The sequence below is a fragment of the Salvia hispanica genome, chromosome 6 (assembly GCF_029641045.1).
Source record: "Salvia hispanica isolate PSC_SH4W2 chromosome 6, Shi_PSC_v1, whole genome shotgun sequence".
NCBI classification, from domain to species: domain Eukaryota; kingdom Viridiplantae; phylum Streptophyta; class Magnoliopsida; order Lamiales; family Lamiaceae; genus Salvia; species Salvia hispanica.
In genome coordinates, this window is record NC_142697.1 from 31,713,115 (window position 1) to 31,785,203 (window position 72,089).

The 72,089-nt window shown below is 37.2% G+C and overlaps 3 protein-coding genes, 1 long non-coding RNA gene, 1 other non-coding gene and 2 pseudogenes across 5 annotated transcripts; 5 read left to right on the forward strand and 2 right to left on the reverse strand.

Annotated features, from left to right (window-relative positions):
* The first annotated feature begins 4,181 nt into the window (after positions 1-4,181).
* Positions 4,182-6,511, forward strand: LOC125206583 (alpha,alpha-trehalose-phosphate synthase [UDP-forming] 1-like; annotated as a pseudogene).
* A 4,100-nt stretch (positions 6,512-10,611) lies between these two features.
* On the forward strand, positions 10,612-12,883 carry LOC125206584 (alpha,alpha-trehalose-phosphate synthase [UDP-forming] 1-like). The gene is made up of 11 exons (XM_089061544.1): positions 10,612-10,732; positions 10,817-10,914; positions 10,982-11,370; positions 11,449-11,563; positions 11,648-11,749; positions 11,826-11,976; positions 12,071-12,159; positions 12,240-12,288; positions 12,388-12,488; positions 12,586-12,773; positions 12,865-12,883. The coding sequence occupies exons 1-11, from the start codon at positions 10,612-10,614 to the stop codon at positions 12,881-12,883; spliced, it is 1,422 nt and encodes a 473-aa protein (XP_088917670.1).
* A 6,212-nt stretch (positions 12,884-19,095) lies between these two features.
* LOC148923579 (alpha,alpha-trehalose-phosphate synthase [UDP-forming] 1-like) lies at positions 19,096-25,672 on the forward strand (annotated as a pseudogene).
* Positions 25,673-27,189: 1,517 nt separating this feature from the next.
* LOC148923580 (putative disease resistance protein RF9) lies at positions 27,190-28,173 on the reverse strand. The gene has a single exon (XM_089061545.1). The coding sequence runs from the start codon at positions 28,171-28,173 to the stop codon at positions 27,190-27,192; it is 984 nt and encodes a 327-aa protein (XP_088917671.1).
* A 12,531-nt stretch (positions 28,174-40,704) lies between these two features.
* On the forward strand, positions 40,705-40,811 carry LOC148923581 (small nucleolar RNA R71). Its single transcript, XR_016133078.1, has one exon. It is a non-coding gene; the product is annotated as a small nucleolar RNA R71 (small nucleolar RNA).
* Positions 40,812-60,587: 19,776 nt separating this feature from the next.
* Positions 60,588-62,186, forward strand: LOC148923582 (putative disease resistance protein At1g59780). The gene has a single exon (XM_089061546.1). It carries the CDS (start codon positions 60,588-60,590, stop codon positions 62,184-62,186), a length of 1,599 nt encoding a protein of 532 aa, XP_088917672.1.
* A 2,967-nt stretch (positions 62,187-65,153) lies between these two features.
* Positions 65,154-66,979, reverse strand: LOC125208656 (uncharacterized). Its single transcript, XR_016132571.1, has 2 exons — positions 65,466-66,979; positions 65,154-65,383 (listed from the first exon to the last, which is right to left on the reverse strand). It is a non-coding gene; the product is annotated as an uncharacterized LOC125208656 (long non-coding RNA).
* Between the last annotated feature and the right edge of the window lie 5,110 nt (positions 66,980-72,089).

Genomic DNA, 72,089 nt, shown 5'->3' on the forward strand with positions numbered 1-72,089 from the left:
AATGTTAGTCCTATTGATTAATTTTGTTATCTTTGGATTGATTAATGTTGCTATTGCTGTCGATTTCATTTTATCAACAAAATAATTGTTAAGAACTTGTGACCGATTGAACTCTACCGAATGAACTCACACAAACAAGAAAAGTAAAGCACTCGAACGTTTACATGGTTCGGCAAAGTGTGCCTACCACCACGGAGAAGCCTATGAAGCTTATTGATTCACACTCTCAAGGAAGATGATTCTCACTCATACAATTGAATGCTCAAGGCTAATCACAAGCTAGAGCTCACAACCCTCAATTATATGCGTGTGTGTGTTGCGTGTGTTTTCTGCCTTTTATACAATCAAAATGAGCTAGCTTATACGAGTAAACAAGAGAAAACTAACTAATCTCCAAAGATCCAAAAGTTAGTTATAACCGCCAACCTCCAACGGCTCTTTTCAGCTCAACCCTTGAGCTCGTTGCTTGATCTCTGATCTTGATCCAACGGCTCTCACTCAGCTCATATTTGAATGCATGATCTGCAGAGGTCACCAATTTACAATAATGTTGATGGCTAGTTGGGGGATTTATTGTTTCCAATATATCGGGTAATATTTAGCGATAGGATCAATATTATTATTACGTATATTTTGTAAGTTTCTTTCTAGGATTTTTTTAAAAGTGTAGATTTCCTATAATAAAAGATATCTTTTGCTATAATGTAAGGTGCTTTCATTTGTGTTCTCATATCATGTTGGATTCTAAATTTTGCGGCATTAAAGAGGTTGTGCATTAACGAGGCCAAATTTGGAGATATTTCTGTCGGATTTTTCCGTCGGTAATTCCAATTTCTCCGTCAGTAATTTTTAGGTACAATCTACAGACTACATATTCCGTCAGAAATATTCATCATATTGATCCCATTTTCCTTTATAATATAATAAACTCGTCAAAACTACCAATTGATGGAAATTTAGACATAAGCAAAGAAAACTAGTTCTGAAATCAAGTAAACAATGCTAAATCTTATTTTTAAAACCGCATAGTATACATGTCTATCTATATCTATAGAAGAAGAAGGGAACAATGCAATTGAATTTTCCAATAAGTCCTCAAAATGAAGTTTCAAAATCCAAGTCCAATGAAGAATGTTTATTCTCATCCTTGTTTGTATATTTTCTCAATCACAATTTTAGTAATTTTTGAACAGAAAATAATTAGTATTTCTAACCAATTTTTAAGTGTAGGTAATCAATTACTCCGCCCGTCCCAGTTTTAGAGTCACATTTTGCCATAAAAGTCCGTCCCAGTTTTAGAGTCACATTTAGAATTTTCCATATTTGTTCATACAATTTTACTCCATTGTTAATCAAAATTACATCAAAATGCCATTATCTACATTAATATAAACCAAAACAAAAATAACGGACCGAAATAGTAAACTGTGTCAAAATTTGGAGACGGAGGTAGTAATTTATTAATCAATTATTTTTATTATAATCTTAAAGAAATCATACTTTAACTTTATTCTCCATTTCGTATAAATCAGGCTTAAATCATGTAAATTTGGTTATATAATCAACTTTAATCGTTTAATATCTGATTTTAATAACACAGATCATGTTTGTTGTTAACTTGTTGCTATCATGCCGTGTCAACCTGTATTATATGGTGTTCGTGGGTTAGACCATATTCGATTGGGTCGTATTCGAATGACCCAAATACGACCAAACTCAGCACAAATTGTCACCCAACCCGTATTAAATCTGATACTACCTCCGTCCCCCAAATTTGAACACAGTTTACTATTTCGGCCCGTCCTTGAAAATTTGACACACTTCACTTTTTACCATTTTTGGTAGTGGACCTCATATTCCACTAACTCATTCCTACTCACATTTTATTATAAAACTAATACTTTAAAAGTAGGACCCACATCAAGAGATGTCAAATGGGCCGGGTTGGGCCGGCCCGGCCCACTAGTGAAATAGAGCGGGCTTGGGCTGGGCTTGAGAGTTAAGTTGGGCTCCAATTGGGCCTTTTTATAAACCCAGGCCCGGCCCAAGCCCCGGCCCGGCCCAGACCCAATCTCGGCCCGGCCCAGCCCAGTAGAAGCCCACCTGTTATGAATTTAGAGTTGTGCTTTAAATTGTAGATGTTCATCCCCATTTAAAGATCAATATTGATTTGGAGAGCAAATTGATTTTGATTTCTAAAAATATTTTGATAAAAAATCGACTGATTTTAGGGAGTAAATTATCTCATTTAATTGATAATTTTATGCATGAATTGCCTTTGTTTTATGCATTGGCACTATAATTAATTATATGGCATAAAATTTATTTTTTATGAATTAAATTTAAAATAGTAGTGTTCGTTTATACCATAGATTTATGTGGAAAATTTGGTGGGGCTCGATTTAATATTTGTATATAATCATATATACTATATCATCTTCTGTGTAATATTTTATGCTAAGCCTTTTGTTTTCACCTTTGCAATTTATTTTAAGATTCAAATCAATTCAGTATAAATGTAAATTTAATTTTAAGAAATAGGAATAAAAAATCTTTTATCAAAGAGAAATTTTTTTTCTAATAAATTGCAGATACAATTTAAAATGATTAATGGAGTTCGATTCCTGATTTAGTGGGAATCTATTAAATTGCATTATGGTATTAATTGTCTTACATTTATGCTATTCCTTTATATGGAGTATAGTGCATATAACTATCACTATATTATGCCTTTTATAACACAAATCAACAGGATTATTTTCTATTTTAAACATATCTTAATTAAGTTTAATTATTATAATAAAACACATACTAATCATTTTCATTCTCTCTGCACTCCTTCCAAATTCTATAATGTCATTTTATTTTTGTATATAATTTTTTAACTTGACCCAGGCCCGGCCCGGCCCGGCCCGGCCCACTTACCATATGGGTCTGGGTCCACATTAGCCCGGCCTGGACCGCTATAGACACGGGCTGGGCTAGGCCTAAATCTCAGTGGGCCTCACCGGGCCCGGCCCAGCCCGGCCCATTTGACACCTCTACGGCCACATCCCATAAACTTTTCAACTCACTTTCCATTACATTTCTTAAAACTCGAGCCGGATCAAAGTGTGTCAAAATTTGGGGAACGGACTTAGTAATAAATTAAGTTGTGATATTTTAATATATAATTTCATAGTACTCCTAACCGTGCTATATATAATGTAATTGCGTACTATATATAACGTAATTGTGTAAACCAGATTTATCCGTGTAACATAAAATTTTCATAATGTAAATCATGTTTGTGCTGTTATCATGATAACCTATGTCCAATCTTATATCATGTTAATCAAAAGTTATGATTTAAAACACAAATTTCCTATATATTTTTATCTAACGTTATCTTTCCGTAATTTACCGAATACTACTTATAATGAAAAAAATAAAGCGTGAGTAATTTAGTAGATTGAAAAAATTTATTTAAGTGATTTTAAGCAAAGGGAATTTAATGGAGATCTAATTCACAACCATGTAACCTTATAGTAATATATTGAGCTGTAATATTTGGTTATATATAGTCTATAGACTTATAACACTAAATATTGCAAGCTACCGCATTTCTTCTCCCAATATCTAGGTTAGCATATGCTCTTGATTTGTTTGTTTCCTTTTTTTTTTTTTAATGCCTTAAACTCTCATAAAATATTCTACTCTCACAAGACTTCATTCCCCACCAATTTCATCTCATCTCAAATTTATTTTTATATTTATGTTATTCGAAAATATTAGCAATATCTTCAATAGCATAACACTTTAAATTAAAGTATGGAAAATGATTTGACATAAAATCATATGATATCTAACATATTAAGGTTTCAATAATTGCGATACACCTAAGCATTTTTCAAATCTCCCCCAGTTTTAATTCAGTTTTTTTCAGTTATATCATTCCTATTATTTCAAAATCTTAAAAATAATTACACACTTATTGTATATTTCCTGTGATCTCCCGTCATTGTCTAGTTTTGATCTTAACTATGCAAAAACATGGATTTCCAAACAAAATAAATATCAATCATACTATATTCTGTTCAAGGCAGCATCACTGAAATGGTTGCTGCTCAATTTGTATATTGTAATGCAGTGCAATTGCTAGCCGGCGCTGTGTAACTCTCTCGAATCCCGTCTCCAGCAATATGCCTGCCAATATGTGTAACGGCGACTCACCAACCAAACAGAGGTTGCTTGTGGTTGCCAATAGGCTGCCTGTGTCTGCAAAGAGGCAGGGCGAGGATTCGTGGTCGTTTGATATAAGCGCAGGCGGCTTAGTTAGCGGCCTTATGGGTGAGACTTAGTTGTATGGAAGAAATTGAATTTAATTGTGGTGTTACTTTTTGCAAATTATTTACTTTTTGCTTATTGCATGCTGCTTTTCTACTTTGTAGGGGTGAAGGAGTACGAGGCAAGATGGATTGGTTGGGCGGGAGTGAATGTGCCAGACGATACCGGGAAGAAGGCGCTCACTGCAGCTCTTGCTGAAAAGGTTAGTCAAAATGCCAAATGCAAAATGCAAAATGCTTTAGTAATGACATGATCGTGATCATTGAATCTTATGTTATTGCAGAAGTGCATTCCTGTTTTCCTTGATGAAGATACTGCTAATCAGTATTACAACGGCTACTGCAACCGTATTATCTGGCCTCTGCTCCACTACCTCGGGCTCCCACAGGAGGACCACCAAGCAACAACGTGGAGTTATGAGTCTCAGTTTGCAGCATATCAGAAGGTGAACCGGCTGTTTGCGGATGTTATCCAAAGCCACTACGAGGAGGGTGATGTTGTTTGGATTCACGACTTCCACCTTATGTTGCTACCGAAACATCTCAAGGAATATAACAGCAACATGAAAATCGGATGGTTTCTTCACGAGCCATTCCCGTCTTCTGAAGTCTTCCGCACTTTGCCATCACGGTCCGAGCTGCTAAGTGCAGTTCTGATGGCAGATTTAGTGGGGTAATATTTTTTTTTTGAAGATATATATAGGTTGTTGATTTATATGGATTAATAAATTTGATTACTCACATTTTTTTCTAGATTCCATACACATGATTTTGCAAGAAATTTTGTGAGTGCTTGCACTAGTATTCTCGAGTTAAAAGTACTCCAGAAGCTGTTGAGAATCAAGGTAGAGTTACTCGTGTAGCTGTGGTAAGTCCTCGTCTCTCCACGTTCCCAGTTTTACAGTACATGTTGCAAGCATATCAAATCATGATGTTCTCCACAGTGTCCAATAGGGATTGATTCGGAAAGGTTCACTCGGGCTATAGAGCTTCTTGAAGTCCAGAAGCTCATTAAAGAGTTCAAAGAGAAATTTTTAGGAAAGAAGGTTTGTTCTCAGTCACATTTTAGTGATTTTAAAAAGAAAATAATCATATATTTGTAACCAATTGTTGATTGTAGGTGATACTGGGCGTGGACCGTCTTGACATGATAAAAGGAATCCCTCATAAGTTACTAGCATTCGAGAAGTTTCTGGAGAAAAACGAATATTGTCGTGATAAAGTGGTATTGCTTCAGATTGCTGTGCCAACAAGAAGTGATGTTCCTGAATGTATGTGCTTGTGGTAGTTAATTAGTTTCGTTCGACAAAAGATTTATTCTGCCTAGTGATTTTTCATCTTGTTTTTCCTTTTCGTGTTTACAGATAAAAAACTTAAGAGCCAAGTTCATGAAATTGTTGGACGAATCAACGCAAGATATGGAAGTTTGGATTCTGTTCCTATTCATTATCTGGTTGGCTTCTTGGCTTTTTACTTGCATTCGACATTTATGCTTTCAATTACTAATTTTTTTTTAGATTCTAAAGCAAAATTTTCGTACTTCTGCAGGATCGTTCAATCGACTTTTATCCACTGTGTGCATTGTATGCTATGTCTGGTAATATCTTCTCTCAAACTGGAAATGTGTATGTTGTTATTTGATTTTATGTTTTTTCGACTGTTAACTGATGCAATTTGGTTTTGCCAGATGTAGCACTTGTTACTTCATTGCGGGATGGAATGAATCTCGTCAGCTCTGAGTTTGTAGCTTGTCAAGATTCGAAGAGGGGCGTCCTCATTCTCAGCGAAGTATATATATACTCAACTTGCATTATGCTTAGATTGTTCTATATTGATTTTCTAATCAAGCAACATTTTTTTTTGTGTCTTCGAAATGTAGTTTGCTGGAGCAGCAGAGTCTCTGGGTGCTGGTGCGGTTATCGTGAATCCTTTGGACCTTATGGGAGTCGCTGCAGCGATAGGCAAGGCTTTGGATATGCCGGCTGAAGAGCGAGACGAGCGCCACAGGCATAACTTTGAGTATGTCACAACTCATACTGCTCAACAGTGGGCTAACTTCTTTGTAAGGTGAGCCTTGTTTTATTGTTCATAATTGCAACATTTCTTAACAATTGATAGATTTCTTAACATTTCTTAAAATCTAACTCGAGAATTTGATTTTGCTTTGCAGTGACCTCAGTGCGTGATGCTTGGACTCATCATGGATCGTATTTGGAGGCCCAAATTGAAGATATAATGATGCATTTTTGTCATGAGAAGCCAAAATCAAGTGTCTTTTTAAGTTATTTTTTGTTGAATGAGTGACTTAGGTGTGCTAGAGTCACACCAATGGTTTAGGTATTGTAATAGTTTTAAGAGTCCATTCTAGCCTATAAATAGGCTTGTAACCGCGTCATTTCAAGACACTATTGATCAGTCCTAGTGATGTTTCATCTAGTTTTTCCCTTTGGTGTTTATAGATAATAAGAAACTTAAGAGACAGTTCATGAAATTGTATGAAGAATCAAAGGAAGATTTGGCAGTTTGAGTTCTGTTCCTATTCATTATTGTTCATTATTGATTCTGATCTTGCTTTGCAGTGAACACTGTAATCTAAATATAAAAATATACGAAAAATTTATATACTAAACACATAGACCGTCTTTTTTTTTGTTCCTTTTATGTTTGCCTTTTCTATTTTATTGTAATATAACCATTAGTTCGACTACACTTGATTGGCCCCTATTGAAAATAAGATACTAGCAATAGATTCAAACATTTGTTAAATCCAAATAAATTTAATAATTAAATTTACAATATTATTTTTTATTTTTAAAAGAAAATAACATTTTTATTTGAAGGTTGTATGGCATTAGAAATTTAGAATTGCAAATATTGATGCTTATTTGTAGACTGGATTAATTCATATGAATGGTATTGATCCAAGTTGAAATCCAAATAACAACAACTACACTAATAACAATGATAAATATAAATATGATATTTTCATATTTTAATTATTTAAAAAAGCAAAAAAAGAAACGCATGACAATTTTGAGAAGGAAGAGAAAATCATTTATGTGATTTTTCAAAAAATAGTAAATATAAAAGGGTTTAATTTACAGCCACTAAGTTAGGGCTGATGAATTTTGACACTACATGAAAATGTGTTACAAACACGTATGAAATTAATAAATTTGTGTCAAGTCTTACTAGGTTCGTATCTTTATGGGTTTGATCCGTTAAAAACCCAATAGTATTTGGTTTGGGGTCCTCATTATTTAAAAATACCCCCATTGTCTCTACTCTCTAGAGTTAGATATGATACATCTCAAAGGACTTTTGCATTTTTTTTTAGAGTGAACTACAAAAATGGTCCCTGGACTATGGGTTTATCTCGCCCATAGTCCCTGGACTTTAAAAATATCGCCAGTAGTCCCTGGACTAAGGGTTTATCTCGAAATTGGTCCTTTTGGCTTTTTTTTGGTACGAAAATACCCTTTGATATTATTTTGGGGGGTTTGGGCAATTTGGTCTTTTTACACTTTTAACATTTTAAATCTGATATTATTTCAGCTATGTACTAACTTTGATATTATTTCAAATTTATCATCCTTTTTCCCTTTTGTCATCCTTCACTTTGTTTCTTTATTTCAATATTAGATTTAATTTTACAAAATTTTAAATTTTAATTTTTAAATATCAATAAATTTTTTTAATTATAAAAATTATTAAATAGCAAAAATTAATAGTTATAATCAATATTTGATAGTGTATAGTACTATGTAATCAATAAGGTATGACAACGCCTTAGTTTTAATCAATATTTAATACAGTAACTTTAATCATAAATAAATTATATAACACAATTTATTCTGAAATAAATATGCATCTAATGTAAGACTAATATAATTTTCGTTTATTAATTTGAAAACAATCAAAATTTACTAGAAAATTTCAACAAAAATACTCCTATATAAAATTTTTAGTAGGATCAAATTTTTAGTCAACTTCATAATATTTAATCACAAGCAATTATAACAACCGAACGGAGGCTAAATAGAATAACTCTTATTTTTTCATCATGATTAATATTATTTTTCTGTACTTCTTCAATTCAATTGAATATTATATTAAATAACAAAAATTAATAGTTTTAATCAATATTTATAGTGTCCATGAATTAATAGTTTTCATTAAATTATTAAATTTAGTTTTATAAAATTAAATCTAATATTGAAATAAAAAAAAAAAACAAATTCAGTGAAGGATAACAAAATGGAAGAAGAATGATAATTTTGAAATAATATCAAAGTTAGTACACATAACTAAGATAATATCAGATTTAAAATGTAAGAGTGTAAAAAAGACCAAATTGCCCAAACCCCCCAAAATAATATCAAAGGGTATTTTCGTACCAAAAAAAGCCAAAAGGACCAATTTCGAGATGAACCCTTAGTCCATGGACTACTGGCGATATTTTTAAAGTCCAGGGACTATGGGCGAGATAAACCCATAGTCCAGGGACCATTTTTGTAGTTCACTCTTTTTTTTATGGTTTAAAATACCCTCAAGCCCTTAAAGAGCATTTTTAGTAAAGAAGCGAAAAAAATTAAGAAAGATAAATTAAATATTTTAATAAAGAAGAGATAATTAATAGACTTAAATTTTCTTGATGGACTTGAGGGTATTTTTCGTCCAAAAAAAGTTTGAAGCAATGAAAAAATAGCTCAAATCATATTACATAAAAGTTAATGGACTGCAGAAGATATTTTCAAATATTACAGACCAAATTGACAAAGTTTGCATACTAATAAACATGTTACCTCTTTTTAAAAATATTATACATGGATTTTAAACTCCATGTTTGTATAAATCTGATTAAAATCATGTAAATCGAGTTTTTATCGTGTAAATTAGGTTAAAAAATCAAATCTAATCGTGCTATATCTAATTTAATTGTGTGCATTAGATTTAACCGTGTAACATCTTATTTTCATAATGTAAAATCATGTTTGTGCTGTTATCACGCGTGACAACCTGTATTATATCGTGTCAATCAAAATTATGATTATAAACATAAATTTCCTCTATTTTAACTAAAGTTATCTTTTCACTAAATTTACTGAATACTATTTAAAAAGAAAAAAATAAAGCTTGACTAATTTGGGAGAGAGGGGAAAATAATTATTGTGATTTTTAGTATAGGAAATATAACGGAGATCGAATTCACAACCATGTAAATCTTATAATAGTTTTAGTTGTGATATTTGGTTATATATATATAGACTTATAGCACAAAACATTGCAAGCAAGCGCATTTCTTCTCCTGATTTCTAGGTTAGCATAAAACATACTACTCCATTTGAATTCTTATTTTTCTATAAACTTTTAGCTAAGACCTCATTCCTTGAATTCTTCTTTTTCAAAAAACTTTTAGCTGAGACCTCAATCCTCGCCAATTTCATCTCATCTCAATTTATATCACTTCCATTGCTGCCGATGTATACGGCATTAGTTTGATATGATAGATAACTAATCTGTCTTAGAGTTATAACCAAAAATGATATCAAATGTGTGGTTTTTTTTTTTCTTCATATTTTGTTTATTTACATTCCCTATCAAACTGATTGATATCATGAGGAACACTTGCCCAACACTAAATATGGAATCATAATTAGTTGTAGTGTCTAAATTTCCTTTGGATCTGCCCGCCTCATCAAGATTTTTCATTGGATATTAATTTATATAGCTTTCATTCCACTAGCATTTTATGTGCTCTCTAAGTAAAAGGAAACAAATTTCAATCTATTTGTAATAACCATTTAATTAAGGGGTTTCGATGAATCTGCTTGTATTAATCATATATTCTATTCGTAATAATCTATTTATAAATGTATAATCTCCTCCAGTTTTAAGTAGCAAAAATAAAATTCAGTTTTCTTATTTGTTCACGCTGTATACGTTACCGAAACACATAAATTCCCGCTATGCAAAAATCATGTTGATGAGTTCTTCATTTAAATAAAGGACAGTGATAAATGTACATAAATTGTACTACATGCATAATATTATCCCTAAACTACTTTGTAATATAATCCAATTAAATTTAAAATTTAGGAATATTACGTACATGTACTATTTATGTACATTTATGATTATTCTTAAATCAATTCCTATCATCATTGTCTAGTTTTGATCTTACTATGTAAAATGATAGTTACATAATGTTGCTTCTCAATATGTAATCAGAGCCATTATTATAATCCGGCGCAGTCGACCTCTCTCGAATCCCATCTCCGGCAATATGTCTGGCAAACAGAGGTTGCTTGTGGTTTCCAATAGTCTCCCCGTGTCCGCAAAGAGGCTGGGCGAGGATTCATGGTCGTTAGAGATGGGCATGGGCGGCCTAGTTAGCGGCCTTATGGGTGAGTTGTTTGGAAGAAATTGAACTTAATTGTGGTGTTACTTTTTTGCTTATCAAATTTGCATGTTGCTTCTATTTTTTGTAGGTGTGAAGGACTTCGAGCAACGCTGGATTGGTTGGGCTGGAGTGAACGTGCCAGACGAGGCCGGGCAGAAGGCGCTCACTGCAGCTCTTGCTGAAAAGGTTAGTCAAAATGCAAAATGCTTTAGTAGTGACATGATCGTGATCGTTGAATCTTATGTTATTGCAGAAGTGCATTCCTGTTTTCCTTGATGAAGATACTGCTAACCAGTATTTCAATGGCTACTCAAACAATATACTGTGGCCTCTATTCCATTACCTCGGCCTCCCACAGGAGGACCGTCCTGCAACGACGTGGAGTTATGAGTCTCAGTTTGCAGCATATCAGAAGGCGAACCGGATATTTGCGGATGCAATCATCAATCATTATGAGGAGGGTGATATCGTTTGGTGTCATGACTTCCACCTAATGTTCTTACCGAAATATCTCAAGGAATATAACAGCAACATGAAAGTCGGATGGTTTCTTCACACTCCATTCCCTTCTCTTGAAGTCTACCGCACTTTGCCATCACGGTCTGAGCTGCTACGCGCAGTTCTGATGGCTGATTCCGTTGGGTAATACTTTTTTTTTTCCGCCCGTCTCCTCTTTTGAAGATATATCATAAACTTGCTTACTCGCATTTTTTTTCCCAGATTCCATACACATGATTTTGCAAGACATTTTTTGAATGCTTGCACTAGTATTCTCGGAGTTCAAGGCACTCTTGAAGCTATCGAGGATCAAGGTAGAGTTACTCATATAACTGTGGTAAGTCCTCGTCCTCGTGTTTCCATGTTCCCTATTTTACAGTATCTCTTGCTTGGAATCATGATTATCTCTTCCATTCCACAGTGTGCAATAGGGATTGATTCGGAAAGGTTCACGCGGGCTATAGAACTTCCTGAAGTCCAAAAGCTCATGAAGGAATTCAAAGAGGAATTTTCTGGAAAGAAGGTTTGTTCTCAATTGCATATTTAGTAATTTTTGAAAAGAAAATAGTTAAATATTTGTAACCAATTTTTGAGTGTAGGTAATACTAGGTGTGGAACGTCTTGATACGATAAAAGGAATCCCCGAAAAGATGCAAGCATTCGAGATATTTCTGGAGGAAAATGAATACTGGCGTGACAAAGTGGTATTGCTTCAGTTCGGCGTGCCATCAAGAACTGATGTTCCAATATGTATGGGCTTGTGGTAGTTTATTAGTTGCATTTGACACAATATTAATTTTTCCTAGTGATGTTTCATCTTGTGTTTTCGTTGCGGTGTTTGCAGATAAAAAACTTAAAAGACAAGTTCATGAAATTGCTGGAAGAATCAATGCAAGATTTGGAAGTTTGAGTGCTGTTCCTGTTCATTATCTGGTTGGCTTACATTTCTCTCTTGTTTATGCTTTCAAACATACTTTTTTAGATTCTGAAGCAAAATTTTCGTATTTCTGTAGGATCGTTCAATCGACTTTTATCCACTGTGTGCATTGTATGCTATCTCTGGTAATTTTTAATCTCAAACTGGAAATGTGTATGTTATTATATCTGATTTTATGTTTCTTCAACTGTTAACTGATGCAATTGGTGGTCTTGACTCGTCAGATGTAACACTTATCACATCATTGTGGGATGGAATGAATCTTGTGAGCTCCGAGTTCGTGGCATGCCAAGATTCGAAGAGGGGCGTACTCATCCTCAGCGAGGTATATATATTTACGCAACGTTGCACTATGCTTAGATTGCGCTATACTGATTCCAGATTCCAACATTATATTTTTTTCTTGTTTCTACGAAATGTAGTTTGCTGGAGCAGCGCAGGCTCTTGGTGCGGGCGCAATTGTTGTGAATCCGAGGAGCCTTACGGAAGTCGCTGCAGCGATAGGCCGGGCTTTGGATATGCCAGCGGAAGAGCGAGACGAGCGCCATAGGCTTAACTTTGAGTATGTCACAACTCATACTGCTCAAAATTGGGCTGATTTCATTATAAGGTGAGCCTAGCCTGCATTCTTACACTACTAAATTCTTGTTTATTGTTCATAATTGTTAGATTCTGATCAAGATTCTAATCTTACTTTGCAGTGACCTTAGCCTCAATTGAAGCAGCCAGACCTCACCATCAAGTCACTACACGATTACATGTAGCGTGCATCAAAATTTTGTTTCATTTCGTTATCGAGTTTGTTATTTATTTCCTTGTAACCCCGACGGTTACACTCTAGCAATATCATGCCCGGCTAGTGTTTAGAATCTCTTATAATCAGTTTCACCAACATCGATCCCTAAGTAATATAGTTTTCTTCTCTTTTGAAAAGTATTCGAAAATACTATGTAGTGGGGTACTACTTCTTTGCAATTTTGTTGTTTTTATTTATGTCATAAGATGCTACGAAGTATATTAACTTCTTGCATATATGATTCATTTATTATTGTAGAGGTGTGATCTTTAACTACTAACCACAACCAATTTAATTTAAGACTACAAGAATTTGGAGATCTAAGAGCATCCCCGACCCTGTCCCCAATTCAGGCCCCAAGTCCCCTCCACGTATCATTCCCCTAAATTTGAGTCCCAAGCCACAACTCCTCTAACCTTGCAAGCCCCAACCCGGGCCACAACTATTAAATTGCACTATTCACATTTGTCCTAGCGGCAATGAGCTTAGACATCAATGTATGAGATGCCGAATTCGAGCCCTCTTAACTTCAGTTGTATCCTCCTTTCTTAAGAGTTTATATATAATATCCTCCTTCATATAGGAGTTAATTTTTTTTTTAAAAAAAAAAAACTATTTTACTCGTAAAATAGAATACGTTGAACAATTAAAATACGAAAAATTCATTTTTAATTCAAAAATAATAAATTATAAACTAAAAATTAAAAACATTGAACAAAATAAGAAAATCAAAATGAGAGCTCTGCTTCTAAATTTCCAAAATATAATTATAAATTATATAAACTAAAAAAAATGAAAATGAGAGAATCAAAATAGTCTCCACTTACCAATAAAAATGAGAAAAATTAAAATAGGCTCCACTTCCCAAAATAAATTAAATGCACGCCACTTTCCCTCTCCCTCTTCTTCCTCTTATCCATTCTTCCTCAAATGCTAAAAAAAATCAGGAAAAAAAACAAAAAAGAATGGGGTTTGGGGCACGGCCCAGGAGGCTCCAACGCATGGACGGGCCGAACCCCAGGAGTGGCCCGGGGACACAACTGCGGCTCCAGGACCGTCCCAGGCCGTGACTCTCCTCTGTCTAACGCATGGCCCGGGTCGGGACTCGCGATATTCGGCCCGTCCCCTAGCGTTGGGGATGCTGTAATGGTCTATAAAATTTCATGTGTAATTTCATTTTGTTATTATTATTATTTAAATTTTATAAATAAGAAAACTACTAAAATTAGAATTTTGATTCAAATTGTCGATGTAGTGTACTAAACATATTATAATAGCTATGTTACATTCAACTGCTTCTTGATAATTTTGAAAATTCAAGAATTTGTTTGAAATTTTGATATCAGAACATATGTGAGTGAAATCTCGTTAGAATTCTTACAAAATTACATTTGATTTGATATATGTTGTGTAAATTAATAATTTAAATTGAGATAGTTATGATTATTTAAAATTTTGAGATATTTTTTGAAAGTTAGTTATATCTAACTTTTGGTCAATTGATCAAATTGACATATTTAATGCAATACTATAGGATGATTGATGTTAATAATCTAATACCTATCATTTAATTGTAGTTAACAATTTAGAGGTCAATTAGCAATATAACACACTTTATTATCGTATGTATATTTTAATTTGCATTTAATATGTTATTTTAAGAAACTTTTAGGATATCATAATATATCACAACAGGGTTGTACTAAAATGACAACCAAATTAAAATAACAGCCAACCTGTAATGAGGGCCCTTAAATTTAGAAACGGATTCAACCTTAGTCTGCACGTAGCAGACTTGCTTGTTTATATATCGCAGGTTACGTGATTATCTTTGATTTCGTATCGCAGATTGCTTTGAATCATATGCTGATATGCTTGCCTATGCATCATAGATTGTTTGTCTAGGTTGTCATTTTAACTATGGTGACATAGTGCTCTGATTTCGTATAGCAGTTTGCTTGAAACCATGTGTGAGTTGTTTGCAAATATATCGCAAATTGCTTACCTAGGTTTGGTTTTAACTAGGTGTCATCATAGCGCTTCCCCAATACTATCACAATATGCATATATCTATATTTATATGTAAAAGTATTAGTACTAGGTATTTACTTCAAACTCTTTTGCCATTGTTCTACCATATAAGTTGTGAAGATATAATGACAAACACTACAAAAATCACAAGAAGTTAAATTGAAATTTTAAACGCGTGTGAGTACTTTAAAATGTAAAAAAGGTACTCATATGTTTCCTAAAAATTGAAATTCTTTTAATTTTGGTTCGTTTCCAAAAAAATAGAAACTTCCCATTTTATTAAAAAATAAACCCATAATCCACTTACACTAATTCCACTATTTTCTCTCTTCTTCTCTCTTACTTTACCAATTTTGCCTTAAAATTCACGTCGTTACCAAAGTTCCTACTTTTGAAAGTTACGATTTAAATGACATTTTTTCTTTTATTTTACTTATAGTTATCTTTTACAAGTTTAATGACAAAGAGACTTGTGACTAATTTGGGAGTGGTCGAGGTGAACATTAGGAAATACTCATTCTGTCCATTAAAAATAGTCTCATTTACGGGTTTTAATGAAAAATTGATAAAGAAAGAGAGAACGAAAAAACTAGATAAAGTAAGAGAGATATGGATAAAGAGTGGGTAAAGTGTGGGGAGAGGAGAAAAAGTGGGTCAAGTATGAGTGATAAACTTGCTATTTTTAGAAATGAGACTATTTTTTGTGGGCATTCCAAAATGGAAAAACGAGACTATTTTTTGTGGATGCAGGAAATATGACAAATATCTTATTCACAGCCATGAGTTAGGGCTGGTAGACACAAGACGAAAAACCCAACATGAATACATACAAAATTAATGAGTTTGGTCAAGTTTTATTGCGTTCGTGTTTTTATTTGGTTGACCTGCTATGAACTCGTTAATTTCAAGTTGGGCTCGGGTAACCTACTAACAATATTAGTATTATTATTTCATTAATTTTTTTAAAAATATACTTTAATTTTATTCTTTGTTCATGTAAATCAGATATAAATCATGTAAATAGATTTTTTTTTTCCTGCAAATTAGTTTTTAAAAATCAGATTCAGTCGTGCAATATCAGGTTTCAATTATGTAAATCAGGTTTAATCGTGTAATATCAGATTTTAATCAAATAAATAAGATTTGAGTCGTTATCAGGATGAACCTAAAGAGTATTCGCATTCTAATTTTGAAAAATCTTTTCTCTCTAAAGAGATGCGACTCATTATCCACTAAAAATATTTTAATTATTTTTTCTTTCTATCTCTCTTACTTGACCAATTATGCATTAAAACCTGTGACCTCAAAATAACAGGGGTCAAGGTCGGCCAGTGAGACGATGGGGGATAAGCTTCATCGTCGAGAGGGAAACAACCCGGATCACCAACTAAGGCCCCTAAATGATCGCTCAGTGATAAAGGAGGTAGGGGTGTAGAGACAGCCAGGAGGTTTGCCTAGAAGCAGCCACCCTTGAAAGAGTGCGTAATAGCTCACTGATCGAGCGCTCTTGCGCCGAAGATGAACGGGGCTAAGCGATCTGCCGAAGGAACTAAATATTCATACTTTTTAGGACGAAGGGAGTACATAAGTTCATCTATATTTTAATCATATGGGATAGTTGCAAAAGGTACACAATATATTGTTTAATTCGTTATATATTTTGAAAAATCATGGGATTGATCGTAAATAACCAAAAGTTATGGGTGTGGTCTTCAGTTGAGTCTCACTTTATATACTCCCTCCGTCCAATTTAAATAGGCCATATATCCTTTTTCGTATGTCCGATACAAATAGTCCATATCCATTTATAGTATTCCCCCGTCCCTGAAAATTTGTCATCTATTTCCTTTTTCGCATGTCCCTAAAAATTTGTCACCTTTCACTTTTACCATATTTGGTAGTGGATCTCATATTCCACTAACTCATTCTCACTCACATTTTATTATAAAACTAGTATATAAAAGTAGGACCCACATATCGCTAACTTTTTCAACCCACTTTCTATTACATTTCTTAAAATCCGTGTCGGATTAAATGGTGACAAATTATGGGGGATGGAGGGAGTAACTTTTTTTCATTCTCTTTTACTTTATCATATGTGGGCTCCACCATCCACTACACAAGTTCAACTACTTTTTCTCTTTCTCTTCTACTTTACCAATTACACATTAACACATGCGTCAAACCCAAATGACTTATTTTTATGGGACGGAGGGAGTAGTACTTTTACAATATAATATGAGTAAAATTAGTTTGAGGAATGTTAACTCAATTACCAAAATAGTAAAAATAAATGTGACATATATTTAGTGGATGGATAAAAAAGAAAACTAGTAATAAATAATGACAGATAGAGGGAATACTATTTAGAAAGAAAAAAGAAATACCGGAGAGAGGAGAAAATTATTTATGTGATTTTCATAATAAGAAATATAGCAAGATAGATCTAATTCCCAGATGTTAAGTAAATATAAAGCAAATATCGGACAATAAATTGACTTGTGATATTTAAAATTATGATCTGAACTATTAGATTTGAAGATTTGATGACACAGGATGACAACTAATTCATTTGATTACATCTCATATACGTTCTCTCTATATATAGACTCAAGCACTGAATAATTCAAGCTGGCGCATTTCTTCTCCTCCCGGATCATACACATCAACATTTCTCTTTCGATTTCCAGGTTACATTATCAGATCAATATTGACTATATTTAGGGGGTGTTCGGTTTGCAAAATTATATCCCATAATAATTAGTTATGGCCAGCTCTCTTCTACTAAACAAATCTCACAATTTAATCATAGATTATATCAATATTTAGGGGGTGTTCGGTTTGCAAAATTATATCCCATAATAATTAGTTATGGCCAGCTCTCTTCTACTAAACAAATCTCACAATTTAATCATAGATTGTATCTTGTTACTATTTTTTCTAGGAAATCGAAAACCGCCGTAGACTATAAATATCAATATTTTCCAAGAAATTCATGTACATCCCACGGCTCTAAAGGAGAGGATTTATCACTGTTCACATAACTTTATTTGAGTCATGTTTTTTATAATGTGCATTGAAGTAAAGTACATCACATACCTACTAGAGATGTAGACAGGGCTGCATTATTCTTACAATTCCATTAATTAAATCCTAAAAATGAAAAATACAAGCAAATAAAATTCACAAATATGTTCGATTAGAGGAACCGACTACTCGTTGCCGAATTTTGCCCAAATATGTTCGAATTGATGCAAAATAATTGTATGAAGAAGTATGAGTTAGAGATAGTTTGGTTTGATGTAAAAAACTGAGTAATGAATAGGTGTATTTATAAAAAAAATTGGATGAATTGGGATTAAAAAAATGAATTATTTTTTTGAAAAAAGGTCATACAACGGATCTATTTTGGGAAGTGGAAAAAAATCGGATTTTTTTATGAATTAAAAAAATATAAAAAAATTGCAGAGAAGGCGAGTGGGCGTCATCGCTCACACACGTCACGACACGTGCGCGGACGTGTCGCGCCGCTGCAGAGAGTGTGCTCGTGCCGATGGTACGACCCCAACAGTGAGATCGACGGGTGCTGTGCCGACGGCACGAGCTGTGCTCTTCGGATTAGAAGCGTTGTGGATGCTCTTATACCTACATTTTCTTTCTCCAATTGAGCTACTATATATAAATATTTAACTATTTCATTTTTTAGGAAAAACTTATATTTACTCTCTTTTATTTTATTCTCATTAATATTTTATTTTCTTTCTATCACTCTTATAAAAGATTCTCTCCACTCAATTTAATAATTTACCGTGCCTAAAAAAATCAATCAATAATAATGAAACGAAGTAATTAACTAGCTTGAGTAAACAATAATCAATTTGATTGGAGGCAATTGTATTACAATTAGAATTATGTGTGGGGACTTATTAACATGATTTTATGTGAATCCATATTTTAAAGTTGAATGTGGTGGGTAAAAGTAGATATTCATTTTTAGTCCTTTTTTGAAAATTATGAATTTTCTAAATTAAGATACGTTTGTGCAACATATTACCAATTTGTAATGCAGAGCAGTTAAGGTGTCTCGAATCCCAATTTCAGCAATATGTGTGACGCCAACTTAGTGACCGAACCAAGGTTGCTTGTGGTTTTCAAAACCTTGCCTGTGGGAAGGGATTCGTGGTCGTTTGAGATGGACCTAGTTAGCAGACTTATGGGTGAGTTGTTCAAAAGAATTTAAATTTAATTATATTGTGGTGTTACTTTTTTATTATTGTGTTGTAGAGGTAAAGGAGTTCGAGTTCAAGTTCGAGACAAGATGGATTGGTTGCGGGGGAGTGAACGTGCCAGACGAGGCCGGGCAGAAGGCGGTCGCTGCAGCTCTTGCTGAAAAGGTTAGTCAAAATGCAAAATGCTTTAGTAGTGACATGATCGTGATCATTGAATCTTATGTTATTGCAGAAGTGTATTCCTGTATTCCTTGATGAAGATACTACTGATCACTATTACAACGGCTACTGCAACTATTGAGAAAACCGGGTAAATTTTCTCTCAAATAGTGAAATGAACCGATTCAGTAATTTTAGAGTTAACCCAATGGGGTCTACCTCGATAAAATTACTTCCCCATATAAATTCTATGGAAAGACTGGTGGGGACACTGTCCTCTCTTAATTACCAGACTTCAAACAAAATTTATCAGTCGGTGTACAAAACACTACTACGAAACCCGCAAATAATATTGAATACAATATCACAGCAAAAAAAGCAAACCCAGAAATAAATGCAGAACAAAATAAATAATAAAGAAAGAACACACCCGAAACTTTGTAAACGGAGTTCGGCCAAATTGCCTACGTCTCCAAGCACACTGGGCAGAGCCCAATTATATGAAACAAATGTTTGAGGATGATTTACAAATGAGGGAGGAGTGCTCCTTTTATAGGCAGCCACTCCCCCAACTTTTTAACTCCCCACCGATGTGGGATATGGAAATTTGACAAAAGTCAAAGTTTGTATGCTACAAACTTCAACAAATCTCCACCTTGGCAAAATTTTAAATCCCACCGAACACAAATCTTCTCCATCCAAACAAATGACCCGCGGTGCTTTCATATTGGCGCCGTCAAGCGCCAACTCCAATTCGCAGAATATTAACCAAGTCCAAAACAATATTCAAACTTGGCTTTCTTCAGTCAACATATCTACAGGATTCTCCAAAGTCGGAACCTTTCTTATGACAATTTCCTCTTCTTCGAGAATTTCCCGCACAAAATGATAGCGAACATCAATGTGCTTCGTCCTTGCATGAAAGACATGATTCTTTGCTAAATGAATAACACTCTGGCCGTCAGAATACACTTCAAGTTGTTTCTGACCAACACCCAATTCTTTCAGCAACCCATGAAGCCAAATTGCCTCATTCACAGCTTCAGTAATGGCCATGTACTCTGCCTCTGTCGTAGATAAAGCTACCGTTGACTGCAAGGTAGACTTCCAACTAACTGGCTCACTTGCTAAAGTGAACAAATAGCCAGTAGTAGATTTTCGCTTATCCAAATCACCAGCATAGTCGGAATCACAATATCCAACTGCAAAATGACCAAGTGATTTATCTTGCTCAAACAACAAACCAATATCTACAGTATCTTTGATATACCGCAGAATCCATTTCACAGCTTACCAATGACCCTTGCCAATGACCCTTGCCTGGATCATGCATGTATCTGCTCATAATACCGACGGCGTGTGAAATGTCTGGTCTTGTACACACCATTGCATACATCAAGCTTCCAACTGCGTTAGCATAGGGAACTTTCGCCATATATTCTCGCTCATCATTCGTATTTGGAGATAATTGAGAGCTAAGTTTCAAATGAGGAGCAAGCGGGGTACTTACAGGTTTGGAATCATCGTTTATACCAAAACGCTGAAGTACTTTGGTCAAATATTGCTTCTGTGTCAGCCAAAGCTTGCCTCCCTCTTTATCCCTTGTAATCTCCATGCCGAGAATATTCTTGGCTTCCTCCAAATCCTTCATCTCGAACTCCCTACTCAACTGAGCCATCAATCTGTCAATTTCAACTTGGCTCTTTGATGCTATCAGCATATCATCAACGTATAAGAGTAGGTAGATGTAGGACCCATCTTGAAGTCTGCGCAAATACACACAATGGTCGTATTTGCTTCTTGTGTACATCTGATCCTTCATAAATTTGTCAAACTGTTTGTACCACTGTCTTGAAGACTGCTTCAATCCGTACAACGATTTGTTTAACTTGCAAACCCAATTTTCTTTATCAGCAACCTTGAATCCCTCCGGTTGGGTCATATAGATTTCCTCCTTCAAATCACCGTGTAAAAACGCGGTCTTCATATCAAGTTGAGCTAGTTCCAAATTCAACTGCGCTACCAAAGCCAACAAAATTCTAATGGAGGAATGTTTACCAACAGGAGAAAATACCTCATTGTAATCAATTCCCTCCTTCTAGGCGTAGCCTTTAGCTACCAATCTTGCTTTGTAGCGAACATCATCTTTGTGAGAAAATCCCTCTTTCTTTGAAAAAACCCATTTACATCCAATTGTCTTCTTTCCTTCCGGCAACGGCTTCAGCTTCCACACCTTGTTCTTCTGAAGAGATTTCATCTCTTCTTCCAAAGCACCTTTCCAACCATCGCGAGATTTCATCTCTTCTTCCAAAGCACCTTTCCAACCATCGCTTTCTGAACTTTCAACAGCTTTTGAAAAGATACCTGGAATATCATCAACAACTGGAAGCGCATATGCTACCATATCCGCAAAACGAGCAGGTCTCTTATTTTCCCGCCTCGTTCGCCTGACTGCAATTGGCTCTGATTGCTGCGAAGGTTCTTGGGGTGGAACCTCTTCATCATCTGACTCTTCTTCTTCCGTAGGAGAGTCATTTGTGGTGTTCGTAGTCGGGATCACAACTGCATCTTCGAACTCCACCTGCTTGGGTATAGTCCACCTGCTGCGAAGTATCACAACTATTTGGATTTACCTTATTCAACATGGAAGATTCATCAAAGGTAACATCCCTACTTATAATCGTCTTCTCAGACTCCAAACACCATAACCGATATCCTTTAACACCAGCAGTGAAACCCATAAACAAAGCCTTCTTTGCACGTGGATCCAATTTTGATTCAGTGACATGATAATATGCAACAGAACCCAAAATATGCAAAGAATCATAATCAGTTGCAGGTTTACCGGACCATATCTCTAAAGGAGTCTTGCCATCAATGGCAGAACATGGCAAACGATTGACAATGTGTTGAGCGTATGTGATGGCCTCAACCCAAAATTTCCTGTTTAGCCCAGCATTAGACAACATACAACGGACTTTCTCCACTAGTGTTCGATTCATACGCTCTGACACTCCATTTCGCTGTGGTGTATTTCTCACTGTGAAGTGCCGAACTATGCCACACTCCTGGTATACATCTTGGAAAGGATCACTCTTGTATTCTCCACCGTTATCTGATCGGAGAACCTTGATCTTCTTCCCCATCTTATTTTCAACTTGAGCTTTCCATTTTAGAAAAATCCCAAGGACTTCATCTTTGCTCTTCATAGTGTACACCCAAACTCTTCTGGAAAAATCATCAACAAAAGTGACAAAATAGTGTCTACCTCCAAGTGACGGAGTCTTGGCATGTCCCCATACATCAGAGTGCACGTAATCCAGAATTCCCTTTGTATTATGGATTGCAGTGCCAAATTTCACTCTTCGTTGTTTCCCTAGGACACAATGCTCACAAAATCTAATTTGCAAGACTTCGTACCTTTCAGTAATCCTTGCTTGGCGAGAATTTGCGATGATCTCTCACCAACATGTCCCAATCGCAAATGCCAAAGCTTCGTCGCTTCTGCATCCTTCTTGTTACTCGAAGTCGCAGTTGCTACTGTCCCAACAACCGTACTACCTTGGTAGTAAAACAAATTGTTCTTCCTAACGCCTTTCAACATCACCAATGCTCCTGAAGTTGCTTTAAGAATTCCATCTCGCATCATCACAACTAGTCCTTTAGATTATAAGGCCCCCAAAGAGATGAGATTCTTCTTCAACTGGGGCACGTACCGCACATCCTTCAAAATTCTGGTGGATCCATCCTGATTTTGCAGCTTGATTGAGCCTATCCCGACCGTCTTACATGGACTGTCATTTCCCATGTAAACAAGTCCGCCATTAATTTCTTCAAAATCAAAGAACCACTCCCTGATGGGACACATATGATAGGTGCAACCTGAATCCAATATCCACTCATCTGGATGCGATGTTGTAGGTGAAACGGTAAAAGAACAATCCGACTCCGCATCATTTTTGCATTCAGCAACATTTGCATCATGCGAAGCATTTTCTTTCTTCTTCAACTTCGGGCAGTCTTTCTTCCAATGTCCTTTCTCATAACAGAAAGCAGACTCATCTTTGGCAGCTCGTCCTTTCGATTTGGACCTTCCTCTTCTCTCCTTTGATCGGCCTTGTTGACGACCCCTTGCTACTAATGCTTCATCTGTAACTGCTTCGCCTTTCATTTTATCTGCCTTTCGCAATTCATGACTATACAAAGCAGAACATACAGTATCTAAAGACACATCATCTTTACCATGGAGCAATGTGGTCTCCAGATGTTCAAATTCATCAGGAAGAGACGACAACAACATCAATGCCAGATCCTCATCCTCAAATTTCACATCTAAATTTAGCAGGTTTGCTACTAACTGATTAAACAAAGTAATGTGTTCATTCATAGTGGTACTTGGCCGGTATTCAAATCGGAACAACCTTTTCTTCATAAGGAGCTTATTCTGACCACTCTTCTCCAGAAATTTGTCCTCCAATGTCTTCCACAATCTATGTGCAGAAGTCTCATTCTTGACAGCATACTTCTGCTCCCTTGACAGACACGACCGAATTGTTCCACAAGCTAACCGATTTATGGTACTCCAATCTTTATCATCTATATCTTCTGGTTTCTTTTCTTCAATGGCAATGTCAAGACCCTGCCACATACCAAAATGGCCACTACCGTCAAATATCTCCACCGTCAATTTCATAAATGACAGTGCAAACCTTGATCACGATGACGAAGAACTAGCCTTGACTTCTTGATCATTACCCGCCATTACAGACTCAAAATAAAGTATTCAATATTACAGACAAAAAGAACCAAGGATGAACCTTGGCTCTGATACCACTTGTTGAGAAAACCGGGCAAATTTTCTCTCAAATAGTGAAATGAACTGATTCAGTAATTTTAGAGTTAACCCAATGGGGTCTACCTCGATAAAATTACTTCCCCAAAATAAATTCTATGGAAAGACTGTTGGGGATATCGTCCTCTCTTAATTATCAGACTCCAAACAGAATTTATCAGTCGGTGTACAAAACACTACTACGAAACATGCAAATAATATTGAATACAATATCACAGCAAAAAAGCATACCCAGAAATAAATGCGGAACAAAATAAATAATAAAGAAAGAACACACCCGAAACTTTGATAACGGAGTTCGGCCAAATTGCCTACGTCTCCGAGCACCCTGAGTAGAGCCCAATTATATTAATTGGAGAAGAGAAACAAATGTTTGAGGATGATTTACAAATGAGGGAGGAGTGCTCCTTTTATAGGCAGCCACTCCCCCAACTTTTTAACTCCCCACCGATGTGGGATATGAAAATTTGACAAAAGTCAAAGTTTGTATACTACAAACTTCAACAACAACAATATACGGCGGCCTCTGTTCCACAATCTTGGCCTCCCACAAGAGGACCGACGTCCTGCAACGACGTGGAGTTATGAGTCTCAGTTTGCAGCATATCAGAAGGCGAACCGGATGTTAGCGGATGTTATCATAAATCATTACGAGGTTGGTGATATCGTTTAGTGTCATGGCTTCTACCTGATGTTACTACCGAAATATCTCAAGGAATATAACCACAACATTAAAGTCGGATGGTTTCTTCACACTCCATTCCCATCTCTTGAAGCCTACTGCACTTTTCCATCACGGTCTGAGCTGCTACGCGCAGTTCTGATGGCTGATTCCGTGGCGTAATACTTTTTTTTTTCGCCAGTCTCTTTGTGTGAAGATTTATAATAAATTTGCTTACTCACATTGTTTTTCCAGATTCAAAATGCATGATTTTGCAACACATTTTGTAAGTGTCTGCACTAGCATTCTCGGAGTTGATGGTACTCCTGAAGCAGTTGAGGATCAAGGTAGAGTTACTCGTGTAGAAGTTGCGGTAAGTCCTCGTGTCTCCATGTTCCCAATTTTACAATATCTCTTGCTTGACTACATGTTGCAAGCATACAAGTTCCGCTCTCATGATGATCCTTGCCACAGTGTCCAATAGGGATTGATTAGGAAAGGTTCACGTGGGCTATAGAACTTCCTGAAGTCCAGAAACTCATTAAAGATTTCAAAGATGATTTTTTTGGAAAGAAGGTTTGTTCTCAATCGTACTTTTAGCAATTCTTGAAAAAAAATAAAATTAAGTATTTTCTGGAGCAAAACGAATACTAGCGTTATAAAGTGGTATTGCTTCAGTTCGGCGTGCCAATGTCCATCAAGATCTGATGTTCCAATATGTATGTGCTTCATTTCTCCATTTTGGGTTTTCTCTATTGGTTCTTTCCTAGAATCAATATGAGTCGAATTGCAAAGAGTATAGATTATTATAAATAGTTATCATGTGATGTGTAAATTAGGTATCTGATTTTGTGTCTTATATTCGCAAGGTTAATTAGTTATCCTCAATATTACAATTGAGCAGCAAGAATACAACGGAAAATGTAGTTCTCTGAGGTCGAATATAGGGAGGCAATGGATTGTTTAATTTAAAAAGAAATGCAAGCGTTAATGATTGATTTTTGATTTTAGAAAGATTGTTTATTTCAATGTTATGAAAACAGAAAAGTGAATTAAAACTAAGAGTAATCAATTGAGAGATGGTTGCTCCTCACAAACATTAGATTTGATGGATGAAAAACATCAAAGTATCAAATTATTCAAGCATGTTGGGATACATATATACGGATGGATACTATATACCTTAGATTATTAGCATTAAACATGTTTATCTCATGCAAACTTTTGAGTTAAACACTTATCCTCAAGCTCATTGTCATTAATTCAAGATCCTACGTAGCACGAGGAACTACAACCAATTACCATACGCTTTTCATTAAATCCACTATCAACCTATCATTTAAACCAAGTTTAGATTAATAGCATGTCATCTACATTGTCCATCTACTCGTAAGTTAAAGAGACAAAAGGATAGACCAAGTGAATCAACATCAAGTGTGCACATAAGAGAAGAATTCGCCATACCAAATTAAGATGTAAACAACATAGATAAAATCAAGATAAGAGTATTTCATCCATACAAACATCTAATTAAATGTTCGGAGCAACAACATAGGAATTAATCCAAGTAACGTATTATCAAGCTAAAAAAAAAGTAATTATCATGCTCTTGAGAAGTGGGACATGGACTTGGGTTCGGATTGCAAGAATTGTGGCCGAAAATGTCTTCCTCTTCTTCTCACGTTTTGTACGTACTTGTACAAGGTACCCAATGAAAGAAAGTTAATGTAAGCTAGATTCGAAAGCACCGTGCGAATTTCAAGTTATTTCAACCGTGCGAATTTCAAGTTATTTCAACCGTGCGAATTTCAAGTTATTCAACTGTGCAAATTTCAAGTCATTCTGACACATAATTTCAAGAAGATTTTTTTCTTTATTAAAAATTCTCAATTTTATCTGAAGACCAAGCAATGATAAGTATTGAAAACTGATATCTAAACTCAAGATTAGAATCCTTGAGTCTTGTGAGCAATAGAATCCTTGAGTCTTGTGAGTACATAAAGAAATTCCAAAAAGTCATATTATTATATGTGTCATTCTTTAAGAACGTTGACATATGGCGCATATTCTCCTTCATCTACATGAATTCAACTGGCATGCTACAGATTGTTATCCGTCGAAGAGTAATGATGATACTCAAATAAAGTGGAAGCTCCTCCAAATTGCGGCACCCACGGATCGACAAGTAATCAAGTTTTGACATTGCTCCATATTCTAGTTCCCATTTCTTTAAATCACTCAAATTGCAGAGATGAAGCTTCTTGAGTTGTGGGAATGATTTTGCATGGCAAATTAATGTTATGTCATCTCGATGCCGTCCAGCAACAGAGTTCGCAACATGGGATACTCGCCAAACTCCATCACATCTAACTTAACCTTGCATTCATTTAGTTTCAACGTTACTAAATTCTGACACATCCCTTGTTTGTAGTATGAAAAACTGCCACTCATATTGCATTTATACATCTCCAAATCAACCAATGACGGAGACATCATCCCATCATGCAAAACCTCCATATCTTTGTCCGAACTTATATCACATGACATAACCCAAAGGCCAATCTCACATTGACTCTTTTTGTTGCTCAACACAATTGACATGCTATCCACGTCACTAACTGCAACATGTATACTCTGTAGACTGATCAATTTGGGGATGTCTACAATGCAACAAGTCTCACATGTGATCTCTTCTAGTGTCTCCAACTCCTCTAGCCCATCCAGCCTTAGTTTCTCCCCTCCTCCAATCACTTCTATTCCGCGATTGAGAAACAGATGCTTTAATCTTTTCATCTTCCAAATCACATTTGGCAATCTAAGAACAATACCTGATGATACTCGCAAATCTAAGGTCTGCAAGTATGGAATGTTGCATACAGACTTTGGTAGCTCTCTCATCTTAGACAACCTCAAACTCAAGTATCTTAAATGAATTAGTTCGCCCACCTTGATTAGTAACTTTTCCCCTTCAAATTCACAACTTTCTACTACAAATATCCTCAAGGATTGTGACATCTCAAAGTTGATTGAGCTTTCTTTGAAGCCAATTTGTCCAAGACCAAAATACCCTGTTCCGAGAAGCATAAAGGATCTAAGATCTTTAAGCTCATCTAACCTGTCGATACCTGATACACTACCATATTCATAACTTGCGGCTAATTTGCTTACGAAATTACCAATTGATGAAGGTATTGCTAACCTTCTTCCACACTGATATTTGGAAGCATCAATGCGCTTGAGAAAGTTTTCTTCTTCAGCTTTCAAGAAACATGAATCACGCATTATATCATGAAGTCCGAGGTAGTGCAGCAGAGGCCAGATAATACGGTTGCAGTAGCCGTTGTAGTACTAATTAGCAGTATCTTCGTCCAGGAAAACAGGAATGCACTTCTGCAATAACATACTTAAGATTCAATGATCACAATCATGTCACTACAAAAGCATTTTGCATTTTTGCATTTTGACTAACCTTTTCAGCAAGAGCTGCAGTGAGCGCCTTCTTCTCAGCCTTGTCTGGCACATACACTCCCGCCTGACCAATCCATCTTGTCTCGATCTCCTTCACCCCCAACAAAAATAGAAGCAGCATGAAATAAGCAAAAAGTAACCATAGTATGATCGATCGATGAAAACCAAGCAAGAAAAGTAACCATATTTTTAAGATACGGATACTCGTAGAAATTATGTCGCAGAGTGATACTTGAATATTAATACACTCCCTCCATCCCAATAAGGTAGAAATTAACGGGAAAATCCCAAAAGGAAAATATTTTATATTTAATAGGACGGATGAAATATTATTTTATTACTAAAAGTATATTAAAATATTATACTATTTAATTTTTAAATATTACTACTAATAAATTCCCCCTCCATTTAGAGGCGCTGGATCCGCCACTAGTTATAACCACTTCACTTCCCCATGCCTTCATGCACCGCAAGAAAACGAGCCATATGCTCACTTGTCACGGCTACATTCAACAAACACAATTAAATTAAATTTTTTTCCAAAAAACTCACCCATAAAGCTGATAACTAGGCCGCCTGCGCTTATCTCAAACGACCACGAATCCTCGCCCCGCCTCTTTGCAGACACAAGCAACCTCTGTTTGGCTGGTGAGTTGTTGCAAAACATATTGCCGGAGATGGGATTCGAGAGAGCTCAACTCAGCCGGATAGCAATGGCTCTGCACTACAATGTTTGAAATGTTCATGCTATAAGTCTGAATATATAATCAAATAACAAAATTGAATTACTTAAGTGGTTGAATTAAATCTTCGTAATATTTCCTATTATTATAATCACATAAATAATTTACTCCTCTCTTCCAAATTACTCACGCTTTTAATTTTTATTTTAAAATTGTATTCAGTAGATTAAGTGAAAAGACAACTTTAGATAAAATAAAGGAAATTTGTGTCTTAAATCATCACTTTTAGTTAGTAATAACACGGGTTGCGCTAGTGTGCTAACTAATTTACAATAATAACTAATAACTTTCAATTCTGTGTATTAAAATTATCAATATAAAGACATAATTACATCAATACAACATGTAAATTTAAAATATCAATACAAAGACATAAGTTTATCAACACAAGAAGATTGATAAATTTATGTCTTAAAGTTGATATTTCTAACATACACCATTGATATTAGTTATTAGTTATTACTATAAATTAGTTAGTATTTGATAACACACCGTAACAACACAACTTACATTTGATTTTTTTAACATTGTTTACACGACAAAACCCAATTTATACAAATATGGAGGATAAAATTATTTTAAAATAATAAAAATAATACTTAATAATAGAATGAATTACTAGATATTTGATACCTAAACGTTTCCATAATATTATATGTAGTGTCCATTATTTGGAAATATTCACACACGTCTCAAGACATTGATGTAGTATCACTGAATTACTTTTATTAGACTTTTTAAGACTTTTATTTTAAATTTTTTCTTTCTTTTTCTCCATTTTTCGGCACTCATCGGCCAATAGTGGGGACGGCTGACCCCACCTGGGTCCGTCATTGGACCATGCAATAGTTGGTTTAGATTCATACAATTCTTAGGGCTGACTTATTTATTATTTTCATTTGTTCAAATTAATCTTTATGTACATCATAATAAATCTCAGGATCAAGTGTTAAAAGAGCTGAGCCAAATGAGAAGCGAAACACAGAAGCTTGAGCTCGGATTAGCTCAGTGGTACAGCGGTTAATGGCTCGGCACCATACGCTATGAAGAGCTGGTTGAGATCGAGCACCAGAGGGTCATGACCGAATATTACTTGGCAGTTCCAGTTACTTGGAAACCACGAGATCGATGAGAAAAGACGACCGACAAGCCCTTGCTACACTCCATAGTAGACCTGGTTTGTCACAAGTTGCAGCACTTAATACAAAAACATCATATATATGCAGATTTTACTCAATTTAAAAAATTCAAAATTTGATTTTCTCTTATCAAAACTGATCATAGCAATTAACAGAAAGGGTACCTTTATAATTCTATCGGCTTGGCCAATGAATAGCTTCCCATGCCGATATAAACTGGAGACTACTATTCGGAACATGTACCCGAATTTAAAGAAATAGACGATGGTCAGACCCTATTTACTGTTAGAGGACTGTGATCACCAAGAGACCATAATCAAACAGTCCCATCCCAGCTTCTACTGTATAGAATGCCACTGCAAACTATAAGTGACGAGACTACTGACTTGTGACCGCTCATAGCACAAACGAAGCTATGATCCTGAACAATTCAAAAACACCCAAAATCTGACTTATAATGGCGACATTAAGGGAGCAAGAACAAATACCTGCAGCGACCGTGCTTATACTAATCTGTCTCCACTGCCGGTGTAGAGATAGTCAGTGCCAGAATTTGTCATTGCACGAATGCCACTATAGCGCCAGTCCTTATTCTCGTGAAACTTATTCATTGGCACTTCGGAAAAGAGAAAAGTAGCACCCCAGATGCATATAACACCTTCGTTATCACCACTGATGCACAATTGTTGTTCACCATCCACAAATATAACAGACATAACTTTAAACGAGTCAAGTCCTGAGATTAATCCAAGAAATTATAAGCCACATATACGGCACCATGAACAATAGACGAAAAAAGAAAAATCACAATCAACCACATCATGGATACATCGAGGTAAATAAGACATACTATAATCTTTTGTTTTACATCTACTATGAGAAACTACAACTCTATAATATTATACTGAACTCATTCTAGAATGTAATTAATATATTATTAATTGCGATGAGAAAATTTTACTGTGAGGTCATATTGGTACAAGTTAACCAGGCACCAAGATTTTGACCCTCAGGCTCTTATTAGAGATGAGTTTTTGCAATAGTTAATGATTCAAAAAGTGGCTATATTTGCTAAGGAACTGGTATCAGCAGTAATAATATGGCCTAACCCTTATTTTAACAGCTTAATTCTGTGAAGATTTAATTTGGCCTAAGCATATTTATATAGACTTAGCATCAGCCTTGCCTTTTCAGGTGAGATCAACCCAGCTAGGTCACAAACTGGAGACTACTATTCGAAACATGTCCCCGAATCAAAAAGAAATAGATGATGGTCAGACCCTATTTACTCATAGTAAGAAGCTATACTCTTTATGAGATTTTCATGGTGGGAGCACATGGCAATTCCAATGATATGAAAGAAAGACTCCATTTCTTCCTCAACAGAGCTTCCAACAAGAAACCAAACCAGCAAAGAGGCAAGTGACCAAACATCTGAAACAGGACCAACTTTGGACACATTTCGTGAATTCAACTCAAACCCAGCATTCAAAAATAACTGCAACAACACCTCAGGACTAAGAAACACAGTGTTTTGCTCCAAGAACATATCTTTCAAACCAAATTCCAAATTCTTGCAAGCCTGATCACTCTCCTACCGCTTTTTAAAACCTCGCTTAAATCTACACACACCCGACCAAATTCATCGAAACTGAGACAATTTAAACTCAGGTAACCAACAGTTAGCCCCTCTAAATGCAAGCGCATCAAAATCTCACATATCTCCTCACCAGCCACTCCCCAAAAACTTATTTCATAAGCAATGGGCCTCTCCTTTCCATCCTTTCTTCTATTGAAAACACAATCAATAAAGCTAGACGAAGCAAGCTTCTGGCAAACAATGTACACGCTCTTATCCTCCTCATTACACCAAAACCCATAGGCCTTCCCCACATTACTCAGTACCCTAAAACAAGCTTGTTAATTTGAAAAATCCCTAAGCTCTTAAAAGATAGTCTCTTCCTAATTTAAAAAACAAGTTGGCCAGCAAGTAATTCAAGATTTGGGCCTGCTACTAAGCTTAAAAGACTTTGGGATCGAAATTAATCTATCTTTGGGCCGGATTAATCAACTTTGGGTCCAAGCTGATAATAATTTAATTATTTAGATTATTAAATTATTTTTATTGTTTAAAATTTTAAATGGACTAATGTTTGGCCCATGAGTATTATTTATTTGGGATGTTGTGTGTTTTTATATTTTTTGGGCAGGCATGTTAACTTTTATTGGGCTTTTTTTGGAACTTTTTGGATATTCTAATTCTAATATAATTAAAATTAAATTCTTATATTAATTATTTTATTTTTGTAAAATATATCTTTTTTTCTTTAATTCACAGAAATTAAAATTTGAATTATATTTTATTTATTTTGGTAGTACTAATAATTATTTATTTCGGTCGTACTAATCTTTCTAAGTTTTTGTTCCTATTTATGAATATCTATGTTTTATTGAACAAAATTGTTGAACTATTTATTTATTTAAATTATATATTTTTTTTACCTTTTTGTCATTAGTCGCACATTTTCCTTTATTTGTAGATCTTATTCTAACTAACACATACTATTTGATCTTTTGTTTTATATCTCTCTCTTTGTCATTTGATTTATTTTATTTTACTCCTCATATCATAAATTGAAATTGTATAAAATTGTTTGCCCGATTTGAAATGTTTTATTTAGAGTCCGGTTTGCAATGTTTCACTTAGAGTGAGTTGAGAGAAGTGCATTTCTCTTTTTGTTATTGTTTATAATATTTTTAATTGTTTATAGTGTTTTGAATACTTTATTATAATTAACACATATTCTCTATCCATAAATATCATTATATTCTCTTTACATCTCTTTTTTTAATCTACTTACCTTAGAATTTATCTTCATTATTTGAATCTTAGAATTTATCTTCATTATTTGAAAATCTTATATTTTTAATCTACTTTTAAAATTTATCTTCATTATTTAAATCTTAAAATTTATTATCATTATTTGAAAATATTATGACCCGTGCATAGCACGTGTGATAACACTAGTTACACCGAAACCCATAGGCCTTCCCCACATCACCCAGTACCCTAAAACAAGCTTGTTAATTCGAAAAATCCCTAAGCTACTAAGCTTAAAAGATGAGTCTCCTCCTAATTTAAAAAACAAGTTGGCCAGCAAGTAGTTCAAGATTTGGGCCTGCTACTAAGCTTAAAAGACTTGGGATCAAAATTAATCTATCTTTGGGCCGGACTAATTAAAATACTTTGGGCCCAAGCTGATAATAATTTAATTATTTAGATTATTAAATTAATTCCTGAATAATTTTAACTTGTAAAATTATCCCAAGTCCCGGAACAATTAATTCGATGAAATGAATTACGGAATTTAATAAAACCGTGGGGATCTGATTGTGAAGTCTTCTGAGAAAATTACGAGGAGCCAGACGAGGAAGTGTGGACGTGCATGTAGCCAGCGGCAATGCGATGCCTCGGGCGGCCGCGAATGATCTAAAATATGCCAATAATTTGAAGTACGAATAAAAGACTTTAATTAGGGTGCATGCATTCCGATTAGAAGTTTTCTTGTGCTAATTGTTTTGTTATTATTTATTCTCTACAGGATACGAATCCATAAGGCTTGACTAAAACTCATTATTTTTGTGTGGATTTTTATTAGATTATCGTGTCGTGTAAAAATTGTCAGCTCTAAAATATAGTCTCATCCATGGATGACGTGGATTTTATTCCAAGGAAAAAACAATTTTACTCCTTTTGTCTCTGAAAACTATGAAGTCTTTCATTTTTAGTATGTCCTTAAAAAGTATGAATATTCTAATTTTAGAAACTATTTTCTCTCTAATGAGGTGAGACTCATTCTCTACTAACAATACTTAAAAAATGTTTTCTATCAATTTCTCTTTTACTTTACCAATTATACATTAAACTTGTGTCAAACCAAATGTATATACTTTTTAGGGATGGAGGAAGTACTAAAATACTAGTAATATGTGTAAGACCTAGAAATTAATAGTGTGATTAGCGGCGGATCCAGGTGGGGTCGAGTGGGGCTGGCCGACCCCTCCATCCTGCCCCAGAGTACCGCTGGAAAGCTCCTTTCTTTGACCTCCGACCCTACGGTGTTCGCGTCTCCGCCCCCACCTCACGCAGTGTGATATGAGACCGAGCAGAGAGAAAGAAAGGAACCGAGGCAAGACAACATCCGGAATTTGGCGGCGGCAAGATGGCAGAGGCGGCGGATGTCGAGAATGAAGAAATGTAGAGAATGAAAAAGAGGTTTTCGGTTTTTTTTGCCAAAGAGAGAGAAAAGAAAATGGGTTTCTCAATGTGGGTGAGGAGAGAGAAGGGAGTTGTCAGAGTATCTCCAATGGCAATAGGCTAGCAATAGCCTAGTGATGCACTTTTTATTTGCACTATAAATACCTGCAAGTATACAGAGTAGGTATAGTATAGCAAAAGGTTAGTACCGAGTATCGAACACGGGGAAGATGTACACAAAGTGTCTATCTTCTACTAGAACTCAATTACTATCTGGAGAAACAAGAATTTTTTTTGTAACTTTTTGTAAACAGTAAATATTAAAAACAGTAAACAACTAAAAGCAAGCAAATCACGGAGAGAAAAGTATAGAGATAAGGAGAATTCCAGGGATGTGCTTTCGCTTTAATGGTTATACAAATTCCAAACTACAATACCCTAGCACAGTTAATACTTTGAAAGGACGAGTCACCTAGCTTATGCTCATGCGATACAAACGTTGATTACTAACATTAGGGTTGTCAATCCTAACACGTAACTCCAAAAAGCTCCTAAGACCCTTGAAAAGTCCTCACTCTCAATTAACAGTGCCGTATTAAAGGAAGCTAACTGTAGTGTCTACTAAGTGGATCTAACTCGCTAGAACTCTGCCACAGTTATGAAGCAAGTTGTATTGAATCATACATAATTGTGTCACTCAATTATGAAGCATCATGATTAACTTAGGGAAGAAACAAAGTAAAAACAAAACGGATATTAAATAGAAAACGGAATTGTATAACCAAAGTTGCTACTAACACATCCCTAGAATCCTATGAGTTTAGTTACACATGACTGAATAAACTAAAAACATAGATTGAAGGGAAAGCAATTTGAACATAAAACTAAAGCAAATAAAACCCGTAGGTTGAATCCTTGTCGTTCTTGATGTTCTTGAAATCCTTCTTCAACTCCTTGCACAATTGAAGTACTCTAGCTTTTGATCTCTATGAATGTGTTCTTGTTGTGTGTCGGAAAAAAAACTCTTTTCTTGATGAAGCTTGAGGTCCTATTTATAGGGGAAGATTATTCCTCATCATAGAAGGAAAAGATCTTCAAAATTTGGTAAATCTTGGAGCAAATCTAGGGCTGGTCGGATTCGCCGCCTTTCTCCGGCGGGCCGCCGCACCTTGGCCGGCGGTCGCCGCGTTGGAGTCCAGAGACTCTGACCCTTCGGTGGCGGACCGCCACATGTCCTCCGGCGGTCGCCGGGCGAGACTCTTCTCCTAGCGTAAATTTCCGAGGCGGGCCGCCACATAGCTCTGACCGCCGGGCGCCGGCGGTCGCCGTACAACTTCGCGGCGGTCGCTGGTCGCCGTCTGACTCCAGATTTCCAGAATATGCGTTTTTACTCCCCTTTTCGGCTCAAATATGCACATTTCTCACAAAACACGTCAAAATACCAAAATGTATAGAATATGCAAATAATGGACATGTAGAGTGATTTTGATAACAAAAACGGACCAAATAATGGCATTAAAACAGTGCAAAATCCGGGCGTATCAACTCCCCCAAACTTACATTTTTGTTTGTCCTCGAACAAAACACTAAAGACACAAGAATAGACGCACGGAATGCACAAAGACTAGACGTCATAATTGCCTCAAAAGATGAAAGAATAGATTAAGCATGGATTAACACAATCAAATCAAGCAAGGCTTAATAGTGCACTTTCATTACTAACTCGTGGAACACCTTGAATTCAAGCACTCACATGTGGCAAACTTCCAAAGATGGGAAGTGTTCTTTCTCTCTCTCTCAAAGTGTATAAGGGTAAAGTGTAAATCACTCAAATCATGCATCATGCAAAGTTTACCATAGGCTTTCTCAAAGTCTAATCCCTCCTCTACTCAATGTGATTAAGCATCAAAAGTCCGAAAGGTCTTTCTTTTCGGTTGTAACGTAGGCTCTTTGGTAGGTGAGGAATATTTGGCTAAAAAGTGACTCAAATATAAAAATATCCCAAGTAGAGTTAGGATGACTCCACTTTTCTAAAACTTAAGGCACTTCTAACACTTTATTTTTCTCCTTCAACTTACTTTCAATCCTTCGTTTTTTTTTTCTTTCTTTCTTTGTCTTTCTCATTCTTTTTTTCTTTCTTACACATCCTTTCTCTTTTTTTCTAAGATCAAGCACATATTTGGAATTTTTCTCAATTTCGCAACTTGTACTTTCTTAATATTAAGCACACTACTTTTTATACTTTCCTCCTTATCTCTCCAATTCCTTTACAAAAGAAGATAACAAAAACTATACTAACCCAATGAATTGTCCCCCCATTTATTTTGGCTTCCAAAGAAAAGGCTTAAAGGCTCAAAATTGGCTCCAAAGGAAAAAATTGAGAGGGTCGAAAATTTTGGATATAAAAGTAGCTAAGAAAAGACGGCCTAACATCCTCCTAAATCAACTTAAACACTATGTAAACTTAGGCAGACTAGGAGCAAGTTCTAGAAACATATACATGCATACAGATAAATCACACAAGAAAGAAATTTAAGGCTCAAATCTCACAAGGTAGAAGCACGATTCAAGGCGAACAAGCAATTCACTAATTATGCACCTTTTCACCCAACCATCATATCAAAACGTTAAGCCACACTTAAACATAGATGGAATATAATATCATTGGCAACTCAGTCTAATGTGTCCCTAAGCATGCGTGTTTCTAAGTTCTTCATGTTATGTTCATGACATGGATTCAAGAAAACATTTTTAGAACACAAAAAATCTCCTACGGGTTTTTGGAAAATTAAAGCAAAAACAACTAACAACAAAAAGAAAACCCTAAACTCACGGTCCACCACTTCATCCCCCCAAACTTATTTACAACAAAGTGTAAAATAAGTTTGTAGAGTCGGTAGGGACGTGAGTAAACTACTGAAAACAAAAACGTACCCTGAAAAATTTCGCGTAGAGGTTGAGCGGGGCGAAATTTCGAAGAATTTCGAAAAATCGCGCTGGAAAAATGTGCCCAGGTGGCGGTCCGCCGCAGCTGTTCGGCGGTCGCCGCATGTCAAAGATGATTTCCAGCGTTCAGGTGGCGGACCGCCGCAGAGCTTGCGGCGGTCGCCACTGAGAGGTCAGAACCTGCGAAAATTTTTTGCAAAGCACAAAATTAAACCAAAACCAAAAATACTTAAAATTAAAGCAAAAATTGTTGGGTTGCCTCCCAACAAGCGCTCCTTTAGAGTCATTAGCTTGACTTTTACCCCCCTTTTCCACTCCTTGGGTGGCTCTTCGAGACCAACCTCTTCATCTAACACTTTGTCTGCACTGTAATACTTCTTAACACGGTGACCATTTGCTTGAAACAACTGTCCATCCGGGGCTAGTAACTCAACTGTTCCACTATCATAGATTTTCTTGATTATGTATGGACCAGTCCATTTGGACTTCAATTTCCCGGGAAACAAAGATAGTCTCGAGTTATGCAACAAAACCACATCCCCCAAGGTGAATTCATCCCCCATGCAGAGACGTATCAACCAAATATCCATAAGAACCAACAATCTCTACAAAATCACAAATATTGCAATTCATGGACGTAATAATAGCCTCACAATGCTATGAACATGATTGCAACTTTTAAACATTATAAACCAAGAGAGAATCATCATTTACAACTTAATAATCACCAATCAAGCAAAATTTAAACCATAGAATTCAAAAATTCATACACATAGTCATCCCCCATCATGAATTAAGAGATTCTACCGAACAATTCACCCAAAATAAAGCACAATCCATGGAAGAAGTAAAGCAAAACTCAGAAATTGAGTTAGGATTCATACCTTTTTGTGGAGAGAATTTGTAGAAGAAGAGCTCTAGACTTTGAGAGAATCGAGAGAATGATAGTGTGGGTGTGTGAATTTGGTGATTTATATAGGTGGGGGTTGTGTGCAAGGAAGGAATTTGAGAAGGAATGTGAAAAGGAATGGAAAACATACCTTCGTAAACAGCAATCCTGGCGGGCCGCCGCGGTCCGTGCAGCGGTTACTCTGGCCCGCCCTAAGCCCGATCCTTCCTGCACATGTTAACACATGTGTGGCGACCGCCGTGCTTTAAGTGCGGCGACCGCCACCCGTAATTTTTTTTTTTTTTTAAACATAACATAGAAAAAAAAACGAGAAGATAAAAAAAAATAAAAGAAAATTGGGTTGCCTCCCAATAAGCGCTTTTGTTAAAGTCGTTAGCTCGACTTGAAGTGGCCCACTAGTTGGGCGGATCAATAACTCGAGTGTTGAAAATTGGCATAGGGAGCAACTTGGTCCCTAGCTTCTTCCACCACTTGTACTTCCCCTCTTTGGTTTTGATGACGTATATCTCGGGGTCCTCTTTGGGTGTTTTCTTTCTCTTCTGTTTCTTCTTCTGTGGAGCAGATGTAGAAGAATTAGCATCACCCTTTTTAGAAGAGTGTCTTACCTCTTTGACAATGTAGATAGTGGAGGTAGAAGGATCCTCCGCTTCAAAGGGATCTTTGGGCTTGGTCAAGTCGGTAGCCATGACTGCTCTGCACTGTTGTTCCATTTTTGCCCGCTTTGCCTCCTCAAATTTTAGCATCTCGCGCTCGATCTTATAGGTGGATTGACTATGATTATCTCTGATTGTAATCTCGCCACGTCCTACATCAATCAAAGCTTTGCAAGTGGCAAGAAAATCTCGCCCTAAGATTAGAGGGACGTTCTTGTCTACTTTCATGTCAAGCACAATAAAGTCGGCGGGAAAAATAAAATCATCAACCTTAACTAGGACATCCTCAATCATACCTACAGTCTTGATAGACGAGTTATCTGCCAACCTGAGTGTTACGTCTGAAGATTTGAGTGGCCCGATGTTGAGCTTTTCGTAGTACTTCAGTGGCATGAGATTGATGGACGATCCTAAGTCGCACAGTGCTTTGTCAACTTTCCCTTCTCCAATTCGGCACCTAATGATGAACTGGCCCGGATCTCTTTGCTTCACTGCCCTTTCCTTTTGGATGATCTCGCTGCAATGATGCGGTAGCTTAAGGTCGGCTTTAGTCGGCTTTTTCTTCCTCATTACCGCCTCCCTTAGTAGCTTTGCATACTTTGGTATCTCCTGCAACGATTCAACAAGAGGAATATTAGTATGGACCTTGCAAAACATGTTAAGGAAATGCTTCAACTGCTCTTCAAGCTTTAACTTCCTCTTTGGCTGAAAAGGGAGTACAATCCCGTTGTGCCGCACAAGCTCCTGCTTAGTGGATGATTCTGCCTTGTCAGTGGCGGGCCGCTGCGGGGTGTGCGGCGGTCCGCCGACGACTGGGAAGTCCTGCCTGGTTGGTGTCTCTGCCGTCTCAGTGGCGGGCCGCTGCGTGGTCTGCGGCGGTCCGCCGGCATCTGGGCAGTCCCCAGATTTCTGCTTTGCCACCCATTTCTTGTTAATGTCATCCACTCTTGCTGCTGCCTTTGCTCTATCCTCATCTAACTTCTTCTGAATTTGCTCCATTTGAGTGGTAATATTGGTTACAACTGCCGAGATTGTGTTCATTCCTTGCTTGAGGTTGTTTATCCTTGCTTCGACCACTCCGATCTTGGTGTCATTAATCTTCCTATCTTGCGTAATTACTTCCAAGATCTTCGTGATTCCTTGTTCATACTTGTCTTCCTTCTTCATCGGCTCAACCACTCCTCCTTTGCTAACATTAAATCCTGCAGGGGGTTGCAAGTAATTATTGTTAGAATAAGAAAGATTTGGGTGCGGACGGTTCCCATTATAATTATTGAAATTGCCGCCCCCCTGATTAGGGCGATAATTGTTATTGTAGTTTCTGGGACCGCCTCCTTGCACGTAGTTTATTTCTTCCACAGTTGATATGGCAGTTTCGAGTGCATTGACTGCCACTATGGAAGTTGCCGGAATTGGATCTTCCTTCCTCGAGATGTCCATTTGATCAATCCTGACTCTAAGTTCTGCTAACTCCTTAACAAAAGAACTTTCTTCGGCCTCTTCTATGGCTGCTACTCTTCTCGTGGCATGCCTTTCCTTAGACCACCCCCGACTGTTGGTGGCGAACTCCTCGGTCACCGCCATGGCATCCTCTCCTGTCTTTCTTAGAAATCCTCCATTTGCCCCTGAATCAAGCATAGCACATATTTTCTCGTTAAATCCATTATAGAGGATTCCTACCTGATGGTCTATGGAAAAACCATGGTTTGGGCACTTTCGAAGAAGAGCTTTGAAACGAGCAAATGCCTCATAGAGGGGCTCGTCATGGCCTTGTGTGAACTGAAAGATCTCACTTTTGAGCTTCAAAATAGTGCCTGGCGGGTAGTATTTGTCGAGGAAGGTAGCTATGATGTCCTTCCATGTGGAGACCTTTTCTGGTGGCATACACTCAAACCACTCTTTAGCAGAATCAATCAATGAGAATGGAAAAAGTCTTACCCGTATGGCATCGTCGTCGACACCATTTAATTTCAGAGTGTTTGCGATTTCCACGAATTTGGAGAGATGGCGGTTAGCATCTTCAGTCGCCCTACCTGCAAAAGGAGTTTGCTCGACCCTTTGGATAAGGGGCATGCGTAACTCAAAATTGTTAGCATCAATACGAGGGCCGTTAGGAAAAGTGATCATATTCCCATGATTGAACATGTTCATCACAGGTAATGTTTCTCTGTTCTTCTTTTCCATGGCTTCTCGGGCTGCTCTCTCCGCATCTCTCTCATCCATCAGCAACTTCACCATCTCCTGCAGCTTCTCAATATCTGTTCGGTCACCCATTTTTCCTGATCCTTTTTCACTTCTTATTATTCTACGAGTTCTTTCAAGCTCTAAATCAAGCGGCTCTAAGATGTACTTCCCAGAACGCGTTCGCATACAAAACCTGCAATACTCGAAAAAAAACAAATTAAACTAAAAAAATTAAAACAGAAAGCAATAAAAATAAAATGAAAGCGATTAAAATCCAAAGTAGTAAAATTATCCGTTTGAAGATATCACTCCAAAGTGAATTGTCTTCCCCGGCAACGGCGCCAAAAACTTGATGCACTTTTTATTTGCACTATAAATACCTGCAAGTATACAGAGTAGGTATAGTATAGCAAAAGGTTAGTACCGGGTATCGAACACGGGGAAGATGTACACAAAGTGTCTATCTTCTACTAGAACTCAATTACTATCTGGAGAAACAAGAATTTTTTTTGTAACTTTTTGTAAACAGTAAATATTAAAAACAGTAAACAACTAAAAGCAAGCAAATCACGGAGAGAAAAGTATAGAGATAAGGAGAATTCCAGGGATGTGCTTTCGCTTTAATGGTTATACAAATTCCAAACTACAATACCCTAGCACAGTTAATACTTTGAAAGGACGAGTCACCTAGCTTATGCTCATGCGATACAAACGTTGATTACTAACATTAGGGTTGTCAATCCTAACACGTAACTCCAAAAAGCTCCTAAGACCCTTGAAAAGTCCCCACTCTCAATTAACAGTGTCGTATTAAAGGAAGCTAACTGTAGTGTCTACTAAGTGGATCTAACTCGCTAGAACTCTGCCACAGTTATGAAGCAAGTTGTATTGAATCATACATAATTGTGTCACTCAATTATGAAGCATCATGATTAACTTAGGGAAGAAACAAAGTAAAAACAAAACGGATATTAAATAGAAAACGGAATTGTATAACCAAAGTTGCTACTAACACATCCCTAGAATCCTATGAGTTTAGTTACACATGACTGAATAAACTAAAAACATAGATTGAAGGGAAAGCAATTTGAACATAAAACTAAAGCAAATAAAACCCGTAGGTTGAATCCTTGTCGTTCTTGATGTTCTTGAAATCCTTCTTCAACTCCTTGCACAATTGAAGTACTCTAGCTTTTGATCTATATGAATGTGTTCTTGTTGTGTGTCGGAAAAAAAACTCTTTTCTTGATGAAGCTTGAGGTCCTATTTATAGGGGAAGATTATTCCTCATCATAGAAGGAAAAGATCTTCAAAATTTGGTAAATCTTGGAGCAAATCTAGGGCTGGTCGGATTCGCCGCCTTTCTCCGGCGGGCCGCCGCACCTTGGCCGGCGGTCGCCGCGTTGGAGTCCAGAGACTCTGACCCTTCGGTGGCGGACCGCCACATGTCCTCCGGCGGTCGCCGGGCGAGACTCTTCTCCTAGCGTAAATTTCCGAGGCGGGCCGCCACATAGCTCTGACCGCCGGGCGCCGGCGGTCGCCGTACAACTTCGCGGCGGTCGCTGTCTGACTCCAGATTTCCAGAATATGCGTTTTTACTCCCCTTTTCGGCTCAAATATGCACATTTCTCACAAAACACGTCAAAATACCAAAATGTATAGAATATGCAAATAATGGACATGTAGAGTGATTTTGATAACAAAAACGGACCAAATAATGGCCTTAAAACAGTGCAAAATCCGGGCGTATCACCTAGTCAAAAACTCCTCCTGCCACGTTGATACGCTCGGATTTTGCATTGTTTTAAGGCCATTATTTGGTCCGTTTTTTATGTCAAAGTCACTCTACATGTCCATTATTTGCATATTTTATCTATTTTGGTATTTTGACGTGTTTTGTGAGATATGTGCGTAATTGAGCCAAAAAAGAGAGTCAAAACGCAAAGTCTGGAAATCTGGAGTCAGACGGCGACCGGCGACCGCCGCGAAGTTGTACGGCGACCGCCAGGCAGCGGCCCGCCTCGGAAAATTACACTTGGAAGAGAGTCTCGACCGGCGACCTCCGGAAGTCATGCGGTGGTCCGCCGCCGAAGGAACAGAGACTCTGACTCTAACGCGGCGACCGCCGCCCAAGGTGCGGCGGCCCGCCGGAGAAAGGCGGCGAATCCGATTAGCCCTAGATCTGCTCCAAGATTTACCATATTTTGAAGATCTTTTCCTTCTACAATGAGGATTGGCTTTCTCCTATAAATAGGACCTCAAGCTTCATCAACCAAAGAGCTTCTTTTTGCAAAATAATTCACAGAGATCAAAAGCTAGAGTACTTCAATTGAGCAAGGAGTTGAAGAAGGATTTCAAAAACATCAAGAACGACAAGGATTCAACCTACGGGTTTTATTAGCTTTAGTTTTATGTTCAAATTGTCTTCCCTTCAATCTATGTGTTTAGCTTATTCCATTATGTGTAACTAAACTTATAGGATTCTAGGGATGTGTTAGTAACGACTTTGGTTTTACAATTCCTTTTTTCTATTTAATATTCGTTTTGTTTTAACTTTGTTTCTTCCCTAAGTTAATCATGATGCTTCATGATAAGTGACACAATCGTGTATGATTTAATATAGCTTGCTTCATAACTGTGAGAGAGTTCTAGCGAGTTAGATCCACTTAGTAGACGCTACAGTTAGCTTCCCTTAAAACGACACTGTTAATTGAGAGTGGGGACTTTTCAAGGGTCTTAGGAGCTTTATGGAGTTATGTGTTAGGATTGACAACCCTAATCTTGTAATCAACGTTTGCATCGCATGAGCATAAGCTAGGTGACTCGTCCTATCAAAGTAATAACTGTGCTAGGGTATTGTAGTTTGGAATTTGTATAACCATAACTGTGAACACACATCCCTGGAATTTCCTTATCTCCATCGTTTGTCTCTGTGTTTTAATTGCATTTTGTTGTTAATTGCTTTTCAATTGTTTTCAGTTTTCAAAAAGTTTTCAAAAATCCCTTGTTTTTCCAGATAGTAATTGAGTCTTAGTAGGAGATAGGCAGTCCGTGTTTGCCTTCCCCGTGTTCGATATCTGGTATTGACCTTTAGCTATATTATATATACTCTGTATACTTACAAGTTTATTTAGTGCTAAAAAATAGTGCATCACACATCATCTAGGACTAGAAACTCAGCCATCATTAGAACGAGAATTAATTAAAATACAAAAAAAATACATAATTAATTAAAATACCTAAAAAAATATAAAAAAAAAACCGCTAGCCGATTTTAGAGGCTGCAATGGAGGCTAGCCGATCGGCTAGCCGGTCGCGTGAATCGGCGTGAGCTAGCCGATGGACTAGCCTAAATTGCCCTGGCCGGTCGCAATAGAGGCTAGCGGAGATCAACTAGCCTATCCGCTAGCCTCAATTGGAGATGCTCTCATTATTGTTTTTTCTTCCCAATATTTACATAGGTACCTAAAAATTAGAATTAAATGGCATCAACAAAGATTACACCCATAATTTGCTAATTTGAAAAGATTACAGATCTTGAATTATGTACTACTACATCTAAAATGGCCTTTGAAATTTTCTTTCTTTATTTGTAATAATTCCTAGAAGTCCATTAAACATATATTCTTGTCTAATAATTTTAATTAATGTTTCATATTCTCTCCGTCCCCGAAAGTATGAACTATTTTCTTTTTAGTCCGTCCCTGGTATGAATTTTCTAATGAGGTGAGACTCATTCTCCACTAACAATACTTTAAAATATTTTTCTTTTTGTTTCTCTCTTACTCTTCCAATTATGCATTAAAACTAATTCCGAACCAAATGTTCATATTCCTTGGGGAGAGAGGGAATATTTTTTTTTATATATTATTAATAAAAAAAACTTACCTAAAATATACTCATACTTATAATATGAGTAAATATTTCTTAATTTCTTCTAATTTCATTTTTATAATTTAAACTTTCAACCTCCTTATTCATATTCAAATTATTTTTAATTTTTTAAAATTTGGAATGTGACAGGAAAAAAGTACACTCATTTTATCCCACCATAAGCAAATCGTATTCTTTTTTGGACGTCTCTACTATTGTAAGTTATTTTTTTTCTTCAGTAAAATCTAACATAATTATTCTTATACTTTATATAACTAGTTGCTTTTGTACTCTAACCATTTTTCTACTTTATACTTTTTTCACTTAATTCTGTAATCATCATTTTCTTAAATTTTGTACCCAAGGATTGCGATGAAGGGAGTATGTTGTTTTAAGAATATTCATACTCTTATGAATTATTGATATTAATATATATTTTTATAAAAATAATTAATATAATTAAAATATTTATAATATAGTTTAATCCCACGAAATTTAATTTCCGGATCCGCCATTGAGTGTGATGATGATACTTGAATGGTTAGTTATATTTTTAAAAATTTATAAATTCAAGTGATTCGGTCTCTTTGAAAATTCTAATAAGTTAATTTATGAAAAATATAAGCATAATTTGTAAATAATTGAATATACGAGTGTTTTATGAATTTTACATGTATGTTATTTGCTTAAATTTTTTTTCATATTTATATAATTAGAATATATGACAAAGGAGGTTGGTGGGGTGTGACAGCTCGACTGAGTGCCACTCACCTAGTTGTCGAACCTCGCACCCTCGCCCAAGTTGAGACATACTTGAAGGGCCTCCTTACACCCTGGCGCTACGAGCTAGGAGACAGAGAACAAATCTGGAGTGTGCAGTGAAGTGAGTCGAGATCTAGTGGAACTCCGTCAGAGCCTCCTTTCTTGTTTTCTAAGCATCTCTATTTATAGGATGACTCCTAGCTCCCATCTCTAGGACACCTTTCTTCTGATTTGACATGTGTACCCTGGTAGCAAATGGTATCCTTCTGATTCTCTCTCTTCTCGTACTCTTTGCAATACCAACACCTTATGATAACGGAGAAGGATCCTCTGCTGTGGTTAAAACCACAGCAGCCCATGCTGTCCACAAAACGCAAAATTTTTCTAATGAAACGGCACCAACCATTTAATATTCAATTTATCACCTCACCCCCACCCCCTACTCCCTATTCCTACCCCACATTTTCTTGTAATCCATTTACATTTTGTCTGGATATATATATTCAGAGATGTGTACTACTAAATCATTTAATTCTATATTAGGATTTCTTTGTTATACAGTATTTTATATATTTAATTTTTTTTTTCTAATTTTTTTAGTTATAAGTCATTTTGATATTTAAATTAGATTTTGTTATTAAAATAGAAAAGATGTTCCAGAAAAAATATTAAAAGAAAAAGAAGTATATGTTGTGGTTTAATAGAAATTTACTTCTTTTCCTTAATATTTTATTTTTTATGGTATACTTTTATTTGTTTGTTTAGTAAAAAAAACACCTTAAATTTAGTTATCAAAATGAAAAAAGTTAAAATGGCTGGGCAAAAATTTACTTACCTTTAAATCAAGTGCGTGTTATTGAAACTCAATCATAGTAGTCAATTTACAAAAAAAATTAATAAATACGAAATATTAAGAAAATGATTATAAAGGATTTATGGAATTTTTAATGTAATAAAAAATTAAATTAATGTGAATGAATTCAATAAGAAATAAAACTAAAATATTATAATAATGAAAAGAATTCAATAGAATTTGTTACTTAAAAAGATAAATAAATGAATTGAAAGAAATAGTTCATGCCAAGTTTCCCGCCAAATGATTAAAACAATAAAGTTAAGTGGAGATTAAAAGAATTGTTTATAACCTTACTGTGGGAGATGAAATGAATATATAATATTTGCTGCATCCAAACAAATATGTAAATGGAAACGTGGGGTAGGAATAGGGAATAGGGGGCATGGTGGGGTGGGGGGTGGGGGGATGAATTGAATATTAATTGGTTGCTGCCGTTTCATTAGAAAAATTTTGCGTTTTGTGGCACAGCATGGACTGCTGTGGTTAAAACCACAGCAGAGGATCCTTCTCCTATGATACTCCCCATATCTTAGGTGGTTCCTATGCATTTTCACTCCAATTTGCTTTGTTTTGGCTGTCTAACTGATCCAGTGGCTATCCTGCACACTTAACTTACAAGTTGTGCATTATCTTACCTAAAAGTAGGGCTGACAATTTTTGACACGATACGATAACACAACATGAACCGGCACGAAATTAATGGGTTTGGATCAGAGCTTATCATGTTCGTATCCTTATCGGGTCGACCCATTAAGGACACGAAAATTTCGTGTCGTGTTCGTGTCGGGTTCGTGTTATCCGTTAACAATGCGTGTTCGTGTCGTGTTCGTGTTATCCGTTAACACATAATATTTTAATATTATTATTCTTATTAACACATAATATTTTAATATTATTATTCTTATTATTTTTATTTTTCAATACTTATTTTCGTGTCATTAATGGGTTCGTGTCGTGTTCGTGTCGTGTTGAGCCGAAACGGTTCGTGTCGTTAATGGGTTCGTGTCGTGTTCGTGTCTGAGGGTAGCGGGTCGTGTTCGTGTTCGTGTTTGAGGTTTTCTTAACGGGTCGTGTTCGTGTTTGTTGTTATCGTGTTCGTGTCGTTATCGTGTCGACACGATAACGACCCGACACGCACGATTTGCCACCCCTACCTAAAAGCATATAAAAATACCCAAAAACCAATGCATGAAATAAGCTTTATCACCATGTCATGTCCAAAACCAATTGCCAAGATCCATGTCCAAGTCCAAGACACAAGACCCAAACACCCGGGGTTTTTCTCATCTCTCCCAATCACATAAATCAACCAAAAACGCGTGACTAATTTGGGACAGATGAGAAAATTGTTTATGTGATTTTCAGAATATGAAATATAACTGGGATCTAATTCACAGCCATTGAGTTAAGGTTGGCGGACACGAGACGAAAAACTCAATACGAATACACACGAAATTAAAGGGTTTGGTCAAGCCTTTTTGGGTTCGTGTCTTTATTAAGTTGACCTGCTATGAACTCGATAATTCGGCTTGGGTTCGAGGACCCTACTAAAATATGGGAATCAATGCATAATTGGTAAAATAAAAGAGAAGAATAATATGATAATTAAAATAGTGTTGATGGATAATGAGACCTACATTATTATAGTGTCTAATGAGTTGTAATGGTGATAAATAGTGGTATAAGTTGTAAATAAATTGATGTATATGGTTAACGCCCATATTTTTATGGGACAAGCAGAAATAGAATGTGCACATATTTTTAACGGATGAGGCAATTAATTATCTTTTTTACTCCCTATGTTCTATAAAAATATAGACTGTTTCCATTTTGGTCTGTCTCATCAAAATAGTCAACTTCTATTTTACGTAATTTCGTTATCTCTAATGAAGGGGTCTCATTCTCCACTAATATACTCTAGTAACTTTTTTTTCGAACTCTCTCATATTTTATTCAATTATGCCTTAAAATTCATGTCATTCCAAATGTCTCTATTTTTATGGAACGGATGAAGTATTATTTTAATATACTCCCTCCGTCCACAAAAAATAGATCGCAATTACCAAATTTGGCCGTCAAAAAAAATATATTACAATCATTTGTGGAAAGATTCTCTCTTATTTTTTCTCCTTCTCTCTTACTTTGTTCTCCTTTAACACTACTTCTCTCTTACTTTTTCTCTTTTTCTATTACTTTTTTTGTCTTCTTTTTTTACTTTACCAATTCTACATTAAAACTCGTGCCATATGCAAAGTGATCTATTGTTTGTAGACGGATGAGTACTTTTAATTTTAGTCTCTATATTCATGTAAATCAGATTTAAATCACGTAAATCGAATTTTTATTGTGTAAATTAAGTTCAAAAATCAGATTCAGTAGTGAATATCAAGTCTTAATCACGTAAATCAAATTTAGTCAAGTAATATCAGATTTAAAACACGTTAATAAGATTTGTGTCATCAGATTTAAATCACATAAATAAGATTTGTATCAGATTTAAATCACATAAATGAGATTAGTCAAAGACTCAAAATGCTCTACTACTGACATGATTTTGCACCATGAGAAAAATCGGATTTAAATAGTCTAATAGCTCATACTAGGCCTTTGTTAGACTCTTATGTAAGAAGTCTTGTCATTGTGATCTCGACTGTGGAATAATCTAAGTAGTTCGTTTGGGAACACACACCAAACATTGATCTTTGCAAACTTAGGTTAGTAAAGATCAATGTTTTTGCGTAGTGTGTGCACTGATGTTGACAAATTCAAAGCTGATTTGAGAAGCATTCATGCATTGTTGATGAAAGCTGACAGAGAGAGACGTGATTCTCCAACTCTAAAGCTTTACATTTCCCAACTCAATGATCTTGCTGAAAAAGCTGAGAATCTTCTTGAAACGTATGCCTTTGAAGTTGAATCCAAAAGCCAAGGTTTGAGGAGCCTCAAGGATAGATTTCAAAGGTACATTTGCATCATCTGTGAGTATTGCGGTGTCCACGAGGTTGGGAAAGAGGCTTGCGACGTAATATCAGCCTTGGCTGACCTCACTAACAAGTTAGAGTCAGAGTTGGGACAAGAAAGCTCATCTCTTTCGCAGCAAGAAGATGAGCTGCAGCCAGGGGCGGACATAGAAATAAATAACGATAAGGGCTGAAATTTCTAAATTTTGTTTTAAAGTATATATTTAGATATTTTAGAATATTTATCGGGGCTTTTACATAAAAATTTGTGTTAAACTTGGATAAATTTAAAAAATTTACAGAAGAAAAAAGGTTAGAAAATAAATTTATTAAGGGCTTTAGCCCCACCCTTATTATACATGTGTCCGCCCCTGGCTGCAGCGTACGTATGCTCATGAGGTTGAGCCTCATTTCGTGGGCATGGAGAGAGACATCCAGATTTTGGTGTCAAAGATGATGAATGAACAAAGGCAACGAATAGTGAAGATATATGGGATGGGTGGTCTTGGAAAAACCACTCTTGCGAGAAAGATTTACAACCACAAGTACTTTCAGGAACATGCTCGAGCATGGGTTTGCATCACCCAACAGTTTCAACCTAAGGCCGTTTTTTGGTGAGATTTTGAAACAATTTGATAGCAACGCACAGATTGATGGCATGGAAGTTCGCGAATTGGTGACAAGAATTCATAGTTTTTTGAAGGAGAGGAAATGTCTGGTGGTGATTGATGATATTTGGACAAATGATGATTGGGAGATCATAAGACAAGCTTTTCCGTGAATTGTAATGTCATTCTCACCACTCGTTATGAGAATATTGCAAATCAACAATCTGAACCTCACAAGTTGAAATTTCTAACTGAAGATGAAAGCTGGGCTTTACTCAAGAAAGTAGCACATTGTTCTCCAGGTCAGATTTTGTAGCTTTTCAAGTTAAAGTGTCTTTACTTCGTCGATATTTTCATTGTGTTATATTGTTAGAAATTTAGAGCTTTTATTAATTTAAAATAGGTAAAAAAATGGTCACCAAGATCACAAATTTTGGCCAAAATTTAGTACTATTTATTACGTGCTTTGGTTACAAAAATCATGAATTTATATGTTTTAGTCAATTTATTTATAGATATTATGTATATGAGTATTATACTTAAATTTGAAGTATTTCTACATCATATCATAATAATATCTATAAAATTGTTTATTAAATTTTGATTTTTAAATATTTTTTAGATATTGTTTAATTTGGAATTAGGTACATGAATTTCGAATATCAAATTTTTCGAACAAGCTCAATGTTTTGAATGATCTCAAATTATGCAAAAAACCTGATACTCCCTCAGTATCCGTGTCTGCCTTTTGGAACAAACACGGATATTAAAAACAAATACTAGTTTGTGGAGTAATAAAATAGATAAAAGAAAGGGACTTTTTTTTAATTTGGTTATACTTGATAAGATAAGTCATCCGCTGCTAACTCATTTAGCTCATATTCAAGTATACAAAATACATATTCACGTTACATTATCTTTTTCTACGAATATTCAACTATTTCCTTAAAACTCTAGTCAAGTCAAATCATGATATTGAATGGCGAATGGAGGCAGTAACATGTAAAGCTAAATAGTACTCCCTCCGTCCACAAAAAATAGATCACTTTTGCCATTTTGGTACGTCCAAAAAAAATAGATCACTTTCTAAAAATGAAAAGTTTATCTCTCATACTTTACTCACTTTTTCTCCCTATCTCTTTTACTTTACCTACTTTTTCTCTTCATCTCTCTTACTTCACCAATTCTACATTAAAACTCGTGCCGAACAACAATAGATCTATTGTTTGTGGACGGAGGGAGTACTATAAAGAAAACTGTAGCCCTATTCAAATAAAAGAAAAAGAAACTCTATTTGAGGACCAGCAGCGTGAAATGGCGATGGCGTTGACGCCGTCGAAGGGACCTCGAGAGTGGGCCAGAGTCGCTGCTCACCGGAGAACTCGACGGAAAGAACGAAGCGGCGTGACAGCCACGTGCACCCCTGCACGGCGGCTTCGCCTTGAGGACCAGCTGACCGATCGACGCAGCGGGACGAGGCCGCTAGACCGCGAGCTTCGAGGCGACGCCTCAGCCCCACCGGTGAATTCGCTCCGCCGTGACTCCACCACGAAAGAGAAGATATCAGTGCGGTGACCGAGAGTTGAGATGGAGGAGACGAAGCCGGCGAATCGCCGAGAAAAGAAGAGGGAAGAAGCCGTTGCTGTGTTTTCTAAATTATGGATTTAAGAATGTGAAATTAGGGAAAATTGGAAAAGTTGTGTGAAACGGAGAGAGAGGACGGGACCGGTGATGCTCCGGCGATGCAGAGAAACGGCGATTTCGCCGGAGAAAAGAGAGGCGTGAGGGAGAGGCGCCGCTTTTTTCTCTTCCGAAGTTAAGGATTTTGATTTGGGGGAATTTTGTTTTGAGAAATGAATATAGAAGAAGAAGACCGATGGATATGAGAAACTTGTTGGGCCTCTCTATTAAAAATAAATATGGACTTAGGAAATATTAGAAATGGGCTGCCTTGTTTTTAGAAGTTAATTATGGAGTTGGGCCACCAACTAAAATAAAAGCATAGGCTAAGAATTTAATTAAATCATGGGCTCTCCTATGTCGTTGATTAATTAATTATTGGTCCGCTAAATATTTCCACGAAGCTAAGTTAAATTTCCGGACCTTAATTTAAGAGCACGAATAAATACTTTTTGTTTCAGAATTTTATGCGCTAAACGATGAATAGACCTCGAGTCTATTTTAGTGCTTGAACAAAATATATAGGAGGTAACGCTCTTTCGTTAAACGAATAATTGGTAGACCTCCACACCAAACTAAATCGCAAGATTTATTTAGTGCTCAAGGACTTCTCATGAATTAAGGAAAAGGAATAAAACGATCACGCACTTAGGATGCATTCATGTTTAAGCTTAATGGATATTTCAAAAATCTAATTAAGTATCATTTTATTTCCTAAAGGGACATCTTCGAACGTCATCTAAGACCAAGTTAAGGAAATTTCGGAAGGAGCTTTAGCTTTTGAGGTGGGCATTCTTTCAAAACGTGATTTCAGTATGAAAATGTGAATCTTTGCTCAAGTATGTTGTCATGCCATGTTTTGTTTTATGATTACCTATCTGCTTGGCTATGCCAATTTAAGTTAAATCGAATTCGGGTCCCAGTAGGGCCGCAAACCCTACTCGGACTAGTGTACACATAAGGGGATCGTGAGCTAACAAAGGAGTTGGCCGGTCCAGTGACCGTCGTGGAATGTGGCCACATTCCCGGTTCACATCAGTTTCAGATATGGTATATCTATGTTATGTGATTGCGCAATCAAATCTTTACTAAAGGAAAAGTATTTTAGTGACTCGGGTCTTTTAAGTAAAACCCCGTGATCACTCAACTGTGGCATTGACAATTAAAGATAGAACTATTTTTGGCAATGTGCCCACTTATATCAAATACTCAGCCCTGCATGTTATTTTCAAATGTGCAGGTTGAACGTGGACGAGCAGGCGAAGGTGTTGGGACAAGCATTTTAAATAAGTAGTTAGGTAGCCCAAAGTAGCATGTCTTCATACGTGCTATTTTGTCTTGGACTCTTCCGCTGCAAATCTAGAGTTATGTGCTAGAAAGCTATGAACTAAATCTTGATACTCTGAACACGTTTTGACTATGTACCCATATGCCTTTGATACTATTGATTTAAGTGATTTCATCCTTTTTATGTTGTCCCTTGATTATTGAGAATTGTTTAGTCGCGAAATAGCTACGCTCACTAGCACTAGGGAGTTGTGGTCGTGACAGAGTGGTATCAGAGCACCGTTCTTTCGCTCTGGACCCAAGAACCTTCTTTCAAGCCTTAGTCTAGAATGATAGCACTAGGCTAGAACATGACTTAAATGGAAAGTTAAAGGACCCAACACCTCGACTCGTCACGTTCAACCGCAACAATGAGGTAAAGTCGTACCTCTTTCAAAATGTTTCAGTTATAAGAATTTTCAAAAATTATTTCGAATTTCAAGGGGAAATATTGTATCTCTTTCATTTACATAGATACTAAATTTGCTATGCAAAATTTGATTATTTGCATCAGATGCCAACGTGTCATGATGTTGTGCATGCTCAAAATCTTAAAGTGTGAGACCATGACTAATGCATGCAAACATAGAGTGCCTAGGAGGTATGTTACACTAGCACTTTGAACATAGTTGTAAGTGGATAACTGTAACATCACTTTCTTGAGTGATAGGACAAACGAAAATTTTGGTTCAAACTCGAACTTAGATTGATGCTTACAATTTCCTATCGTTTTCCCTGAACGATAAGAACACGGAGAATATAATAGAAGTGGTATACGATTTGAAATCTTCTACAAGAAGATATGCTAAGTGGTGTGTCCCTGCAAAAAAATGATAGATCGTACCTGCGATCTAACGAAATATTCCGATCTCTCATTTGGAGTCACCAGTGGCGACACGTCATAGGAACGCCTCACTATTACACGTCAAGGACACGCGAGAGCTATGAGTTTTTGCAAAGAAGATCGTTATGAACTTGCTAAGAAAACTATGAAAGATTTGATCCTCAACTATAATTATTAGTCGTAATAAAGTGATGAATCTCTACTTGGAACTTGGGATTTCCTAGGACGATCTTATAATGTTCCAACTCTCAAAAGATGAACAAGGGAGTGCCATCTCCGAAGTTGGAATGGACGATTTTAATCAACAGTAATTACTTGGATTCTGAACCTCCTTAACAGCAGTGCTCGTTGTCTATATCAGACTTTGGATTGACTTTCATCTTTACGAGTAACGCATCCCAATTCTTATTTTCTATGAAAGTTGTGACTCACTTCAAGTTTTCGACTGTAGTCCTTTGACATCGTTCATAAAGAGTAATGCTATGACTTGTAAGCACCAACCTTATACCTCTCATTTCTAAAAGTTGCTTACAATCATGACCTTCAGAATAATCTCACTCTTCGGACATCCTCCGAACCCCCTTGAAAATGATGTCCTCCCATCTATTTAAGACTTTTGATTGACTCACATTTTTGCAAGTAATACGACACTATCATCTATCCCACAATAGTGATGATTAAATTTCAGTTCCCGAAAGCGGATTACTCCTATTTTCTCAAACACCTTTATTGGTTGTTGTCTTCTATGACTTACAATGTATAAGAACAAAAACTCTTAAATTCTTTAACTCAGGTAATAAACCTTCATTGTTAAGTTGCTTACTTGACCTCCAAAAGATTTATGCCGCTCAAACATTTTTTTTATGATGGCATATTATGTGGGGACTTTTGTTCACCTCTCTATTTTGCAACTATGTTTGTGGTGGCATCTTTCTTTGAGGGATGGAACTCTTTCTAGCTCAGTTCCATCACACATATTGTTTCTAGCTCGTAAATTATTCTGTAACACTAAGTTAAGGCTAGTGTATTGCATATCCCTTGATGTATTGGACCTATTTGATCGTTCCAAAAAGTTTCTTTCACCTTGGTTGCCTCTAACCAAACTTGCGAACCCATTGACTTGATTCCACAATATCACATTATGATGTCGTTAAACCATGATAAACATTGATTCGTGGCAATTGCCTGTATTTCTAAACTCTTCCATGACTGATAAACTCGGGCTTTGACATGTTGAAACCATCATCCTTAATGTTCAGATCTTTTCAATTTGAGCCGAAAATTGAAATATCCTATATGGTAGCCCACTATTGAAATTGAGAGATAATTCAACTTCATCCTATTTTCATGATCCATCTCATGTTATTCCAAGCTTCCATCAGAAGTGAGTTCACAATCTCATGGGTTTACCTAAGACCATTCAAACCACGTAGTTCTCTGATTGGTCATGATAAGTTCAATTGACCTCAGTGTTTGCCTTCAAAATAAATTGTCGCAGCTTGATTAAAGAAATTTTCAACCATGCTTCTTCTACCCAATTTCAGATCCTATCCAAGTTAAGACTGATCGATAAATCGTCGAGTTCTTAATACAAGACTCTCATGGAAGGCATAACCTTAATTCCGTATAGATACAGATGACCGACATACATGCAGAAGCAATACGCCAACCAGAAGCGACGGTATAAATAACAACATGAAAAGTTGACTATTCGCACCTGTGTGCCACCTGTAACGAGCTACTAAGGGATGGAATGTTACGCTAGTTACGCAGGTAATAGGACACAAAAAGAGAACTGTAAATGAGTCTTATATACGTATAGACCTAATGACTCTTCGTCGCGCAAGACTTATTTAACTAAGCAATTCAGTGATTGGTGGGCAAATAACGAAGTGAACTAAGAGAGACACAAGAAATGGAGATCAAGATCATCGTTAGGAAACAAAATCTAGTCAAAATACGAGCACTGTCATAGATTACATTTTAGTGAACGGATGTCTTCGACAAGAGGAAAATCGTCCGAAGTGTGGCGAAATAAAATCAACGAAAGGAAGGAACGATCGAGAAAATGGAAAACGAACTCCAAATGAGAGTAAGAAGCAATAGCTTGCCCCAAAACCACCGCAGAATGGGGTAGACAATCCGATCTCAATAAGAGGGTTGAGTACCGACCTAAGGCCGCTCCCTGTGCTAATTGGTCAATAAACCACCACGGGGAGTACAGAGTTAGGACATATAGGTGCTTCAATCATGGCAGAAGCACATTTTTCCAGGGGATGCTTGAACAAGAATACTGGGGCGAGAGGAAGATATGACCATCAGGGGCAGCATCGGCAACTGCGGGCAATTCAGGCTAAGCCAAGAGGAAAGGCAGCCCCCCCCCTACACCAAGCTCCACAACACCAGCGGCAGTTACGGCAGAGGCTTCCCACTCAGGCCAGAGCTTTGCACTGAGACAGAGGCAGCCTAAGACGGAGCCAGGGAACCAGGAGCAGGGCAATCTGGCAGGTATGGGAACTCTCCTCAACATACCTATTGCCGTTTTGTTTGATACTGGTGCATCACACTCGTTCATATCAGCACCTTGCGTGAATACTTTAGAACTACCTACTGATGCAATCGAACATAAGATGAGGGTGTCCTCACCCGTAGGAGGCCTTATAGATATCACACGGACTTGCTCAAACGTAGAATTCACTATGGGAAACCTTAAGTTAGTGGCTCACAATTTGCATGTGATGTTGATGTGGAGCGTCGACATCATATTGGGAATGGATTGGCTAGCCGAAAACTACGCTACCATTCTTTGTAAGGAAAGGCAGATCTCTCTGCAATACCCAGGGAAGGAACCCACAATCTTTCACGGAATCTCCATGAGGCGACGAAAGTCCATAATTTCTGCACTACAAGCGACCACTATGATAAGGAAAGGATGCCCTGCATACCACGTCTATCTGAATGGAGAACAGAAAGAGGACCGAAAGATATAGGATGTAGCAGTGGTACGAGAATTTCCAGATGTCTTTCCTGACGCACTACCAGGATTGCCGCCAGACAGGCAATTGGAATTCACAATCGATCTCGAACCAGGATCTGCCCCAGTATCGAAGGCACCATACAGAATGGCGCCTAAAGAGTTAGAAGAACTCAAGATACAGTTACAGGAACTACTAGACCTAGGCTTCATCCGACCCAGTGTGTCAGCATGGGGCGCACCAGTGCTCTTCGTGAAGAAGAAGGAAGGAACACTGAGAATGTGTATCGACTACCGAGAGTTGAACAAGCTGACGCTCAAGAACAAGTATCCTCTACCGAGGATTGATGACCTTTTTGACCAACTTCGAGGGGCTGGTGTATTCTCGAAAATGGACTTGAGATCAGGCTATCACCAACTGAAAGTCCGACATGACGATGTACCCAAGACGGCGTTCTGCACTAGATATGGCCATTACGAGTTCACCGTAATGCCTTTTGGGCTTACAAATGCCCCGGCAGTGTTCATGGACCTAATGAACCGCGTGTTCCACCCGTACTTGGACAAGTTCGTGCTAGTCTTTATAGATGATGTACTTATCTACTCGAAGAACGAGAAGGAACACGAGGAACATCTGAGAACCACCTTAGAGACGTTGAGAGCCGAGAAACTCTATGCTAAGTTTGGGAAATGCGAGTTTTGGCTCAACGAGGTGAACTTCGTAGGGCACATAGTAACGGCAGAAGGGATCCGAGTGGACCCTGCAAAAGTGGAAGCAGTACAACGTTGGCAGTCACCAACAACACCTAGTGAGATTCGAAGTTTCTTAGGTTTGGCTGGTTATTATCGGAGGTTTATTGAAGGATTTTCAAAAATAGCTCGACCACTGACTCAACAGCTCAAGAAAGGAGCTAAGGTCAATTGGACGCCGGAGTGCGAAGCAAGTTTCCAACTATTAAAAGAAAAGTTGACCACCGCACCAGTCCTAGCCGTACCAGCACCAGAAGCAGGCTATGTAGTGTACACCGATGCGTCAAAGATCGGACTTGGATGCGTACTGATGCAGAATGGCAAGGTGATCGCATACGCGTCACGCCAACTCAGGCCACACGAGCTAAATTACCCCACTCATGATCTGGAACTAGCAGCAGTAGTACATGCCCTGAAGATTTGGAGACATCACCTCTACGGAGTTCGATGTGAGATCTTCACGGACCACAAGAGCCTTAAGTACTTTTTCGAGCAGAAGGATTTGAATATGCGACAACGTAGATGGCTCGAATTAGTCAAGGATTATGACTGTGGTATAAATTACCACCCAGGCAAAGCGAATGTAGTGGCAGATGCCTTGAGTAGGAAAACCACACCCCAAGTGGCCACTTTCCTCACACAGAATGAGGAACTTATACGGGAATTCGCTAAGATGCGATTGGAGGTAGTAAGAGCACCAGAGACAGTGGAAAGTAGAATCGCCACTCTAGTGATTGAGCCAGACTTAAGGACCAGAATTGTTGAGGCTCAAAGGAGTGATGAAGCATTAGAGAAAATTCGTCTTAAAGTGAGGACGGGAAAAGAGGTGAGTTACCGCGAAGAAGCAGATAACGCCCTCACGTTTGAAGGGAGATTATGTGTGCCCAATGACGAGACTCTCAGGAATGAGATCATGAGCGAAGCTCACGAAACACCCTATACTGCCCACCCAGGAAGTACGAAAATGTATCAAGATATGAAGAAACAGTTTTGGTGGGATGGCATGAAGAGGAGTATAGCGTCGTTAGTAGAAACATGCCTAGCATGTCAACAAGTGAAGGCTCTACACCAACGACCCTATGGAAACTGCAACCCCTAGAAATTCCCGAGTGGAAATGGGAGCACATCACGATGGACTTCGTAACAGAATTGCCAAAGTCACAACGAGGAAATACTTCTATTTGGGTGATTATAGATCGCCTCACCAAAAGCGCTCACTTCGTACCAGTTCGTATCACTTACGGATTAGACAAGTTAGCTCAGATCTAGGTACAAGAGATCATACGCTTACATGGAATACCAGTGACAATCACTTCAGACCGAGATTTAAAATTCACTTCTAGATTTTGGATAAGCCTGCAGCAAGACCTGGACACCCCGATAGAATTTTAGTACTGCGTTCCATGTGCAGACGAATGGACAGTCTGAAAGGACGATCCGGACACTGAAAGATATGTTGAGATCCGTAGTGCTCGACAGTGGAGGAAGCTGGGAGCCAGCATTACCGCTCATAGAGTTTGCCTACAACAACAGTTATCAGTCAACCATAAACATGGTTCTATATGAAGCATCATACGAAAAGAAATGTAGATCACCACCCTACTGGGACGAGGTCGGTGAGAGAAAGATGCTTGGACTGGATTCTGTAGAGTAGATGATAGAAATTGTCCGACAGATCCGTGGAAGAATCAAGAAAGCTTAAGATAGACAAAAGTCTTACGCAGATGCTCGCCGAACCGACCTGCAGTTCAAGGCGGGAGACAAAGTTTTTCTGAAAGTGTCCCCGTCTAAAGGAATTTCGAGATTCAGCATCAAGGGCAAGCTAAGACCACGATTCATCGGACCCTACGAAATTCTAGAAGAAGTGGGTCCTGTGGCGTACAGATTGGCACTTCCACCGAGTTTCGGGAATGTGCACAACGTTTTTCATGTGTCACAATTGAGGAAATATGTGTTCGACCCAAACCACATAGTTCACCAGGAGGAAATGATTTTGGAGCCGGACTTAAGCTACGAAGAGAAGCCAGAGGCAATCTTGGATAGGAAGGTCAAGGAATTGAGAAACAAATCTATTGTAACAGTGAAAGTTCTATGGAAGCACCATGGTCACGAGGAAGCTACGTGGGAACTGGAAGACAAGATGAAAGAAAAGTACCCAGAACTGTTTGAGTAACATAAGCAAAATTTCGGGACGAAATTTTCGTTAAGGAGGGTAGAATGTAATACCCGCACCCTTACTTTTCTTTTCCCTCACCATTTTAATATCGAACTAAGGATGTGAAGTTCCCCGTTCATGAAGAATTAATGAAACTCGAGCTTTTGTTGTGAATTTTTTTTTTAAAACTTTTAGTTACAAGTAAAAGCTAAGTAATCAATTGAACTAAGAAATTAGAAATTTACATTGTAGAATATCATGAATTTTCGAATAGCGTTACATAGGCAATAAAATGAAAAACTAAAAAAAATAAAATGTGCATGGAAAAAATGGCATCGGGCCTCTTCTTCCGGGCCAAAAGTCGCGGCCCGTATCTGATCGGCCACCGGGCCCAGGGCAGCGAGCCCACTCTCCGAGGCAACTAAGTGGCAGCCAAAATTGTTTCTTCCTCCTACTAGATAAAAACAAGTGTTAATTGCAAAGAAACAAGGGAAACTCAGGAGCTACTATTAGGAGAAAAGAAACAACCCTACTTTGATAATAGGAGACCAAAAATTCACCAAAGAGCGCAAGTCAAATTCTTAAATCCTTCACACCATATGTGAACATGGAATCATATTTGAGACACGGAGAAGGTGTTGGAGAATACACAAGAGTACATGAGGTGTTGAAGTTGAGCTATGATGCCTTACCTTATTACCTTAGACCATTCTTCATCTATTTAGCATGTTTCCCTGACTCTCACAAGATTGATACCGAGCAACTTTATTTATTGTGGATGGCGGAAGACTTCATTTCATACCAAGATAAAGGACCTAACGAGTCTCTAAGAGATGTGGCTCAAAGGTATCTCATTGAACTTGTTATGAGGAGTATGGTTCAACTGCATGAAGCAACAGAGACCTACACTTCACGTAACAAGTTCGATTGGTGTGGGCTTCATGATTCAATGCGTGATTTATGTTTTTTGAAAGCTGAAGAAGAAAACTTTCTCAAGCCCATTGATGCTTCCAGATATATGTGTGGAAGAAGGTTAGCAATACCTTCATCAATTGGTAATTTCATACGCCGATTAGCCATCAGTTACGAATATGGTAGTGTATCAGGTATCGATAGGCTAGATGAGCTTAAAGATCTTAGATCATTTATGCTTCTCGGAACAGGGTCTGCCGGTCCTGGACAAATTGGCTTCAAAGAGGGCTCAATTAACTTTGAGATGTCACAATGCTTGAGGATATTTGTAGTAGAGGGGTGTGAATTTGAAGGGGAAAAATTACCAAGCAAGGTGGGTGAACTAATTCATCTAAGATACTTGAGTTTGAGGTTGTCTAAGCTGAGAGAGCTACCAAAGTCTGTATGTAATATTCCATACTTGCAGACCTTAGATTTGCGAGTATCATCAGGTATTGTTCTTAGATTGCCAAATGTGATTTGGAAGATGAAAAGATTAAAGCATTTGTTTCTCAATCGTGGAATAGAAGTGATTGGAGGAGGGGAGAAACTAAGACTGGATGGGCTAAAGGAGTTGGAGACACTAAAAGTGATCACAGGTGACAGATGTTGCATTGCAGATATCCCGAAATTGGTCAGTTTACAGAGTATAAATGTTATAGTTAGTGATGTGGATAGCATGTCAATTGTGTTGAGCAACAAAAGGAGTCAACGTGAGATTGGCCTTTGGGTTATGTCATGTGATATAAGTTCGGATAAAGATATGGAGGTTTTGCATGATGGGTTGATGTCTCCATCATTGGTTGATTTGGAGATGTATAAATGCAATATGGGTGGCAGTTTTCCACACTATAAACAAGGGATGTGTCAGAATTTAGTAACTTTGAAACTAAATGAATGCAAGGTTAAGGTAGATGTGGTGGAGTTTGGCGCGTATCCCATGTTGCGAACTCTGTTTCTGGACGGTGTCGAGATGACAGAAACATTAATTTGCCATGCAAAATCATTCCCACAACTCAAGAAGCTTCATCTCTGCAATTTGAGTGATTTAAAGAAATGGGAACTGGAATATGGAGCAATGCCAAAGCTTGATTACCTGTCGATCCATGGGTGCCGCAATTTGGAGGAGCTTCCACTTTATTTGAAGTACATCATTACTCTTCGACAGATAACAATCGGTAGCATGCCAGTTGAATTCATGGAGATAGTAGATGAAGGAGAATATGCGCCATATGTCAACGTTCTTAAAGAATGAAGCAAAAGGTAATGTAACTAACAGCCTATACCATCTTGACCATACTTGAAAGAGTAGATTATATATGGATAGAGTTGTTGTCTCTCGTATTTTTTATATAACTAACAGCTATATACATATAATCTTGACCTTATTTGTGCTATTTCGTTTTCAGATCACAAGCCTCCCGACCTCCAAAAGTTTGATCCATGATGGAGGCTCACAAGACTTGGTTATTCACTTTAATTGACACGTTTAATAATATGACATTTTGGAGTTTCTTTATGTACTCACAAGACTCCAGGATTCTAATCTTGAGTTTACATATTAGTTTGCAGTAGCTCATTAGTAGTTAAGCTGTTATTTGCATTTGATACTATTACTGTCAACTCCTACTTGTTTATTCGAAAAACTATGGGAGTTTTTACATGTTAAACTAGTCATGGAATTGTTGCATTTGGGGTAAATAGTCCAATACTTCTTATTGCTTGATCTTCAAATAAAATTGAGAATATTTAGAATAGAAAAAAAATCTTCTCTAATTTCTTATCTTTGACATGCTGTTCGAAAATCTGTTCTCTGTGCAATTTATTGTGTTTTTGAACTCCTTGTTGATCGAACATTCAATTTCTTAGGGATCTTCGTATGTGCTGATTGCTGAATTAAGTTGAATGCAGTGGTGTGATTCCTTGGAAATTGTAATATTCATCTGTATAATCTAGAATCTAGATAGAGTAATAGTGTTGGCTCTCTTCACTTGGGGTCTGAGAGTAAGATTTTTCATACGATAAGGATGGAACGAGTAAGACGACTGTTACAGTTCCCAACAAGGAAGCAGGTTTGTTTCTGTTTCATATTCCATTTATGCTTAATTTTGTAGACCTTCAGGGTGTTATAGCTCTGTCACAATTTTGTTAGTGTTTTTCATTGCTTCTATTGATCAAGTTTAGACTTTGAAGCATCTCAGTGACCACCTATGACAATAGTTCACTTACTACATTACATAATCACCACAATTGGATCTAATTATGTATTTTGTCTTTTTTAAGGGAATCATGTATTTGTCTTTGTTGCTCCTGTTTTGCTCACTTTTTAGCTACATATTTTGAGTATGCTTGTGTAAGATTGATTTTTTATAGATGTTCTGTCTTTTGTGTAGGGGGCTTCCTCCTCAGCTCCTCGTACAATAAGATAGTCAGTGTATGGTCTATGGAGGTACACAGTTCAAATTAAATCTTCACAGAATTAAGCTGTTAAAAAAAGGGTTAGGCCATATTATTACTGCTGAGACCAATTCCTTAGCAAAAATAGCCACTTTTTGTATCATTAACTATTGCAAAAACTCATCTCTGATAAGAGCCTGAGGGTCGAAATGTTGGTGCCTGGTTAACTTGTACCAATATGGCATCACAGTAAAATTTTCTCATTACAATTAATAATATATTCCTAACAATCTAGAACTAGTTCAGTATAACATTATAGATTTAGATTAGTAGTTTTTCATAGTAGATGTAAAACAAAAGATTTTTAGTATGGCTTATTTACATCGATGTATGCATGATGCGGTTGATTATAATTTTTCATTTTTCGTCTATTATTCATGGTGCCGTATATATGGTACCCTTTCTGTTGATTGCTATGATCTGTTTTGGTAAGAGAAAATCAAATTTATATTTCCTAAATTGAGTAAAATCTGCATATGTGATGTTTATGTACAAAGTGTTGCAACTTATTGAGTCTATCAAGGGCTTGGCCGATCGTCTTTTTTTCATCGGTCTCGTGGTTTCTATACATCGAAATGTAAGTATATATAGAAAAATATGTACAAGACTCTTATGTATATACACGGTCTTTGATTCATCATCTCTATATGGTTTCAAGTATAGTGATACATTTTGATATCTAACCAAAAATGGATACTAATTCGTATCCAATTCTGACAGTTTCCTATGTAGCCAAAACTTCCTATATAAGTAAATATTTATTCTTATATAATAAATCTAAACACTTTTCATTAAAAAGAAAAAGAAAATGTTCAAATGTCTAATTTTTAAGTTGATAGGCCATTCGCGATACGATCTTCATTTCGAACGTCAAATTACTTTGTCGGCTTTTACGATAGCATTTCAGCCCAACTTTAAATCTAGTCACTACCCATTCATTGAAGCCCAATTTTCAATCACAAATCGAGTCACAACTCAATATATTCATTTCGATATATTTTTGAAATTTATAATTTTATACACATGAAGAGAGGTGTAATAATTGTTAATCTCACCAAAATATAAACTATAATCAATTATAGATCATGGGAATGGGAAGTTTTAATAGTCTCTAAATTACCATGTGTAATTTTATTTTTTTTAAAAACGACTGCCAAATTTACGATTTAGGATTGTGGTGTCAATATAGTGTATGATACACTATATTGTGAGGAGCAACTAATCCTAAATCTAATGATTGTGAGGAGCAACTATCTCTCAATTAATAATTCTTAGTTTTAAATCGTATTTTGTTACTTTAATTTCGTAACGTTTAAAATATCTTTCTCAAAACCAAAATCAATCATTACTAGAGTTATGTTTTCACTAAGTAAAATGAATACTACTATGTAAAAAGAAAAAAAATTGCGTGACTAATTTGGGAGAGATGACAAAATTGTTTTTGTGATTTTCAGAATATGAAATAAAACAGGGATCTAATTCACACCCAATGAGTTAGGGTTGGCAGACACGAGAAGAAACACCCAATACAAATACACAAGAAATTAATGGTCTGGTCAAACCTTATTGTTCGTGTCTTTATTAGGTTGACTAACTATGAACTCGATATGTAATACCCGCACCCTTACTTTTCTTTTCCCTCGCCATTTTAATATCGAACTAAGGATGTGAAGTTCCCCGTTCATGAAGAATTAATGAAACTCGAGCTTTTGTTGTGAATTTTTTTTTTAAAACTTTTAGTTACAAGTAAAAGCTAAGTAATCAATTGAACTAAGAAATTGGAAATTTACATTGTAGAATATCATGAATTTTCGAATAGCGTTACATAGGCAATAAAATGAACAACTAAAAAAAATAAAATGTGCATGGAACAAATGGCATCGGGCCTCTTCTTCCAGGCCGAAAGTCGCGGCCCGTATCTGATCGGCCACCGGGCCCAGGGCAGCGAGCCCACTCTCCGAGGCAACTAAGTGGCAGCCAAATTGTTTCTTCCTCCTACAAGATAAAAACAAGTGTTAATTGCAAAGAAACAAGGGAAACTAAGGAGCTACTATTAGGAGAAAAGAAACAACCCTACTTTGATAATAGGAGACCAAAAATTCACCAAAGAGGGCAAGTCAAATTCTTTAATCCTTCACACCATATGGCAGCACCTGAAATGTTTATGTACCGGTCACTAGGTGGCCATATGAGAACAAGATGAAGTAAACAGCCAAGTACCTAGTACTACAAATAACATAAATGCATAGTCCTTACCTCCTTAGTATACCACCAAATTCTGTTAAAGCTACTGCAAGAATCAAAGAAAAGGGAGATTTGATGCAGGAAAATAACAAAGAATTACAACAGCCCCAATTAAGGCTACACGAGTACACATCTCTGCCTATATAAGCCACACCACATACCACAACACTACTCTTTCCTCATATTTCGAAATTCTCTAGCATTAGAGTGGTAAGTTGAGAGTGAGAAGGAGCAAGAAAGGCTATTGTGAGCTTAAGGTTTAGGAATCTCCTTCCAACAACAGCAAGGAGGGCAGCCAACAAGCAAAAAGAAAATCACCAAACCAAGGTAAACACCTCAACACCCCAACACCTTATCTTGCATCATGTTTAGAACAATCACAACATAGTTCAAGAACTTAGTAGCACAAGTGTTAACTACACTAAATCCAGAATCATAACAAGTAGTGTAAGGAAAACCATAGTCTGCCTCATAAGGCCAAAATCAGTAGCTATTATGCGGGACTCCACCGGGACAAACAATTTCAAGAACTTAAAATCTCACAAGCTGCTGCCTAAGCCTTTTCACTAATAATATGCTAAACGATGAAAGAAATCTAGGACAAGAACATATGTTTATCAAATGCAAATACCCCAGCAACGAACACAAATAAGATTTTCCCTTTCCAGCCATCAAAACATCACCAAATAAGCTCGGAATCGAACGAGTAAATGAGGAGAAATAGATTGGAATAAAAGAATTAGAACTTAGCTTAGGCCGAAGGGCTGTTCGGCAACGACGGAGCTCCGGAAAGTCGATTACAGAGGAGGCGCTGCCGGAGCAGCAGCGTGAAATGGCGATGGCGTTGACGCCGTCGAAGGGACGTCGAGAGTGGGCCAGAGTCGCTGCTCACCGGAGAACTCGACGGAAAGAACGAAGCGGCGTGACAGCCACGTGCACCCCTGCACGGCGGCTCCGCCTTGAGGACCAGCTGACCGATCGACGCAGCGGGACGAGGCCGCTAGACCGCGAGCTTCGAGGCGACGCCTCAGCCCCACCGGTGAATTCGCTCCGCCGTGACTCCACCACGAAAGAGAAGATATCAGTGCGGTGACCGAGAGTTGAGATGGAGGAGACGAAGCCGGCGAATCGCCGAGAAAAGAAGAGGGAAGAAGCCGTTGCTGTGTTTTCTAAATTATGGATTTAAGAATGTGAAATTAGGGGAAATTGGAAAAGTTGTGTGAAACGGAGAGAGAGGACGGGACCGGTGATGCTCCGGCGATGCAGAGAAACGGCGATTTCGCCGGAGAAAAGAGAGGCGTGAGGGAGAGGCGCCGCTTTTTTCTCTTCCGAAGTTAAGGATTTTGATTTGGGGGAATTTTGTTTTGAGAAATGAATATAGAAGAAGAAGACCGATGGATATGAGAAACTTGTTGGGCCTCTCTATTAAAAATAAATATGGACTTAGGAAATATTAGAAATGGGCTGCCTTGTTTTTAGAAGTTAATTATGGAGTTGGGCCACCAACTAAAATAAAAGCATAGGCTAAGAATTTAATTAAATCATGGACTCTCCTATGTCGTTGATTAATTAATTATTGGTCCGCTAAATATTTCCACGAAGCTAAGTTAAATTTCCGGACCTTAATTTAAGAGCACGAATAAATACTTTTTGTTTCAGAATTTTATGCGCTAAACGATGAATAGACCTCGAGTCTATTTTAGTGCTTGAACAAAATATATAGGAGGTAACGCTCTTTCGTTAAACGAATAATTGGTAGACCTCCACACCAAACTAAATCGCAAGATTTATTTAGTGCTCAAGGACTTCTCATGAATTAAGGAAAAGGAATAAAACGATCACGCACTTAGGATGCATTCATGTTTAAGCTTAATGGATATTTCAAAAATCTAATTAAGTATCATTTTATTTCCTAAAGGGACGTCTTCGAACGTCATCTAAGACCAAGTTAAGGAAATTTCGGAAGGAGCTTTAGCTTTTGAGGTGGGCATTCTTTCAAAACGTGATTTCAGTATGAAAATGTGAATCTTTGCTCAAGTATGTTGTCATGCCATGTTTTGTTTTATGATTACCTATCTGCTTGGCTATGCCAATTTAAGTTAAATCGAATTCGGGTCCCAGTAGGGCCGCAAACCCTACTCGGACTAGTGTACACATAAGGGGATCGTGAGCTAACAAAGGAGTTGGCCGGTCCAGTGACCGTCGTGGAATGTGGCCACATTCCCGGTTCACATCAGTTTCAGATATGGTATATCTATGTTATGTGATTGCGCAATCAAATCTTTACTAAAGGAAAAGTATTTTAGTGACTCGGGTCTTTTAAGTAAAACCCCGTGATCACTCAACTGTGGCATTGACAATTAAAGATAGAACTATTTTTGGCAATGTGCCCACTGAGTATATCAAATACTCAGCCCTGCATGTTATTTTCAAATGTGCAGGTTGAACGTGGACGAGCAGGCGAAGGTGTTGGGACAAGCATTTTAAATAAGTAGTTAGGTAGCCCAAAGTAGCATGTCTTCATATGTGCTATTTTGTCTTGGACTCTTCCGCTGCAAATCTAGAGTTATGTGCTAGAAAGCTATGAACTAAATCTTGATACTCTGAACACGTTTTGACTATGTACCCATATGCCTTTGATACTATTGATTTAAGTGATTTCATCCTTTTTATGTTGTCCCTTGATTATTGAGAATTGTTTAGTCGCGAAATAGCTACGCTCACTAGCACTAGGGAGTTGTGGTCGTGACAGAGTGGTATCAGAGCACCGTTCTTTCGCTCTGGACCCAAGAACCTTCTTTCAAGCCTTAGTCTAGAATGATAGCACTAGGCTAGAACATGACTTAAATGGAAAGTTAAAGGACCCAACACCTCGACTCGTCACGTTCAACCGCAACAATGAGGTAAAGTCGTACCTCTTTCAAAATGTTTCAGTTATAAGAATTTTCAAAAATTATTTCGAATTTCAAGGGGAAATATTGTATCTCTTTCATTTACATAGATACTAAATTTGCTATGCAAAATTTGATTATTTGCATCAGATGCCAACGTGTCATAATGTTGTGCATGCTCAAAATCTTAAAGTGTGAGACCATGACTAATGCATGCAAACATAGAGTGCCTAGGAGGTATGTTACACTAGCACTTTGAACATAGTTGTAAGTGGATAACTGTAACATCACTTTCTTGAGTGATAGGACAAACGAAAATTTTGGTTCAAACTCGAACTTAGATTGATGCTTACAATTTCCTATCGTTTTCCCTGAACGATAAGAACACGGAGAATATAATAGAAGTGGTATACGATTTGAAATCTTCTACAAGAAGATATGCTAAGTGGTGTGTCCCTGCAAAAAAATGATAGATCGTACCTGCGATCTAACGAAATATTCCGATCTCTCATTTGGAGTCACCAGTGGCGACACGTCATAGGAACGCCTCACTATTACACGTCAAGGACACGCGAGAGCTATGAGTTTTTGCAAAGAAGATCGTTATGAACTTGCTAAGAAAACTATGAAAGATTTGATCCTCAACTATAATTATTAGTCGTAATAAAGTGATGAATCTCTACTTGGAACTTGGGATTTCCTAGGACGATCTTATAATGTTCCAACTCTCAAAAGATGAACAAGGGAGTGCCATCTCCGAAGTTGGAATGGACGATTTTAATCAACAGTAATTACTTGGATTCTGAACCTCCTTAACAGCAGTGCTCGTTGTCTATATCAGACTTTGGATTGACTTTCATCTTTACGAGTAACGCATCCCAATTCTTATTTTCTATGAAAGTTGTGACTCACTTCAAGTTTTCGACTGTAGTCCTTTGACATCGTTCATAAAGAGTAATGCTATGACTTGTAAGCACCAACCTTATACCTCTCATTTCTAAAAGTTGCTTACAATCATGACCTTCAGAATAATCTCACTCTTCGGACATCCTCCGAACCCCCTTGAAAATGATGTCCTCCCATCTATTTAAGACTTTTGATTGACTCACATTTTTGCAAGTAATACGACACTATCATCTATCCCACAATAGTGATGATTAAATTTCAGTTCCCGAAAGCGGATTACTCCTATTTTCTCAAACACCTTTATTGGTTGTTGTCTTCTATGACTTACAATGTATAAGAACAAAAACTCTTAAATTCTTTAACTCAGGTAATAAACCTTCATTGTTAAGTTGCTTACTTGACCTCCAAAAGATTTATGCCGCTCAAACATTTTTTTTATGATGGCATATTATGTGGGGACTTTTGTTCACCTCTCTATTTTGCAACTATGTTTGTGGTGGCATCTTTCTTTGAGGGATGGAACTCTTTCTAGCTCAGTTCCATCACACATATTGTTTCTAGCTCGTAAATTATTCTGTAACACTAAGTTAAGGCTAGTGTATTGCATATCCCTTGATGTATTGGACCTATTTGATCGTTCCAAAAAGTTTCTTTCACCTTGGTTGCCTCTAACCAAACTTGCGAACCCATTGACTTGATTCCACAATATCACATTATGATGTCGTTAAACCATGATAAACATTGATTCGTGGCAATTGCCTGTATTTCTAAACTCTTCCATGACTGATAAACTCGGGCTTTGACATGTTGAAACCATCATCCTTAATGTTCAGATCTTTTCAATTTGAGCCGAAAATTGAAATATCCTATATGGTAGCCCACTATTGAAATTGAGAGATAATTCAACTTCATCCTATTTTCATGATCCATCTCATGTTATTCCAAGCTTCCATCAGAAGTGAGTTCACAATCTCATGGGTTTACCTAAGACCATTCAAACCACGTAGTTCTCTGATTGGTCATGATAAGTTCAATTGACCTCAGTGTTTGCCTTCAAAATAAATTGTCGCAGCTTGATTAAAGAAATTTTCAACCATGCTTCTTCTACCCAATTTCAGATCCTATCCAAGTTAAGACTGATCGATAAATCGTCGAGTTCTTAATACAAGACTCTCATGGAAGGCATAACCTTAATTCCGTATAGATACAGATGACCGACATACATGCAGAAGCAATACGCCAACCAGAAGCGACGGTATAAATAACAACATGAAAAGTTGACTATTCGCACCTGTGTGCCACCTGTAACGAGCTACTAAGGGATGGAATGTTACGCTAGTTACGCAGGTAATAGGACACAAAAAGAGAACTGTAAATGAGTCTTATATACGTATAGACCTAATGACTCTTCGTCGCGCAAGACTTATTTAACTAAGCAATTCAGTGATTGGCGGGCAAATAACGAAGTGAACTAAGAGAGACACAAGAAATGGAGATCAAGATCATCGTTAGGAAACGAAATCTAGTCAAAATACGAGCACTGTCATAGATTACATTTTAGTGAACGGATGTCTTCGACAAGAGGAAAATCGTCCGAAGTGTGGCGAAATAAAATCAACGAAAGGAAGGAACGATCGAGAAAATGGAAAACGAACTCCAAATGAGAGTAAGAAGCAATAGCTTGCCCCAAAACCACCGCAGAATGGGGTAGACAATCCGATCTCAATAAGAGGGTTGAGTACCGACCTAAGGCCGCTCCCTGTGCTAATTGGTCAATAAACCACCACGGGGAGTACAGAGTTAGGACATATAGGTGCTTCAATCATGGCAGAAGCACATTTTTCCAGGGGATGCTTGAACAAGAATACTGGGGCGAGAGGAAGATATGACCATCAGGGGCAGCATCGGCAACTGCGGGCAATTCAGGCTAAGCCAAGAGGAAAGGCAGCCCCCCCCCTACACCAAGCTCCACAACACCAGCGGCAGTTACGGCAGAGGCTTCCCACTCAGGCCAGAGCTTTGCACTGAGACAGAGGCAGCCTAAGACGGAGCCAGGGAACCAGGAGCAGGGCAATCTGGCAGGTATGGGAACTCTCCTCAACATACCTATTGCCGTTTTGTTTGATACTGGTGCATCACACTCGTTCATATCAGCACCTTGCGTGAATACTTTAGAACTACCTACTGATGCAATCGAACATAAGATGAGGGTGTCCTCACCCGTAGGAGGCCTTATAGATATCACACGGACTTGCTCAAACGTAGAATTCACTATGGGAAACCTTAAGTTAGTGGCTCACAATTTGCATGTGATGTTGATGTGGAGCGTCGACATCATATTGGGAATGGATTGGCTAGCCGAAAACTACGCTACCATTCTTTGTAAGGAAAGGCAGATCTCTCTGCAATACCCAGGGAAGGAACCCACAATCTTTCACGGAATCTCCATGAGGCGACGAAAGTCCATAATTTCTGCACTACAAGCGACCACTATGATAAGGAAAGGATGCCCTGCATACCACGTCTATCTGAATGGAGAACAGAAAGAGGACCGAAAGATATAGGATGTAGCAGTGGTACGAGAATTTCCAGATGTCTTTCCTGACGCACTACCAGGATTGCCGCCAGACAGGCAATTGGAATTCACAATCGATCTCGAA

Excerpts from the sequence above, each read along its gene's own strand:
- LOC148923582 (XM_089061546.1), top strand. The coding sequence starts at position 60,588 with ATGGAATCATATTTGAGACACGGAGAAGGTGTTGGAGAATACACAAGA.
- LOC125206584 (XM_089061544.1), top strand. The coding sequence starts at position 10,612 with ATGTCTGGCAAACAGAGGTTGCTTGTGGTTTCCAATAGTCTCCCCGTG. Across the intron at positions 11,564-11,647 it reads GAGTTACTCATATAACTGTG|TGTGCAATAGGGATTGATTC; the intron begins GTAAGTCCTCGT and ends TCCATTCCACAG. Across the intron at positions 12,160-12,239 it reads CTGTTCCTGTTCATTATCTG|GATCGTTCAATCGACTTTTA; the intron begins GTTGGCTTACAT and ends GTATTTCTGTAG.
- LOC148923580 (XM_089061545.1), bottom strand. The coding sequence starts at position 28,173 with ATGCGTGATTCATGTTTCTTGAAAGCTGAAGAAGAAAACTTTCTCAAG.